This window comes from Urtica dioica, chromosome 8 (assembly GCF_054948205.1).
Source record: "Urtica dioica subsp. dioica isolate 48M chromosome 8, U.dioica_male_clone48M_v1_H2, whole genome shotgun sequence".
NCBI lineage: Eukaryota > Viridiplantae > Streptophyta > Magnoliopsida > Rosales > Urticaceae > Urtica > Urtica dioica.
This window is the reverse complement of record NC_142763.1, coordinates 38,455,300-38,527,388: the sequence shown is the minus strand read 5'-3', so window position 1 is coordinate 38,527,388 and position 72,089 is coordinate 38,455,300. Positions and strand designations below refer to the sequence as shown.

The following is a 72,089-nucleotide window of genomic DNA, read 5'->3' as shown; positions in this document are numbered from 1 at the left end:
TACTATTTTACCATCACACACGCACAGCTAGCTACGTGCTCACCATCTATAAAAGAAGAGCTTTTCGTCATTTTCTCCTGGCGTCTGCCAACCAGAATATACCTCAATAATTTCCAATTTATATAAAACAAAAAATAATAGGGGGAAAATGGCAAAACGACAGCCGACACGACAATTCACACGAGAAACACGTGTCGAGTCAATACTTAGTTAAGTCAGTCAGATCGATCAACGGCTTGAAACACGCCAAGCGGATGGTATAAGTAGTGCGTCCCAGGGAATCACTACCTCCGTTCATACATACATCACAGGCCTATGAGAAGCTTCCGAGTCCAACAACACGACGAAGGAAAAGAAAACGAGACACAGCTCGTCACGTTAGTTTTGTATAGTTTTTTGTTTTTTGATTTTTGTTTGTTTAATTAGCATATTTACATTTTAAGAAATTAGAATCTCGATTATATTTAAATAAGAAATAATAATCACGGTCTAATTTTTCTTTTGCAAAATCTCTCTTCTCCTTTTTAATTTTTTGTTTCCATAGAAAAGATCTTCAGAAACAGCCAGTTGGTCGATTCTCGTTTGGTGGCCGATAAAATTTGAGATTTTGGCTTTTGGCGCGAAACTGAATCATCTTTACGATCGAGCTCGCGATCGAAGTGTCGAGAGCGATCGAGGGAGAGAGAGAGAGGGGACATAATGGTGGTCTCGGACAATTCGAAAGGTTTGATTTTGGCCGTGGCTTCGAGTGCTTTCATTGGTACGAGCTTTATATTGAAGAAGAAAGGTCTCAAGAGAGCTGGTTCTAATGGCACTCGCGCAGGTTGTTTTGATTTGAATATTAGATCTCTTAAATAACTTTTCTTCTGTTTTTTTCCCCAGTTACGTGCAATGAGTGTAATTATTATTTATTTATTTGTGAATGGACTTTGATTTCTCTGTCTCTTTGATGATGATTTTCCATAGCTTTAAAGTGTGTTTAAGGCATTGACATGAACTGGTTATTCACCACGCCAGGTTTTCGTAGCGAATTATAGTTGAAGCTCTGGAATCTGTGTTCGGAACATTTTAATATAATGATTGATTTAGGTGGTCTGTGTTTTCATCCCAAGTTGATAGAAGCAGAATTAAAATATGTTAATTTTCATGATCTTGGTGCGCATGATAGGCCTAGTTAGGTGGTCGAATCAATAATGCGCTAGTAAATGAACGAAAATGTGTTTAAGAGAATGCTTGAACTCCTTTTTGTTCTTTCCACGTGTTCGAACATAAAACCCCGTGTTCCATTTTGTTCTAAACCCAAGTGTATGCTGTATCATTTCCATATAATCATTGGATTTGCTTGTGTGTTCGTTGCTACTTGTTATGCTGATATGTGTATATGAATGTTATTCCTTAGGAGTCGGTGGCTATACTTACTTACTAGAGCCTCTATGGTGGGCGGGCATGGTAACAAGTATGTATCGCAGTAAAAGGCAAATCGCTATGTTTCTTTTCTTTGTGTTGAGCTAATTAGTTACTGAGTCTGAATCCCATTGTCTTCGTTCTTGTTTAGTGATTGTTGGAGAGATTGCCAACTTTGTGGCTTACATATACGCACCTGCAATTCTTGTCACCCCACTCGGCGCAATGAGTATTATTATCAGGTGAATGCGGATATGTCTGGGTGGGAAATGTATATCGAATCTTTGATCGTCTGCTCAAAAGCTTACATGTATTGTGTGTGTATCTATCTATGGTTCCGTGTAGTGCTGTTTTGGCTCATTTCTTATTGAAGGAACATCTGCAGAAGATGGGTGTTTTGGGATGTCTATCTTGTATCGTAGGATCGATAGTAATTGTACTTCATGCACCTCAAGAGCATACCCCGAATTCTGTTCAAGAAATATGGGATCTAGCCACTCAACCAGGTTCAACTTTGAGTGTTTTATCGTAAGATAATATCTTTTGTTTTCACAAGCCTGCGATCTTATGCTTATGCCTTTTTCTTTTATTCTCGACATTACAGCCTTCTTGGTTTATGTGGCGGCTACAGTCTCTCTTGCGCTTGCTTTGATTTTGCACTTTGAGCCTCGTTGCGGACAGACAAACATACTGATTTACTTGGGAATTTGTTCTTTAATGGGTTCTCTAACGGTATGTTCATTTAAATGATAATAAAAATACACAGGGTCTCTGTTTTCTTTTCCTATCTCATTCGAATTTGGCTTTTATAGTCTCAGTTTATGTTTGAGCTGCTTTGTGTTTTTATCCTACATGTCATTCTTGACATTCAGGTTGTCAGCATAAAGGCCATTGGAATCGCTATAAAGCTTACACTGGATGGTTTCAGTCAAATAGCTTACCCGCAAACTTGGTTTTTTGTTACCGTTGCATCGATCTGTGTCATCACACAGCTAAATTACCTCAACAGGGTGTGTACTTCATCATCTTACACTGTGTCTCTAACTGAATCATTAGTCCTTGTTTATACTTGGACACTTACACACATCCTCGCTCTGTTTATTTTCAGGCACTAGACACATTCAATGCTGCGCTAGTTTCTCCCATTTATTATGTTATGTTCACAACCTTGACCATCACTGCAAGTGTAATTATGTTCAAGGTAGGTTGCCTCAACAGCTGTATGGTCTTATCATTATTATTAATAAATAATTCTTCCAAAGTTCCGTGAAATCACTTGGAATAAAACAAATTTGGAACTGTATATCATCTTCAGGATTGGTCTGGGCAGAGTGCCAGTAGCATCGCGTCTGAGATATGCGGATTCATTACCGTATTGTCGGGAACGATCATCCTTCATGCAACAAAAGAGCAAGAATCTGCTCCACCACCAGGTACTGAAAGAATAATCACTCTGTGTGTTTCTGTAGTTTTAGGGTCGAATAGAGTTAAAAGTACCTGATATATAAAAGGCTTTTGTGCTCCCATTACCTCTTGAACTTTAGGTTTTGTAGTGGATGGCTTCTATTCCTTTTGTTTTGCACAACTAGTCTTCAACTTTGGATGGCCGTGATCTTTTTGTCTATTTTTTAACGGAATGCGACCCACGCGACATTCTCTATGGTAAAATAGCCAGTTCATGTGGTTTGGACTCCAATAGATTGAAAAAAAAAAATTATAGAGATCAATGGCCTCCGGATACAGAGGTGTAAATGCTGTATTTAAATATTTAACCACATAAACTGGCCATTTTACCCATAAAGAATTAGATCATGTGGCTCCACATTGTCATTCCGTAAGAAATTGACAGAAGTTGAGGAAAAAAAAAGGAAATCTCCCACAATTTCGTAGTGTTCATGGGTTATGGGCGTCGGGTGCAAAAAAGCCAAAGAAAAAGTTTCTGAAGTTTTGATATATGATAGCATGCACTGTTAGGGTCAAACTTAAAGTAATATTTGCACTTAGGTCCAATAATTGAGCCTGATGATTGAGAATGATTACTTGTGTATGATATTTCAACAGTGACTTGGTATATCCCCGCTGGAGACTCAATGAAGAGTTACGAAGATGAACATCTAATAACCTTAAACACGGCAGATTACCTTCAACATTAGGTTCTCTGCTTCACTTGGTAATCTTTAATGTTACATAATATACTCCTTGGAAATGAAGCAACGTCGCAGCTCAGATTAAAGAGATCGTGTTTGCAGAGGAAAGGAATGAAAGTGCCTCATCAGATCAGAACTTCTGCCTATACCCCATATTTGGGCACGATTCTCGACTGGCAGTTTGTCAGAACCATTTCCTCGGAGCTCAAAGAAGGGTCTGCGGATTGTTAATAGCCCATTTTTTCTGTATAAATTGATGTATGTTGTGTTTGGTTAAATAGCTTGTCAAAATTTTAGTTTTTCAGTTATTTTCATCTCTTATAAACTAATAAAATAAAAATCAGTTATTGAGTGTTGAGAAATAGTTGCGATTGTATATTAAATTTGTTTATTGAAAGGATAATTCTGTGTACATTGAAATAGCAATAAGAGCTTTTGCCTTTTTTTTTTTTGCATCAATAAGAGCTTTTGCTTACCTCAACGTTTTTTTCCCTCTAATCCAAACTACTTTCGGTAGGTCGACAACTGTCAAGAGTTTGTATGCACTTAATGTGTCTATCCAAAGCAAATATAGAAATTTAAAGGGCGAAACAGTTATCTGACCATCGAAATTTCCATAAGTTTTTTCACTCATCGGAGAATTCACTATGTCGCTTGCTATGATTGATTTTCACACAAATAAACAAACCCTAAAACGAAAATACATAAGAAGAGCACACAAACCAGACCCAAAGAGAATGTGGTTTGTGTATTTGGTCTGTTGTGTTTGTGTTTCTCACCCAGGCTCATCTTGTTGTGTTTGTGTTTCGTGTCTGTTGATTTTGCTTTTGATTCACCAGAGTGATGAGAGCCATGAAAAAATGTTGTAATATGACTCAGAGAGAATATGGATAATATTTTGTATATTTCACACTATGAGAGGAGAAAACAATCATCTATTTATACAAGTAATGAGATAAGTAGAAATGATTGCTTTTACATGGAAACAATGAGAATTATCCTATGAAATAGAGAGATGTAACTTCCAAGGTTGGTTGTGAGTGGTCATTGAAATTCGAGCTTATTGTTTTCAACACTCCCCCTCAAGCTTGATGGTAAATGTTGAGGAGATCAAGCTTGTTACAGCTCGAAAAAACTTGTGCGAGGAAGAGGTTTGGTGAGGATGTCTGCGAGTTAATGGCGAGTCGGGATGTACTCTATTTCGATGATGTTCGACTCTATCTTTTCGCTAATGAAGTGTTGATCGATATCGATATGCTTGGTTCTGTCGTGATGAACATGATTCTTAGCAATGCTTAGGGCTGCTTGATTTTCACAAAGGAACTTGATAGGCCCTTCGACTTCGATTTTTAGGTCGTCAAGAACTCTCTTCAACCAGATGCCTTCACATACTCCACTTGCTAGTGATCTGAGTTCGGTTTCAGCACTACTTCGCGAGACTACCGATTGCTTCTTGCTACGCCATGTGACGAGGTTTACCCAGACATAGGTGCACATGCCTATGTCGATTTTCGATCTGGTACAAATCCTGCCCAGTCCGCGTCAGTGAAGATTTCGATACCTCGGCTTCTTCTTTTCTTGAACGAGAGACCGGTCCCTGGGGTAGCTTTGAGGTATTGAAGAATTCTCATGACTGCGTCCATGTGCGTTTTCGAGGGATTACTCATGAATCTACTGTTGACATTGGTGCCCACAAGAAGAGTAGTAGTTGTTACTTATATACATTTGATGTAATAAAGTCTCACGAAGACTCTTGCTTGTAACTGTTGAATAATTAATAAAGAGTTGAAGCTTTAATTCATTCTTACTTGTTTGTTTGAAGCTTTATGATCAACTTTAGTCTTTAGTCCTTAAACAAACCTAACAACAAATGAAGATTCAAATATAGATTTTCATGAACAAACTCTTCATGGTTTTCTTAAAACAACATATTCACAATCTAAAGATCAAAGAGCTATTAATCCCAGTATGATTGTTAGGAGAACCTACGATGTCTGGTTATGAGACATAGAGAGTTGGAGACTCTATAGTTCTTCCTAGGTATCTTTTGAAGATACTTAATTGACTGTGCACTTCTAGAGACAGTATAAGAACAAACCATTTAACCTCTTCTGTCTCAAAGTCACTATGTATGAATTGCATCATGCTTACCTCAATCCTGAAATGAGACATGTCGTTTCATAGCTTACGTACTCTCATTTGAGAAAGGCAGAGTTCTAGATTCACTATGTGATATAGACAAGACCTATTCCTGAAGTACTAAGTTATGAAGATGTTATGAACAACTTTGTGAAGATCTCATAGATATGAAATTCATGTACAAGATTGCTGAAATATTGCAATGTATATCACCTCATGCTTTGTTCATTGGAATGTGAATTAATGAACTGGCCAGTGTTCAAAATGAGTCATGACTCTTTTGGATGATTTAATGTGACTTGTTAGCTCCTCGTCAATACATTGTTTCTAACTTATTCACAAGTGACAAATGAGTTGAGGAAATATCAACTAGAATGTAAAATGGTAATTTTATAAATCCCATCTAGTTGATGATATTCATGAAGGGTAAACAAAGATAATATTCAATGGATCCACTCATCACAATTAAGTAGAATTTTGAGTAGAAAATACATTAATTTGAATTGAGAGATTTTTCAGTGTCAACTCTTTAGTGGAGTCAGTTGACATTAAGCTAGAACTTGGAAAATGTTTGTGAACTTTTGCGTCAAAGCATGCTAGCTCAAGCTTTTTGGATTCATAAGGTCACTACCACAAGTCATTAGAGTAGGATTTGTTAAATTAGTAGCTACGTCAAAACAAGTTCAAATATTGAACTAGACGAATTTTACGAAAATTGTCTAAAGGGTAATTTTGTCCATAAGGACATAAGATTGTATAAATGTCAAAATAAGATTTTGGACATTGTCATATGATGACAATGTAAATTGATCCACATGGTCAATATTGGGTATTTGGGCGTTGGGGATTGAATTTCATTTCATGGAATTTTATGTGAAAATTCTACATGGGCTTTTCTTGTATTGTCATGAACAAATAAAGAAACATCTAGAAGCATGTTCTAAAAGGACAAAATCGTAGCCACCATGAAGAAAGAGAGAATTTATTTTGTGCATTGATGTATGAAGATATTTGCCAAAAAGAAAAGAGGAAACAAATTATAGCACATGTGCTATATGAGTTGGACGGCCAAGCTAAGGAAAAAGGGAAACAAATTTCCAACCTTGGTATTCTTATGATAGAAATGGAAAATAAAGATTGTGGTCATGAATATGTGATTTCAATAGAAAAGAGGAAACTATCTCTTTAAAGCAATCCCTCCTCCTATAAATACCACACCTCATTCACAATGTGGAAACATGTTTTTGAGATTGAGAGCTTCTCTCTCTTGACTTGCCGCCCCCCCCCCCCCCCCCCTTCTCTCTCTCTCTCTCTCTCTCTCTCTCTCTCTCTCTCTCTCTCTCTCTCTTCTCTTTTGTTTTGACATCTAGGTCCTCATTAGACCTATCGTTTTGTATTAGCTCTTTGGCTTTAAGACTAGTTCTTGAGTCATTGTGTTTAATAGTGCCTACACACTAAATCCTTTCTAAACTCGAAGACACTAGTGGTAGAAACTATCGTGGTTACTCGGATTCAAGAAGACGTAAGGAGACAAGCTAGTGGGGAGACGAGCGATTCAACCTTTCCAAAGGCTTCTCAACGCTCAAGCTTCAAGCGAAGTAGATACCGAGTGAAAACTCTTTATAGTTATTAATTTTAAATTATATGTCCATGCACTTTGTCTTGGTGGTAAAATCGTTTTACATGGTTTAAAGAATTTTTTATATTCCGCCGCTTGCTAGAAGCGGTAAATTATTCTTAATCCCAGATCTATTCCAACAAATGGTATCAGAGCTATGGTCAAAGTTTAAGCATGTGCATGTGATTTAAACTATGAGTATGAAAATTGTTTTCTTAATTTTACTCGGGTAATGAATTTGCTAGAATTGTTTTTAGATTTATTGCTCTGGCCTTTAAATTAAAATGCATGTTGATTTTCTACATTATTGGGTGCTATTAAAACACATTAAAATAAGTTCTAAAAGTTTTTAATTTTTGCATAATCAAAATCGTGTTTTGAGAAGTTTGAGAATTTCGGTTAATTTCATGAAGTAGTAATATTGTCTTGCTAGCTTTATTTATTAACTCGCTTGTTTTATGTTTGTTGTTATTTTCTTTTGTGCTATACTATTAACTTGTTAATAAAACACATCAATAAGACTTAACAACTCAATAAAATATTTCGTTACACTTAAATCTCTTGCATTTTTGTCCTCGGTCGAATTTTTGTCTAAAATTCTTTGAGCTTAAGAATGCCTCTCGGTAAAACGAGTGCATCTCTTTGCACAAAACTCAGATTTGAATAGTTCTGGAACCTGCAGTCCAGATTCCAGGATTTCTAAAAAATTTTGGATTCTGGATCCCGGATCCCATTCCGAGAGTTCTAGAACTCAAATGGAAAAATTTCCTTGAGCAAAAAATGTTTTTTCAAGTATAATAAAAATAATGCGTAAGATTGAAAAAGTTTTGATTTTTGAAAATTTACTTGAAATTGAGATTTTATAAAAACTAGTTTGAATTTTGAAAAATTGTTTTGACTTTCAAACTTGAAAATGTTTTGTCATCCAAATCAAATATGTTTTTAAAACTATATCTATAACACATTAACACTTGTGTTCAAAATTTATTGCTCTTGAAAATTTAAGTGGAAGGTCTCCTCGAAGACTAGTTGGCAAGAAGATGCAAGAAGATGATTAATCTCAAACTTCAAGTGTTCAATTGAGTTAAAAGTTCACACTTCTCTCACACACTTTCCCTAGTAGAAAAAATGAAATGTCTGAGTAGTACCTTGTGCCTTTATGCACTAACACTGCTCTCCCTTGAAACATGTCGATCTAGGAATCATTTTCTAGAATTCCACTCTATCTCTCTATACACTAAGAAACGTGTTTCCGAACATATAAAAGATGATGTGCCAACTCTAAAAACTAAGTTGGATGGTTATACTTGTTGTTTGCAACCCACGATCCCCAACCCTAATGAAAAGTGCAATTGTCGCCAGACTAAGAGTCACCCTCGTGGCCCTATCTTAAATGAGACTTGATGAGAACCTCGCTGCCTTTGCGATGAACGAAGCTCAAATCGTTGCGGAATTACGTGGGTTGCCTCAATAAGTCTTTACTTCAATTTGGATGAAGGTTTGCTGTTTTGTTGTTGTAGGGAATTTTAGGTGGTTTTTGGATAGGTTAAAAGGAAGGGTCGGTTTGGTGTTTTGGGTGGAGTGATAATCGCCACAATAGTTTGTAATTTGAACTATTTATAAGATTGAGGGGGGAATGAAAGACGCCACAATAGTCTATGGAATAAAACTATTGATAAGTCTAGAACTCGAAGAACGCCACAAAGTTATTTGCCTTGATAAGTTCAACGATTTAGAACCTAAGAATTTAGAGAGTATTTTATCACAAAAGTGTTTTCATAAATGTTCATTCCTTTTCATTCAGATTGAGTTGCCTATAAATACAACTTCAAATGATGGTTACAAGTATACCAAAAGACATAATTAAAACTCTAAACACTAACATAAATTCAAATGAAAACGAAAAGACTTGGGAAAAGAAAATTCTTTGGGAAATGAAAAGTTTTGTAAATTAAATCTACTTAAACACAATAATAAAAGCTATAATTAAATTAATCGAGAATAACACAAAACGTCATTTTGAAAGCCTAAACGTCAGAATTCGGCTTAAATCTCGAGACCCCACGTTGTGGATCTTGTTTACTAGGTCGATTCCACTTAGAAAACACTACTCTCTTGTCCGTTTCGGTGATCTCAACATTTTTGAAACTATAGCCCAGTTTGCCCTGCATCAAGACTACTCAACGGTGCTTTGCTCTGATCATTGGTAAAAGAGCTACGGAAACAAATTTCCAACCTCGGTATTATTATGATAAAAATGGGAAATGAAGATTGTGCTCATGAATATGTGATATTCAATATAACAGAGGAAACTACCTCTTCAAGGCAATCACTCCTCTTATAAATACCACACCTCATTCACAATGTTGAAACAAGTTTTTGAGATTGAGAGCTTCTCTCTCCAGACTTGGCCGACCCCCTCTCCCTCTCTCTCTCTCTCTTCTTGCTCTTTTGATTTGGCACCTAGATCCTCATTAGACCTAGCGTTTTGTATGAGCTTTTTGGCTTTAAGACTAGTTCTTGGGTCATTGTGTTTAATAGTGTCTACACACTAAATCCTTTCTAAACTCGAAGACTCTAGCGGTAGAAACTATCGTGGTTACTCGGATTCAAGAAGACGCAATGAGACAAGCTAAATGGGGAGACGAGCGATTCAATCTTTCCAAAGGCTTCTCAACGCTCAAGCTTCAAGCGAGGTTAGTACCGAGTGAAAACTCTTTATAGTTATTAATTTTAAATTATATGTTCATGCACTTTGTCCAGGTAGTAAAATCGTTTTACATATTTTTAAGAATTTTTTATATTTTGCCGCTTGTTAGAAGCGATAAATTATTCTTAATTCTAGATCTATTCCAACATCTACTGACCATGCTTACTACGAATCTGATGTCTAGTCTAGCGTGAGTGAGGTAGATGAGTTTTCCTACGAGCTGCTGCAATCTCTCTTTGTTAGTAGCGACCTCGGTAGTGCGAACTAGTAATTTTACATTGGGATCCATCGGAGTATCAGCTGGTTTGCAATCAAGCATGCCAGTTTCTTTAAGGAGATCCAATGTATATTTGCGCTGAGAGATATAGATACCTTTTTCAGATCGTGCGACCTCCATACCTAGGAAGTATCACAAGCTTCCAAGGTCCTTGACTTCAAACTCGGACGACATGATCTTCTTTAGTCTCTTGATTTCTTCAAGGTTGTCTCCTGTAACAACTATGTCGTCCACATATACACTGAGGATGGTGTGTTTGCCTTGGGCAGAGATCTTCATAAGAGTATGGGATCTGCTTGACTTTGTACATAGTCGCATTGTTTGAGTACATGGGTGAACTTTCCGAACCATGCTCGAGGAAACTGTTTTAGTCCGGATAGACTTTTTGAGCTTGCAAACTTTGTTGGCACCTTGATTGTTATTGAATCATGGTGGGAGTTGCATGTAGACTTCCTCTTCTAGTTCGCCATTCAGGAAGGCATTCTTCATGTCGAGTTGGATGATGGGCCAATCTAAGTTGGCTTCCAGGGAGAGAAGGATCTTGATAGTGTTGAACTTCGCGACCGGAGCGAATGTTTCTTGATAATTGATGTCGTACGCCTGAGTGTACCTTTTTGTGATCGGTCGAGCTTTGAATCTCTCAATTGTACCATTTGGATTGTGTTTGATGGTAAATATCCATTTTCATCCGACAGTTCGTTTGCCCTGGGCTAGCTCGGTGATTGCCCATGTGTCATTCTGTTCAAGGGCTTTAATCTTGGCATGACTAGCATCTCGCCATGATGGGATCTGGAGAGCTTCCTCGATTGACTGCGGCACCTTTTCCTCATCCAACTTCGTGACATAGGCTTGATTGCTCGCGAAGAGGTTCCCATAGTACACAAAATCCTCAATCATGTATGGTCGGCAAGAACATGATCCTTAACTCAAGGAAATGGGTAAGTCAGAAGATGAAGTGTTACCTTGTTCATTAGTGTTGAGGTTCAAGTCTGGACAGACGTCATGGTCGCGAGCTTGTACCGGACTCTAGGAATAGGTCAGTTCATAAGGACGCAATGGGCCGGAGTCTAATGGTTTTGTATTTGCCGAACTAATGATGAGAGTATTTGGCAAACTAACGATGGGAGTTTGTGACGAGTTAGGTATAGAGAGTATTTGAGGTGACAAACTCGGAGACGAGGTTGAACTTGGGATGAGTGGCGAGCTTAAAGTCGAGGTCGGACGCGGAGATGAGGTCGAACTTGGGATGACTGACGAGCTCGAAGTCGAGGTCAGACTTAGAGACGAGGTCGAACTTGGGATGAGTAGCGAGCTAAAGCCCAGATTGATGATGAACCAATTTGGGAAGTCATTGTCGGTATTCTCCCCCTAACAAGCTGAATTAGCGAAATAAGGACTTAGCTCGTGAAAGGAAACGTCCATGGAGACTATGAAATTTCTTGAAATAGGTTCATAGCATTTGTATCCCTTTTGTGTCGTGGAGTACCCAAGGAAGATACGTTTGAGATATTTTGGATCTAATTTCCCTTGAGTATGTGATTGGGTGAATACGGTAAAACCGAACACTTTTGCAGGTAATGTGGAGATGCGACGGTTTAGAGGATATGTGTGAAGGAGAACCTGAGCTGGAATTTTGTAGTTGAGGATATGCGATGACATACGATTTATGAGGTAGGCGGATGTGAGAACTGCTTCTCTCCAAAAATGAGATGGAACATTTGAAGGAAACATGATTGCCCGAGAAGAACATGAGCACGGATTGAGACCACTGTAGAAAGTTGTGACCATTGAGTTTGTGACTCGTGATCTGTTGGGAGAACGGATCAGAGTTCACTGAGTGGGCATGGTTTGCGAGGTAGACGAAGTGGTGTTGAAGGTGGATGAGTTTTCGAAGGTGGTTGTGGTGATTGATTTTCCTGGCTCTGATACTATGTTGTAATATGACTCAGAGAGAATATGGAGAATATTTTGTATATTTCACCCTATGAGCGGAGAAAATAATCTTCTATTTATACAAGTAATGAGATAAGTAGAAATGATTGCTTTACATGGAAACAATTAGAATTATCCTAGGAAATAGAGAGATGTGACTTTCAAGGTTGACTGTGAGTGGTCATTGGAATTTGAGTTTGTTGTTTTCCACAAAAAAATATTACGAAGGAGAGGTATTGATGAAAAGAGCCGAGCTGTTTTCTTTTATTTTCTACAAAGAATATACTTTTTTATTTTAATTTTCTAGTGTCTGAGAGAAAGTACGAATGTTTCTATCAAATATTCAAAGATTTATGAGAGAGAGAGAAAGTGTGGTAATAAATATTCAATTTGCTGTATTTATTTTTAATTGGAAAAAAAACTATGTGCATGGTAGGTATAACTTGGTTGATTATATATAAAAAAAGTTTAATAATGTAAATGTCCATAGTATATAAATGACAACGTAGGATTAATTGGCTATTTTTGAAACATATATGAAACACTAGCTAAATTACAATTATTACATTTAATGTGGCTTAGTTAGTATAATTTTTCAAATTTAAATATTGATGGGTATGCTGGTTCGATTGTATGAAACCACTTACCGGTGAATACTGATGGGTATACTTTCATCGACGAAACGCTAATAAAAAATGAATTCTAAAAACCGCATTTCATACATTTAGTATTTTAACACAATTATACAAAAGTGCAAAAAAAGAAAAAATTAAAGTCGATAATGTTAAATTTATTACATGACTGCAAGCGAAACAAACGCCAATAGATATTAAATAAGAGTGATAGGGTGCCCAAAATATACCGACTTTTCAATAATCAAACGGCGTCATTATCTAGTAGTACACAAAAAATACCAAATACATTTAAAAAATACCGACTAATTATGACATATAATCTCAGTATAATAGTATGAATATACACATATACAAAAGTAAATAATAAAACCCAAAAATATATGAATTGGAGAATTGATGGAACTAATTGGTCGGTTTTTAGGCGGTATACTTTGATACTTTCGAAGTTTTGAGCTAGATCTAATGAAAAATCGAGAATCGAGACTAATGTTATCGATACCATATCTAACAAAAGAAAACAAACTTAAGCATATGCTTCGTAGCAAGGTCTTAAAAATCGCATAGCACATAGAAATTTCGTGCAGTGTGTCATAGGACCCCGGCTAGTTTTGAGTGTCGCTCATTAAATATGACGAGCGAGGCGTCGCTCATTAAACAGGCGACGCTCTAGCTCAAAATAAGTTTGGGCATTGCTTGATAAACAAGGTGTTACGAATATTGTCCACTAGAAGATGATGATTACTAATAAGATAAGAAGTTGCTTTATTAGCATCATATGATTAGTGGGTTGAGATCTGATAATATTTAGAATCAATAACAACTATCATCCATAGTCTCTGTATCAAACTGAATCGCATGCTGGGCATCCGAGATCGGGCGGTGAACTAAAACTTGGTCGATGACTGATATGTGCCTAAAAGCCTTATCTAAAGTCATATATATGGAACACAAGTGAAGTTTGATCACTTAGTGGGAGCATTCTGCACTTGTGGTAAGTGTACGACCAACATAGACCTTGCCTGTAGATGTGTCTTTTAAGGACCGTTACGACACACTAGCCAGGGTTACAAATGATGGTCACAGTGACGCTTGATCTTAATCCTGAAGTGATCATGGACTTCTAGGTCATGTTATCGGGTTCTTGATTCATCACGTTAAAGGCCAATGAAGGTTGAATAAATAGATGTTTTGGGAACTCGGGACATGATCATAGAAGGGAAGTGTTTTACGAATACGGAATCCAGCCTTCCTGAAAGAAGGTTAATGTTCTCTCACCTAAGGGTTGATTCCAGAACCGATTGATTGTGCACACTTCCGAAGTTGGCTTACGTTCCGTTGAATCTTTCGCTGGGGAAGCAACGATGCTTATGGCTTATATGTAACGAGAAAGGTATAACGGAACAAATTGACCTATCTCGATCGGGCAGAACTTGGAGGGTCATGATCACGTACTGACTAAATCAATGGACACTCGTCATGATGAGTAAATATAATTCTAGTATTAAAAGAGAGTGAAGTCTTCGCTTACACGGTGGAGTATTGATTAAAATTAGACAAATCGATCGAAAAAGAGAAAAGACTATTTTGTCTTTTTGATCGGATTTGAAAAGCTTCAACTACTAGGTCGATCGTCCCCGATTTGGCCTTGATAAAGGAGGATAAGAACGTTAATATAATAACATGTATTATTATTATTATAATCTCACTTGCTATAATAGTGATTGACAGCATTAATTCCAAAAATGGTATTTTGGGAATTAAATAAATATTTATAGTAAACCTGTTTATTTATTGCTAGATCAACTAAATAAACTTATTATTTATTGTTGGACAAGTAAATAAGTGTTTAATGAGATTAAATCTATTGGGCCTTGAAAAAGCAAAAAAATCGCCTACCCCTTACTCTGTTGGACGTTTTTTTGCACTGGTGTGGTAATCAGTATTTTTTTTTTCTGTTTTTCTGTTCCTAAAATATAGGAGAATAAATAGGAGATATATTTTCCTATATTCTCTCCTAATATTTAGGCTAAATATTAGGAGGATATTTAGGAGAAAATCTAGGAGAATATATTTTCCTAGATTTTCTCAACAGCAAAATATTTTATACTGTTGTATAAAATAAAATCCTAGATACTAATCTGACGGATGAGAGAAAAAATATGATTCACTTGTTGAGATCCAATGGCTGAGATTTAATCCACTAGTGTAAACACAATAAAAGGAATTAATATCTTTTAGAATATTCTGGAATATTCTATAAAGATATCTTTTAAACTGCTATAAATAGAGGGCTGATGTGAAGCAAAATTTAACCTAGCCAAACAGCTAAAAACGCCCACACCTTCTCCCTTGTTGCCGTGAGCTTCTTGCTTCTTCTTCTCCTCGAAATTGCTTCACTTCCATGCTTAGAAATAAGAGAGAAAAATCGAAAACACCCCGTTTTCATATCTAGTGAGATATAACGAAGCCCAGTGTTTTGTCGGATTCAAGCCTGAATTATTGAGAAGCTCATGCTCCAGCTCTAGATCTAAAATTTCACGCTAGTTTTATTATTTTCATTTTTAGATTTATTTTTGAACATCAGAGTTGTGTCACAAATAATCCAAGGTTTTCTGGACTGTAGTCTTTTATGACTATTCCAGATAGGATGAATCGTTTCTTTCTTTATGTTTTATTACATTATTTATGAACATATGAATGTGTCATTAAATATTTCTCTACTCATTTATGAATTGCCTTAAGTTGCCTTTATGATATTTGAATATGCATAAATGCTTAAGCCTTAATTTATATAGAATATGAAGGATCGTATTTCCGTTCATTAACTATATAGGTGCACAATATTATATTATCCGAGTTAATAATCTCTGTTAGAATTTTAATTAGCTTTTATTGCTGTATTAAAATTGTTATTATACACGTGTTTTATGAAATAATAAGAGCTATTTAAAACTCTGGTAATGTCTAAATAATTATCTCATATCGACAAATGATTTGTGTAATTAAGAGATAATAAGATAACACAACTTTAAAGTTAGTGTTGATGATACATTGATTGAGTGTGAGGATCTTTATAAGAACCTAGACACTCTAGTTCAAAAACTAAGTGAGAGCTTCCTTGAACGGAACCTAGTCACTAGAATTGATTAAGTGGGAGCATCCTTTATTGGATCCTAGTCACTAGAATCATATTATTGAGTGGGAGCATCTTTTAAAGGATTCTAGCCACGATTGTTCATTGAATTTAATGGGAGCATCTTTATAAGAATCTCGCCATTATTGAACAATGTAATGAAAGCAATGTCCATCACATGACTGTTACCATCATTTATGATGGAATCCTTTAATATGGATTAATATTGCTATCATGATAATAATATGAATGGAAGTATAATTAATTATTGACTTGCCATAAATAATCAATTAATAAGTGAGAGCATCTTTAATTAGAATCTTGCCGCTATTGAACGAATTTAAAATAGTTTAATCATTCACAGGATTTTATGCATCATTTATGATGAGATTCTTAAATGATTCTAATAAGCTATTACATCGTACAATAAATGGAAGTATGCATTACTTGCCATTAAGTAGAAAGCATCCATTAATGGATCCTTGTCTTTAATCATCAACAAATCTTTCATTAAATGAAAGTACTGATCTTTAATAATGAAGATCAAGCTAACTTGTTTTAAGTCAATAAACCCTTACTTAGTAGATCAACCTGTCGAGCTATTAGCTTGAAGGATTTGAGAGATTTATAAATTGAATAATGAATGTGTTCGAACAAGCGGATTGGTACTTAAGGGATTGATCCCTTGAGAAGAAACATTGGCAACGATGTTGCTATTCTCTCTGATACCACGAACCAGTTCATTTCGGAACTTATTTAAAATCAGATGAACTGTCCTTTGAGGAACATGTGTTGTTGACTTTGGATCTAAGTAGTTAGATACTACTGAACCTTTTATTAAAAGGTAAATCTTTAAAAACGAAAAAATAATAATGATGGCTCTTGGGTTTTTGTTATAATCGATATTCTTGGAATGATCAATATGTGTTATTATTATACACGTGTCATTAAGAAAGTTATTACCGTTGTGTAATAGACTTAATGATGACACGATTGACTGAGCTAAAAAAAAATCTGAAACTTGAGGTTTAAAAACGACAAGCTCGTTCCATAAATACTTGTTGTGATAAGGTATGAGCTCAAAGTTGAGACTAAGGATATTGTCAATAAGTGGAATATAAATTAGTCCTTTTGACAACGTCAAATTTCTGAGAATACTAACGAATGTTTTAAAACACTGTAATATTATGGAAATAGTGAGGTACTTAATTATTTAATTGTAAATCCTTAAAGTCATGTATATTGAATATGACTTGACCAACAAGGATGCACAAGAAATAACTAAGTTATGGAAGAATTCAATAAAGTTCTTATTGAAACATATTTAATCACACTATGGTTAGTGGTGATGAGATCTGAGCATGCAACAGTGAAAATTGTTGAAGGCACCAATAGATGTACACCAATGAATAGGGTAAATCGTATCTTTAGCTATGAAGTCTGGTGTATGGTCTAAAACATGCAAAGTGTTAGAATGTTCTAAAGTAAATTAATTTACTAAGAACAAAGTGACTTGACCTTAAGAGGTAAGTCAAGAATACTTGCATGTTAGCATGGACTGTGGATATATATTTGGGATATAAGTCGAATCGACATAACTTGTGGAGTATGATATAATTGAGAATCCATGGGAATCTCAATCCTGGGTCAAAACTTCTGAAACTATCTTTACGATGACTACAAATAAATTGGCTCATGGTAACTTACCTTCTCTGGTCAATGTGGGAGATTGTTAGGAATATTGCCCACTAGAAGATGATGATTACTAAATAAGATAAGAACTTACTTTATTAGCATCATATGATTAGTGGGTTGAGGTCTGATAACATTAAGAATCAATGACAACTATCATCCATAGTCTCTGTATCAAACTGAATCGCATGCTGGGCATCCGAGATCGGGCGGTGAACTAAAGCTTGGTCGATGACTGATATGTGCCAAGAAAGCCTTATCTAAAGTCATATATGTGGAACACAAGTGAAGGTTGATCACTTAGTGGGAGCATTTTGCACTTGTGGTAAGTGTACGACCCGCATAGACCTTCCATATTACGACACACTAGCCAGGGTCACAAATGATGGTCACAGTGACGCTTGATCTTAATCCTGAAGTGATCATGGACTTCTAGGTCGTGTTACCGGGTACTTTGATTCATCACGTTAAAGGCCAATGAAGGTTGAATAAATGGATGTTTTGGGAACTCGGGACATGATCGTAGAAGGGAAATGTTTTACAGATACGGAATCCAGCCTTCCTGAAAGAAGGTTAATGTTCTCTCACCTAAGGGTTGATTTCAGAACCGATTGATTGTGCACACTTCCGAAGTTGGCTTACATTCAGTTGAATCTTTCGCTGGGGAAACAACGATGCTTAGGGCTTATAAGTAACGAGAAAAGTATAACAGAACATATTGACCTATCTCGATACGGGTATAACCTGGAGGGCCATGATCACGTACTGACTAAATCAATGGACACTCGTCACGATGAGTAAATATAATTATAGTATTAAAGGAGAGTGCAGTCTTAGCTTACATGGTGGAGTATTTACTAAGATTATACAAATCGATCGAAAAAGAGAAATGACTATTTCGTCTTTTTGATCGGATTTGAAAAGCTTCAACTACTAGGTCCATCGTCTCCGATTTGGCTTCAATAAAGGAGGATAAGAACGTTAATATAATAATATGTATTATTATTATAATCTCACTTGTTGTAATAGTAATTGACAGCATTAATTCCAAAAAGGGTATTTTGGGAATTAAATAAATATTTATAGTAAAGTTGTTTATTTACTGCTAGATCAAGTAAATAAACTTATTATTTATTGTTAGACAAGTAAATAAGTGTTTAGTGGGCTTAAATCTATTGGGCCTTGAAAAAGCAAAAAAATCGCCTACTATTGTGTTGGACGTTTTTTTGCACTGGTGTGGTAACCAGTATTTTTTCTGTTCCTAAAATATAGGAGAATAAATAGGAGATATATTTTCCTATATTCTCTCCTAATATTTAGGCTAAATATTAGGAGGATATTTAGGAGAAAATCTAGGAGAATATATTTTCCTAGATTTTCTCAACAGCTAAATATTTTATATTGTTGTATAAAATAAAGTCCTAGTTGCTTATCTGGCGGATGAGAGAATAAATAGGATTCCCTTGTTGAGATCCAATGGCTGAGATTTAATCCACTAGTGTGAACACAATAAAAGGAAATAATATCTTCTGGAATATTCTGGAATATTCTATAAAGACACCTTTTAAACTGCTATAAATAAAGGGCTAATGTGAAGCAAAATTTAACCTAGCCAAACAGCTAAAAACGCCCACACCTTCTCCCTTGTGGCTGTGAGCTTCTTGCTTCTTCTTCTCCTCGAAATCGCTTCACTTCTATGCTTAGAAATAAGAGAGAAAAATCGAAAACACCTTTTCATATCTAGTGAGATATAACGAAGCCCACACTTTGGTGTCATCACATCGAGCCCTTGAAGGAGGAGTTCCAGATCTGATCGTGTGGAGGCTTGTACGTTCAAGACGAAGATGGATTGTGAAAGCTTTCGGTCCGATATGGTTGCTTGATGAAGTTTCTTATGATTAATTAATTTAGTAATCTAGATCTTGTTTAATAACCATGTTAATAATTAGCTCTTGTAAGGTAATTATTTTTTTCCGCATTTAATTGGTTATTTAAGGTGCATTAACCACCAACACAAGCGACAACCCGCCACATTTCACTACATAACTGGACCGCGTGAAATTGTGAGCGCCACTGATTTAATAAGCGACACTCAATCCCATCCCCACTTAATTTTGCAGGGATATTAATAAATGGCGCCGGTGATTTATATAAAGTGACGCCTCATTCAGTACATGTTCTACATCTTAAATAATGCCACGTCATATTTTGATGCCTAAAATACTTTAGGCGTCGCTCAAAATTACATGCGACTCTTTAGGGGCGTATTCGTAGCCTCTTTTGTGGTACAAGACATAGGTAATCGCACTCAGAGTCATATAACAAGTTTTCGCTCATAGAACTGTCGAAAACATATAATGCATAACTAGACTCTCCTAAGGGTAAACAATTTCTTTTACAAAAAAATTAGAAAAATAGCCAACTTAAATGTTTGATATTGCTAAATAGCCAAGGTTTAGTAAATATTATATAAATAGCCATAAATGATGACGTAGCTTAATATGGCAGTGGTTATTTACTTAATATTTATGTTTGTAAATATATAAAATTGGCTATTTACCTAAAATTTATCAAACCTTGGCTATGTAGCAATTCCCAACGTTTTAGTTGGCTATTTTGCTAAATTACCCTTTCTTTTATAGGAGCGAAATCTTAGATAAGACGTATTGCTAGTATTTCAGAGAAGATCACCTTAAATTGTTTCAATGAAGATAACAAAGAAGTGAATCGCTTTAATGCAAAACTTGCGGAAAATAAGCAACGAATTGAATCTGACGTGATTTGGCAAACATGTCAACATGTTTTTCCAAGATGTTAAGAACATGATGCATGTAGGACATCTTGGAACAGTTTCTCCAAAGTACAAAACTTAGTCAACCCACATGCGTAGTAAGAACATTGAATGATTTTTATTTCTTAATACAAATCAATAAAAATATACGTTTATCATCCAAGAATCGTTTTATCAATCTTATGATTTATTTATAAGGGCTCTCTAGGGATAGTCATATGAAAACTCAAGTTTTTTCATATAGCCAACCATTTGTAAATTTTAAATAAATAACCACAAGATTTTATTAACAAAACCAAAAACACATTAATAATTGTAATATACGTTAACAATTGTAAATAATCATAAGACTCAAAGGGCATAAATAAAATGCTAAAAAGGTCCAAACAACGCAACATCAGCATAATTGCTATTTACTTAAAATTTACAAAAGATTGGTTATTTAGCTAATTATCAAATTTTGGTAGCTTAGTTACTCAATTAATTGTATTTATAAATAGATTTATAATTTCATAATAAAAATGAGAAAACTGTATTTAAATTGATAAAACAAGCTATATACCGCTTAGATACTGCTATTGTTGATTTATTTTACTGCTACTTAAATTTTAAACTCGATATAAACCATAGTGTTTAAACCAAGGAATCGAATGCCGTTACCGATGTCGTACCAGGACTCAGATTTTGATGAGTTCCCGGGAGAAGCCCTTGATTTACCGGGGTATCCAGTGAAACTAAGGGTAAATCATGCCGGTTAACTTAGCGTTATCGATGTGGTTTACCGGCAAATACCGGACTTACCAAGGGGGTATCCAGTGAACAAAAAATTTATATATTGTCATACATATTACATACCATAGGCTAAAAAAGAAAATAGTTTACAATATCTTTATTACATACCATAGGCTAAAATAGAAAATAGTTTACAATGACTTTATTACATACCATAGGCTAAAAATGACTACTCCGGTAATATCACTCGACTAACGGTCATACAATAATCGTACCAACTCAAAAAATGAGCGTATGCAATTTGGTATGTCTCCAAATGGTAGTCGTATTCCCATTGCTTCATACCTGTAGTGAAAGAGTATGCAACATAACCTTGTTACGGTCGGATTGGGGTAATGATGAGTTGTGGTAGTGGACAATAGTCGTTGTTGCGGTAAGAGAAAGACCCTTCATAATACTGGTACCCCGTATCTTGAGGAGTAATTGTCACCGATCCGAAGTTGGTCGATAAATCATCAACGCCATCGCTAGACGTAAATGACATGGCATCATTCATTCCTCCACCGTGGCCGCCCCCATAACCTGTGTAAAAAAAGTTGGGTGGAAATGGTTATAGTCTTCATCACTTGGTACGTATCCACCGCCACTGTAGGAGCCTCCACATTCGTCCTCACTACCACCAGCACCACTAGAGCCATAGTCACCACCACCATATGTACCTCGATCGTCACCACCCCATCCACCTCCATCACCCCTCAACCTCCACCTCCACCTCCTTCATCACCGCGATCACCATCATCAGAATCAGAACTGTGGCTAGATTCGCATTGAGGAAGAACTTCTTCCTCTATCACGCGCTTTGAATCAAGTCCAAGCTCTCGGGCCGTCTGAGCTACCATCGGATCCGGGTTCTGGTTGACGTCATCCAGTGAAACCGAGTCAATCCACTGAAGCATTTCATCGCCTCCTTCATTATCATGCCCCGAACGCTCAAAAGCTCTTATCCAAAGGATCCATCGGGGTTGTCAAGTTGTCGTGGATCCGGGTTAGTTTTCTGATCTGTAGCTGTTGAAATCGAGCTCGTCAGCTCGCCCTTCCGCGTCGAACTTGTCAGCTCGCCCTTCCGCGTCGAGCTCGTCAGCTCGCCCTTCCGCGTCGAGCTTGCCTCGGAAGTCCTCTCCTTGGAACTCATTCCTCATGGGAAATTGTCGCATTTATTTCTCATGTTATTTCTGATGTCTTGCTCTCTGTGTATATTTATTATACTCTTTTTCCTAGAAGTAGTTTTTACACATGTATTTATTACACTCTCTCTTGTACCCACCTTATGTATAAATAGGTGATACAAATTAATATTAAATACAAGAAATATTCAAAGTCTCGGAACACTCTCTCTCTTCTCCGATTCTCTCTTTCTTTATCTTCTCTCTCTAAACTTCAACATGGTATCAGAGCAGGGAAAATCAACCATCATGAACACTACTCAGACCACGCCCACTCAGTCGCAATCTGAATCCTTCTCCCAACATATCACGAGCCACAAACTCAATGGCCACAACTTCCTACAGTGGTCCCAATCTGTGCTCATGTTCATATCGGGACGAGGTAAAGATGACTACCTCACAGGCGTGGCCACATCTCTTGTGATCGAAGATCCAACGTTCAAGAGTTGGAAGGCCGAAAACAACATGGTGATGTCCTGGCTCATAAACTCTATGCTCCCCGAAATCGGAGAAACCTTCCTCCTTTACCGAACGGCAACAGAAATCTGGCAAACAGCTAGAGAAATCTTCTCCAACTCAGAAGATATGTCCGAGCTGTTTGAAACTGAGAACACTCTCCAAGACCTACGTCAAGGAGAGATGTCTGTTACTCAGTTCTTCAGCTCGCTCACACATCTATGGCAGAAGATCGACCTCTACGAACAGCACCAGTGAACCAGCTCCGAAGACTCAAAAATCTACCGCAGGATAGTGGAGACCAAACGTGTGTTTAAACTACTATCCGGCCTCAACCAAGACCTTGATGAGGTCAGAGGTCGGATACTTAGTACAAAACCACTACCATCTCTCCGTGAAGCCTTCTCCGCGGTCAGACACGAGGAAAGCAGGAGGAAACTCATGCTGGGAGTTATCAAATCGAGCTCACTTCCGGGCTCATCCTCAGACTCGTCAGCCCTCACGACACATGGAGACGAAGTTCTTGCAGCCCGCGTCTCAACAGAGAAACCTCGCAAACCTCGCCCCTACTGCGATCATTGCAGACGACCTGGCCACCTCCGAGAAACCTGCTGGAAACTGCATGGGAAACCACCGAGCTCGAAGTCTACCCAAAATACTAAGGATCCTAACTCAGTCGGAAACTTAGTATCCACCTCGTCCGCTGCCTCGACCTCGACCTCAGACTCCTCTCCCTTCAGCAACGACCAGCTCGCTATTCTCCAGAAGCTTCTTCAACAAGTCCAACTCAGTGGAGAACACTCGGGCATTGTGTTGGAATCGATCTAGGGTTTAAGAAAATAATTAACGCTTCGGGAAGCGGCGGAATTTGAAAAATTTTCTTTTACAAGTAAAAACGGTTTTTACTAACCTAGACAAGTGCAAGTACATGTAATTAAAAACTAATATGAGCTAAGAAGTTTACTAACCTTTCTTGAAGCTTGATCTTGGAGAAGCTCTTAGAAAGTTGCAACGCTCGTCTCCCCTCGCAGCACGTCCCTCTTTCTTTCCTCGGCACCTCGAGCAACCACGAAAATTTCTATCACTAAATCACTCGAAATAAAGGAATTAGTGAGTGGGCACTTTTAAACACTACGACTTAAGAACGAGTCTTGAAGTCGCAGAGCTAAACACTAGGTCGAGTGAGGACCTAGGTGCCAAAACAAGAAAAATCGAAAATAAACTAGAAAAAGAGAGAGAGAGAGAGGAGTTCGGCCAAGTTCTAGAGAGAGAGTCTCTCAAATCTCTTAAACTTGGATGAATTGAAATGTGAGGAAATGAGGCTCCTATTTATAGGAGAGGTCTTACCTTCAATAAGGTAGTTTCCTCTTCTATAGAATATCACATATTAATGATCCAATTTCCCCTTTTCTTCTATGAGGCACACGGCCAAGACTTGCCAAGCAAGTCCTTGGATTTGTTTCCTCTTTTATTTGCTTCTCTCTTGACCCTTATGGCCGAAATTCCCTTATGCCATGCATAGGAAATTTGTTTCCTCTTTTTCTTTTGGCAAGTATCTAAATACATTTATGCACAAAATAAACTCTCTTTCCTCTTGGGTAGTAGGCGCCCAAATCTTCTAGAAAGGCTTCTAGAATTTTCTTCACTTGTTCATGACAACATAAGAAAAGGCCCATTTAGAATTTTCAATAAAATTCTTATGAAATGAAATTAATCCACAAGGCCCAATAATCAAGTTATGACCGAGTGACATTAAGTCATCAAATGAACTTGTCAAAAAATTTATTGTCATTCATTTCATCCTTTGTCTCAAAAGACAAAAAATACCCTTTTAACTATTTTCGTTCTTGTTTTGACTTAGCTTCCAGTTTAACTATTCCTATCGATGTGATTCGTGACAGTGACCTCATGGACCCAAATGAACAAAGCTTGAGCTAAACGCTTGGACTCAAAAGTTCACAAACCTTTTCCAAGTTTAGCTTAATGCCAACTGACTCCACTAAAGAGTTGACACTGAAAATCTCTCGGTTCAAATGAATTTATTTTCTACTCAAGAATTCACCTAATTATAATGAGCGGATCCACTGAATATTATCTATGCTACCCTTCATGAATGTCATCAGCTAGTCGGGATTTACTAAATTACCATTTTACCCTTCTAGCTGTTATTTCCTCAACTCCTTTGTCGCTTGTGAATAAGTTAGAAACAATGTATTGACGAGGAGCTAACAAGTCATATTGTTTCATCCAAAAGAGTCAGGACTCAATTTGGACACTGGCCAGTTCATTTATTCACACTCCAAGGAAGAAAGCATGAGGTGACATACATTGCATTTCAGCAATCTTGTACATGAATTCCATATCTATGAGAACTTCACAAAGTTACTCATGAAATTCTCACAACTTAGTATTTCACCAATAGGCCCTGTTCGGAATCACATAGTGAGTCCGAACTCTGACTTTCTCAAATGAGAATACTAAGGTGTGAAATGGCATGTCTCATTTCAGGATTAAGGTAAGCATGATGCAATTCATACATAGTGACTTCGAGACATAAGAGGTTAAATGGTTTGTTCTTATCTTGTCTCTAGAAGTGCACTGGTCAATTCAGTACCTTCGGAAGATACCTAGAAGAACTATAGAGTCTCCAACTCTCAATGCCTCATAACCAGACATCATAGATTCTTCTAACAATCGTACTGAGGTCAATAGTCCTTTGACCCTAAGATTGCGAATATATCGTTTTAAGCAAACTACGAAGAGTTTGTTCATGCAAATCTACATTTGTCTCTTCGTAAGTTGTTAAGTTTGTTTATGGACTAAAAGACTAAGGTTTTATCATAAAGCTTCAAACAAGGAAGATTGAATGAACGTTTCAACTTTATTAATGAATGAATAGGCAATTACAAGCAAGAGTCTTCATGAGACTTTATTACATCAAATGTACAAAATAAAGATTACAACTCTTCTTGTGGGCACCATTGACAACACATTGGCCCTCTAGGTAACTCTCCTAGAGCCCTCAATGTAAGCTCAGAGAATCCCACAGCATGGATTGTCGACTCAGGTGCCACTGATCACATGACTGGTAATCGAAATCTATTCACAACTTACTCCGCTTGCAATAAAAGCATATCAGTCACCATCGCCAAAGGAGCCAAAACTCAAGTCACTGGTATTGGCACCGTTGTCTTGACGAAGTCCATGAGGCTAGACTCGGTGTTCTTTGTGCCTCAACTACAATGCAATCTCTTATCTGTGCATAAGATCAACCAAGACTCTAAGTGCCGGACTTATTTTGATGGAAGTTCATGTGTGTTTCAGGAACAGGTCACGGGGAGACAGATTGGTAATGCCGAGCTGAGTACCGGACTCTATGTCATCAAGCCAGATCAGCTCGCCATGTGTCAGCTCGCCCAACATTCACCCCAGTACAAAGAGATCATGCTCAATCACCTTAGACTAGGGCATCCAAATTTCATGTATCTCAAAAGAATGTTTCATTCTTTGTTTATCAATAAAAATATCAATTCCATTCAGTGTGACATGTGTGAGTTCGCTAAACATTCTCGAAGCTCGTATTACCCCACCTCGTACAAACCATCTCATCCTTTTACCACAATTCACAGTGATATATGGGGGCCCTCAAAAATTCCCAATGTCACTGGAGTTCGATGGTTCCTTCTCTTTGTTGACGACCACACTAGACTCAGTTGGATATACATGATGAAACAAAAATCTGAAACATACAATCTATTCAAAACCTTTCACAAAATGATCCAAACACAGTTCGACACATCCATTCAAATTATCCACACTGACAACGCTCGAGATTACTTTAATTCTGAGCTCGGCGATTTCTTCAAAACACATGGCATAATTCACTCCAGCTCGTGCGTTCATACCCCGCAACAAAATGGGTTAGCCGAGCGGAAAAATCGACACATTCTCGAGGTCGCCCGAGCCATCATGTTCTCCTCAAACGTCCCATCTCATTTTTGGGGAGAAGCTGTCCTCACAGCCACCTACCTCATAAACAGAATGCCATCTCGTGTTCTTGGCTATAAAATCCCATCTCAAGTCCTTCTAGAGACATACCCTCACTGTCAACTCATCTCAACCCTACCTGCGAAAGTGTTCGGCTGTTCAGTATTCACCCATTCTTATGGCCAAGGTAAACTTGAACCAAAATCGCTCAAATGCATCTTCCTTGGCTATTTAGCAACCCAGAAAGGCTACAAATGCTATGAACCCCGATCATAAAAATTCATAGTCTCAATGGATGTATCATTTCATGAGTTCAGTCCTTACTTCGCCAATTCAGCTCGTCGGGGGGAGAATGACGAAAATGACTTCCCAAATTGGCTCATCATAAACCCAAAATTCCTAGCTCGCCGACCTCACCTGTTCAAGAAATTCCCAGCTCGCAAGCCTCTGAACCCTCTCCATGTGAACTGAATATCACCCAGAGTCCGGTACAAGCTCGCGACCAAGATGTCTCTTCGAACTTAAACCACGACACTATTGAACAAGGTAACATCGAATCTCCAGACTTACCCATTGCATTGAGAAAACCTCCTCGGTCGTGTGCTCAATACAGGATGGCAGATTACGTGTATTATGGGAATTTATCTACGAGCTACCAAGCCTATGTGGCGAAGTTAGATGAAGGAAAAGTGCCGAACTCCATCGAGGAAGCCCTTCAAAGTTCCGAGTGGCGAGACGCAAGTCATGCTGAGATCCAAGCCCTCGAAAAGAATGATACGTGGGATATCGTCGAGCTACCACCAGGCAAGCGAACTGTTGGATGTAGATGGCTCTTCACCATCAAACACAATCCAGATGGGACAGTGGAGAGATACAAAGCCCGACTTGTCGCAAAAGGGTACACGCAGGCGTATGGCATTGACTATCAAGAAACATTCGCTCCAGTTGCAAAGTTCAATACCATCATAATCCTCATTTCACTAGCAGCCAACTTAGATTGGCCTCTCATCCAGCTCGATGTAAAGAATGCTTTTCTAAACGGCGAACTGGAAGAGGAAGTCTACATGCAACTCCCACCAGGATTTGACAAAGATCAAGGAGCCAATAAAGTTTGCAAACTCAAGAAGTCACTATATGGACTAAAACAGTCCCCTCGAGCATGGTTCGGAAAATTCACCAACGTGTTCAAACGTTGTGACTACGAGCAGAGTCAAGCAGATCCAACACTCTTCTCAAAAATCTCCACACAAGGCAAGCACACCATTCTTAGTGTGTATGTGGACGATATAGTCATCACCGGAGACGACGTGGAAGAAATCAGGAGGCTGAAGCAAACTTTATCATCTGAGTTCGAAGTCAAGGACCTCGGCAGCCTACGATACTTCCTCGGCATGGAGGTAGCTCGATCAGAAAAGGGCATCTCTGTTTCCCAGCGCAAGTACACGTTGGATCTCCTCAAAGAAACTGGCATGCTTGGCTGCAAACCAGTTGACACTCTGATGGATGCCAATGTGAAACTTCTAGCTCGCACCAACGAGGCCGCCACCGACAAAGAAAGATTTCAGCAGCTCGTAGGAAAACTCATCTACCTAACTCACACGAGACCAGATATTGGATTCGTTGTGAGTATGGTAAGTCGATTCATGAGTAATCCCTCAGAAACTCACATGGACGCAGTCATGAGGATTCTCCAATACCTCAAATCTGCCCCAGGGACTGGTCTCTCCTTCAAGAAAAGACGAAGTCGAGGTGTTGAAGTATTCACAGATGCAGACTGGGCCGGATATGTTCCAGACAGACGATCAACATCAGGCATGTACACATACGTCTGGGGAAATCTTGTTACCTGGAGAAGCAAGAAGCAGTCCGTTGTCTCAAGAAGTAGTGCTGAAGCCGAGCTCAGGTCCTTAGCAAGTGGAGTATGTGAAGGCATCTGGCTGAAGAGAGTTCTCGACGACCTCAAGATCATCACCGAAGGTCCAATCAAGCTCTTTTGTGATAATCAAGCTGCTCTCAGCATAGCCAAAAATCCAGTCCATCATGACAGAACAAAACATATCGAGATCGACCGATACTTCATCAGTGAAAAGATTGAAGAAAAAATAATCGATATGGAATACATTCCGTCAGGTCATCAGCTCGCCGACATTCTCACCAAAGCCCTTCCGCGAGCAACCTTTTCCGAGCTATGTAGCAAGCTCGACCTCCTCAACATATACAGTCAAGCTTGAGGGGGAGTGTTGAAATCGAGCTCGTTAGCTCGCCCTTCCGCGTCGAACTTGTCAGCTCGCCCTTCCGCGTCGAGCTCGTCAGCTCGCCCTTCCGCGTCGAGCTCGTCAGCTCGCCCTTCCGCGTCGAGCTTGCCTCGGAAGTCCTCTCCTTGGAACTCATTCCTCATGGGAAATTGTCGCATTTATTTCTCATGTTATTTCCGATGTCTTGCTCTCTGTGTATATTTATTATACTCTTTTTTCCTAAGAGTAGTTTTTACACATGTATTTATTACACTATCTCTTGTACCCACCTTATGTATAAATAGGTGATACAAATTAATATTAAATACAAGAAATATTCAAAGTCTCGGAACACTCTCTCTCTTCTCCGATTCTCTCTTTCTTTATCTTCTCTCTCTAAACTTCAATAGTAGCTTCATGTTGTACGAGCAGAAGACAAGCTTATCTAGCCTCTTATATGCTATGCGGTTCCTTTGTTTGGTGTGGATCACGGCGAAAGTGCTCCAATTTCTCTCGCACGCAAATGATGATGCCGTTTGAGACAAAATTCGAATGGCCAACGCTTGCAACGTCAGTGTCCAATTCTCATGACATTCCCGCCATTCAGCTGTAATCATGTCACAATAAGTCATATAATTTCATCTCATTAAAATCCATGGCATAATCTTCATATAACAGTATACGTAACTCTTGACATTCTTCGATGCATCTATGGACTTCAAGAACACAGTCGCACCAGCGCAATAGACCATTATATTGATGATACTTAATTTGGTCGGCCCTGTCCAACCATCAACCAGTATCGTGCATCCATAAATCTTCCAACGCTTCCTCTGCTCTTCCACGAAGTTCTCGGCATCTACGACCTCCATCTCGAGGTACTTGTTGTGAACTTCGTACGCCGATGAGAGAGGAATCTTAGGACCTGCAATACACATGAACATCATATTCCAAACATAAATATCTTAATACAAGTACAACAAGTGTGAGAATTACCGAGATCTTGAGCTGTCACAATCATGTTTTTGAATTCATGACTGTTGACCTTTCTTGCGGGCACGTGCTGGTGAACGATGAATTTGGTAATAGCTCTTCCGAGCCTCGACTTCTTCTTTGGGTCCACCATCTCGTCCGCACTGTGAGACTTATATAACAACGGAGCGACAAGTGGAGATTTTGCAGCCGAGTCCCCCCGGGACCCGATTGGAACCAAGCTTCCCACTCTGATTGAGCTGCATCCTGACGCGACCTCTTCATCGCTGCTCGGAGTTCTGCTTCGTATTCCGGAGTAGGACCCTCTTCATCGACGTCAGTGTGAAATGGTTTGTTGAAGGTCATTTGAATGGTTTCATCCAATGTATGTTTCTGCTTTTTCTTCTCAACATTATCGAGGATTAAATATTGCATCTCCTCCATCACCTCAGGAGGAACTTCATCGCACATGTTAACGTTCTTATGAGAATCCAAATATGCAAGATGATTTTTTACTCTCGTGATCCCCTATCCTCCCATTACATGACCGCAAAAGTTGCACGTGTTCGCATTTGCTTTTCCCGGAACGGGCGTGCAATACTTCCTTACTGGGTCGGGTGGCGCCGTTCTTCAAGTCTACTCTACAAACCAAAGTAAAAAACATACATATTGAATTGATTTAATATAATCAATAAAAAAATTTAATTTCAAGTTTTCAAGTTCAACAATCAATATATTCCATATCACATATTCAAAATTTAATTCCAATAATCCATAATTCCATATCACTTATTCTAAATTTAATTCCAATAATCCATTTCACATATTCTAAATTCATATTCCAATAATCCATAATTCCATATCACATATTCTACATTTAATTCCATTAATCCATACACATATTCTAAATTCATATTAAATTTCAATATGCAATATCACATAAACATAGTAAGAGTAACCATACATCAACCATAACAAAATTCATCAAATTAAAATAACATGAGCTCAAAATCATGATCAAAACAAATAAATGAAGTATAACCGTGACAAATCTATAACAAATTTCAACAACATCAAACAATCACATAAAAAATCCTATTTTCGGATTAAAAAAAACCATAATTCGGATTAAAAATAGAATTAATGACATTTTTGGCCCCTCGTCTATGGCCTCTTTAACACCTTGGTACCTGATGAAAAAAACCTGCCATTTTGATCTTTTATGATAATCAAATTTTCAATTATAATCCTTCTGTTACTTTTAGTGTCAAAATAGACAGAAAATGCTTACGTGTCGAATAAAAAGAGTGAAGTTATTAAAATGCCCTTCTCAGTTATACAATTTATTTGTTTTTAATTTTAAGTTTTGTTAAATAAAAAAAAGGAAGACGCTGAAGACGCTCCTGAAGACGCTCGACCGTGTTCTTCTTCCTGACCTTGTTGGGTTATTATAGGGTCTTGAACAGAGACGTGGGTCGTTTGGAGAGAGGAGGGTCTGGGCTGAGCTTGAGGCGAAACGAAGCAGAGTTTCAGATAGTGATTTAGGTTTCTCGAACATGGCTTTCTCTGCGAAGATATCGATTGAGAGAGAGCTTGACATTCGTGGATGAGAGAGGAAGGAGTAGAGCAGAGAGAGTAAGCCATTTTCGTTTGCCTCTCTTTGTGGTCGCGTTCTCCTGAAGCCCAGACCGAGCGGTCCTGGTGCCTGAGGACCAGATCTGGCGCCGACCGGAGCTCCTGAAGACGCTCGGGCGCGGTCGTCGCCTCGCGCACCAGATCCGGCCGATCCCGGCGCTCGCTCACCTGCGCCAGCGCTCGCCGACGCCCCAGCCCCGACCGGCGCGCGCAACAACTCTGACGCCATGGATCTCGACGAGAGCCTGAGCGACGAGGACTCCAGATCTGGAACGCCCGCGGGCCGGTGCGCCTCTGTCAAATACATTATATTGCAAAGTACAAAGTAGCTATTTATTTTGCACCCCCATGTTTTTTTTCGTCCTCGTTTCGAGTTATGCCGAGACATATAGACATCGCAGAGAGAGAACCTTTTAACATGTTGCATCAGAGAAACATAGTAGAGAGAGAAAAAGAACACTCGGCTTTAGTATTCTCAAAACAGAGGCAATATGTGGCCCATATTTTTTGCAAATTTCGGTTTCAATTAGAGGAATCATACACATGGATAAACTCTGGTCCGATATATATTGAAGTGCTCTGCTGATCGACATGGTCACAGCAAAACTGACCATGTCATGAACGTTCCCGACCGGCGCGCGCAACAACTCTGACGCCATGGATCCCGACGAGAGCCTGAGCGACGAGGACTCCAGATCTGGAACGCCCGCGGGCCGGTGCGCCTCTGTCAGACCCAGCGGGGCCCATCTCCGACCGACACGCCATGAACGCCGATGTGAGAAGCTTCACCCGACGCGCGTGACAACCCCAACCCCGCCATGGAAGGGAGACGATGCTCGGCCACTCGGTGCAGATCCGGTTCAAGCAACAAGGAAGAAGAAGCTTCCGGAGCAGGAACGACGCCCGGTAACGAAGAAAGAGAAGCCCCTTGGGCACACTGACCAACAATGGCCGAATTTTTTTCTTTTGTCTCAGGAGAAGAAGAAAAAAGAAAGTAAGGAAGAAGATGAAGAAAAAGAACGAGATTACATAATTACCCTCCACAATTCGCACACGTGACTTGCACGTGATGAGTATCCGTCAATTTTGACAGAAAAATTAACAGAAGTACCAAATATGAAAATTGACTGATCATAATGGGCAAAAATTGTTAGTTTTTTTAATTAGGGACCAAGGTGTTAAAGAGGTCAAAGACGAGGGGCCAAAAATGTCATTAATTCTTAAAAATATTTAGATTTCCAAATCAAAATAAAATTCATGTTAGTAAACATGGAAACAAGCTTGCATGGAAAGACATAATAAATTCTTAAAAGTTAAAAAAAAAAACTAAGATTCCATTGCTCGCGGGAATTCGGCGAGAAACAGTGGTTTGGCGTGAAGAACCTTGCTCGCGGGGACGAGAGAAACGGATCTCAAATTCGGCGTGAATGAAATTTTCACGTTGGAGATTCCATTTTATAACCCGATTTTCAGTAAACATTTAACTAGACCGGGCTAGATTTTGTGAACTAGGACGTAGACCGGAACTCGTCCGGTTTCCACCGGTTCCCAGGGAATCACAAGCAGTTTTGTACTGAATCGTGCCGGGAAGCTCAATGAACCTGGTTCTCGGATGGGAACCTTCCGGTTCCCCCTAGATTTTAAACATTGGTTTAAGCATTGAATGACCATGAATCATATTGATATCACATGTTCCGGAGTAAAACTAAAATGATAAACGTTTATAACTAAAATTAGAAATTATGAATTGTGAGACCAAAAGTGATGACTTACCTCACCACACGGTCGAGACGGCTCTTAATATCCACCATTTAAGAGATATATTAGTTATTATGTATTAAATTTTGGAGTAATTAAGTCAGTAGCTCAATAGTCCACTTTTTTTTAAAAAAAAAAAGAAATTAAAATTTCATTTTATTAAAAAAATAACTCATAAGACCTAAGTAAATTAATTAGCTGGTTAGGTTAATTTAATATACTTAAGAAAATACTCCATCAGGCCGAAATAAATAAAATTAACATAAACAGTTAATTAATTTACTTCGGCCTAATGAGTTATTATCTTAATAAAATGAAATTTTGGTTAAAAATTTAAACGAATATAAAGAATTGACTAGTTGTAACAAATTCTTCTTAAATTTTTTCAAATATAATATTTGATTATGTATTTAATAATATTAATAAAAAATATATGTGCTAAAATTACATGATCTTTAAGTTATATTATTATAGTTATAATTTATATTTAAAAAATAAACTATAATAAATGTCATTAGTACAAGTTTTGTGCTTTTTATTTTACATTGAACCTAATTTATTTAAGTTGGTTCATACAACCTTATTCAATTTTGTTTATTGATTTTAATTTGCTCTTAAAACATGTATGAATGACAAAATCATAACGAACAATTACTTGTGAAATATACTTGTATAAATTTGGGTAAAATAAAAACAATTTAAAAAGTTGGGTATTTTACAATTCGTAACTCATGAGCGGCTTATTACGAATAATTGTTTTTTCTAATAACACGAGTTTTAATTTTTATATCTTTTACATCATATATTGTTTAGATGATATAATCGAATCTTAATTTATCAAATTTTCGTTTAAAACTTTTTATGTAACATTTCGAACTATATTTCAAATGGACAGTTTCAATGGTTAATTTATAATGGTACAATTCAGACGAGACAATCTGTTCAAATATGATGCTAAACAATTCCAATGGCAAATCTTAATTGAGAATCTTATACCACAATTATGATGGATTACCTACCAAACGAAGGATTTTATGCCAGCCGTCCATCTCTAAAAGGAGACGAAATTCTAGTCCTACTAAGCACACACAATCTTCACCGTCGGATTAGATCGGTATACATATATTAACTTCCCTCTTTCCTAAATATCGCTTCAACCAAACGCAACGCAATCACAGAAGAGCCTTTTCTAGAGAGAGAGAGAGAGAGCGAGAGAGAGAGTTCTAGAAAGAGAATCAGCAACCATGGCGGCGACTGTGTCTCCCTGGTCAAAGCCCGGCGCGTGGGCCCTGGAGTCGGAAGAGAACGAGGCGGAGCTCCTGAAGCAACACAACGAGTCCGAATCCGTCTCCGATTTCCCAACCCTAAACGCGGCGGTGGCGACGAAGCCGTCGAAGAAGAAGAAGAAGGGCCAGACCGTGACTCTCCAGGAGTTCGCGGCGTACGGCGGTCCCAAGCCGTCCTCGGATTCGGCCGGTCTCACCCCCGACGACCTCGTCTCGCTCCCCAAGGGCCCGCGCGAGAGGACCGAGGAGGAGATCGCCAGAGCCAGCCGCGGCGGCGGAGGATTCAGGTCCTTCGATCGCGGCGGCGCCGGAGAAGAGTCCAGATGGGGAGGAGCAGGCTCCGGGAGGGGCGGAGATAGGGAGAGAAGGGACGGAGGAAGGGAAGTCAGGGATTTGGGCCCTTCCCGGGCCGACGAGGTCGACAATTGGGCTTCGTCGAAGAAACCGTCGATGATGAGCGGTGGGTACGAGAGGAGAGAGCGAGACGGTGGAAGGGACAGAGAGAGAGGAGGGTTCTTCGATTCCCAGTCCAAGGCCGACGAGTCCGATAGCTGGGTCTCCAACAAGAGCTACGCTCCGGCCCCGAGATTCGATCGGGACCGCAGAGGCGGCGGAGGAGTGGGGTTCGGGTCCAGCAATGGGAGCTCGGATTCGGATTTCTGGGGTAAGAAGAGGGAAGAGAGTAGTGCCGATATCGGGGCGGGGTCTCGGCCGAGGCTGAACTTGCAGCCCCGGACTCTTCCGGTGGCTTCCGATCCAGCCCCGGAGAGTGTGGAGAAGCCGGAGATTCCGGCGCCGGCGTTTGTGGCGGTGCCGAAGCCGAAGGGGGCGAATCCTTTCGGGGCGGCGAGGCCGAGGGAGGAGGTTTTGGCGGAGAAGGGACAGGACTGGAAGAAGATTGACGAGCAGCTCGAGTCGATGAAGATCAAGGAGACCGGCGAGAGGTTTGGGAAGCAGAGAGGCTTCGGGAGCGGGAACGGCCGTGCCGACGCTGCTTGGAAGAAGCCCGACACCACCGTCGTCAATGGTGGCGGTGATGCCGATGCTCAAAGGTTTGTGCTTTTCTTGTTTCACTTTTGGTTGTCTTTTTTCTAAATGATAGATGCTTTGTTGTTGATGATGATGTGTATATATAAATACGAATGTGATGCTGAGATCTGAGTCCTTGTTGATGCTGCGGAGGATCAACAATATGGTCATTGCATTGGTGTTTTGTGCTCTGATTATTGAATAGATTATCATGTTTGAATGTCATGCCTCGAGAGTCTGTTATTATACTCTGAAGGTGTAAAGAACTTCAATTTTGTGAGAACTGACTATTAATGCCTCTTTTCCTTGTTTTGGTGGTGCAGTGCTGAGAAGAACGAGGACGAGGCTGTCGAAGAACAGAACTGAAGCGTGTACCAAAGGAAGCGAGGAATGAGATTCTCAGGTTACCAGGATTCTGAGGCCATATGAGGAGACTATTTATTCCTATATCTCTAATATATTGGCTTGAACTGTTTTAAATCTATATACATTGGGTTTTTCTTTATTCAACAATTTTGGTAGGCTGTTCAATTAGTTAATAGGGAGTTTTGATTTTGGTGGTTCTCTTTCTCAAGTTCTGTTCTGCCATTCCGTAATTTTTTAGTGTGTAATTGGAAGATGGAGAAAATACTGTGGAACAATTATTAAATTTTATTTTGTTATTGCTTGTGGGTCTTGATTTACAAGGTGTTTCATAGATATTTTTACTAGTGTGCTTTTTGAGGATTGCTATTGTTATTGTTCCGTCTCTTTTGCCTTAAATATTTTCTTTTACAACTATAAAACGATATTTTCAGAGTTGGCTTATTGCAATGCGTCTTCTATCTTATAATCATCAACCTATCGTGTCGCATCTTTATATAAATTGAAACCCTCACAGCATCTACTCTTTAGTATGCTTCAAACAAACTGGTCTTATTACAATGTTTGTAAAACTTTTAAGCGATGCGTGTGCGTGTACGTTTGAATTGATCGGCTCATGCAAACGTTGCTTTTTCATATTTTTTGGTTTTGAAATGTTAAAAGAAAGAATATGGTTGAGAAATAGACAGAGAAGCAATCAATCAGTCATCATAGGTAGCCAGCTAAGATATCAAAGCTGTAAAATGTAGAGTCGGTTTTATCATTCATGGACTCGTGGTCTGTATTCCTTCTCTTCTCAATCACAAGTGGCTTCAAATTTGTTTAGTCAAGTTTGGCTGGCAATCTAAAAACATTTTTTTTTGTTGGTAGTTTTTGTGTTTATTTTTTCCTTTTCTGTTTACGTATTTATTTAGAGCAGTCTTTTTATTTTTTTTTAACCAAAACTAACTAAAAGTATAAACAAGACAAAAGTATTAATGATTTTTTGTGAAATATTTTTTATTTTTTATGTTTTATTTTAATGTGTTAAATTCTAGATTTGGTAAAGTATCAATGATTTTTTTGTGAAATATCTTTTTTACTTTTTATGTTTTATTTTAATGTGTTAAATTCTATTTGGTGACATGATTAGGATTTTATTATGTTGTCAAGTCCTTGATTTTATGACATACAAGCAGTATGTCCCGCACGTTGCTGCGGAATAATTAATATATTTTAGGTTAGTGGAAGAAATATATAGAAACATATCCAGAAATATTGAATTTAAAGTTTTTTGGAGACATTTTTATTCTTCTAATAAAAAAACCGGTAGAATAAACACTACTTGTGTCTAGGGTCCAATTGTTTAATGAACAGTGTTTTAGTCTCTGGAGAAAATTCCTCTACGTTATATATATAAAATATAATGTCATCAAACAAATCACTAGTAAAAACAATAAATTTATAATATTAGTAAGAGGAAATATCGGCATAAATACTCAATGTTTTCGGAAACATACACTTAAATACCTTTTTTTCGCGGTAAAAATACCTAATGTTAGGTTTCAGTTCCATCATTAAATAAATCCGTTAAATCTAACGGAAATCCACATGAAAGGCTCAAATTAAACATGATTTAATGTTTTTTTTCATAAAAATAACTAAAAAGTAATACAACATTTTAATAATAATTTATTTTAATTATAAACGACTTCTATATTATAATTAGACATTAATAATATTATTAAAACGATTACAAGAGGAAGAGAGCCAGAGGGAGATACGATGATTTATGCTTTCGATCAACCTATTCAGATTCCAGGGGTTATCGTTGAAGATAGATATGTTCCGAGTGTTCCAGATTCACCATAACCCAGCCATAACACCGGTCTTAGCAGCTGCAACCCGTTTCGAATTGAAATCGGGCGAAGCTTGAGTCTGCAAGAGACCCTAGACGGAAACAGGGCCGGAATCGAAACCCAACTTGGAGAATGAAGATTCTCAGATCTGAGAGAGAGAGAATTGTGACTAGGGAGAAAATGAGTGTATTGAATATCTCAGAGAATTACAGACGTCACATCACAAGGTATTTAAGGAAACAAATCACGTGTCTAAGTCTGCCAGCGTGGCACATCAGAGACGCCAGCTTGGCATACACACGCAGAGCATAGTACAGAGTAAAATACAAATACAGAAACAAAACGACATCAGTAATAGCTAAACGACACTCATCACTAACAGCCCCCCGCAAGCGCAGCGCCAGTGACAACGGCGGTGAGCTTGTTACACAGCGTAGAAAAACGAGGAACAGTGAGAGCCTTGGTGAGAATGTCAGCGAGCTGGCACTCGGAGGGAACAAAGCGAATCTCCAGTTCATTTGCTGCGACCTTCTCACGAACAAAATGAACATCCACTTCGATATGCTTCGTGCGAGCATGAAAGACCGGATTAGAGGCGAGAGAGGCTGCACCAATGTTATCACACCAGAGCACCGGCGCAGCCTCTAGAGCAACCTCAAGTTCATGAACCAAACTCTTAAGCCAGACGAGCTCAGACGTAGCCTCAGCGATAGCCCTGTACTCAGCCTCACAGCTCGACCGGGAAACAACTTTTTGTTTCTTTGAGCACCAACTGACCAAGCAACCGCCAAGATAGACACAGTAGCCAGTTGTGGACCGACGATCATCCATATACGAGGCATAATCAGCATCAGAGTAACACACCATGTCAAACACAGAGGGACAAGGTGCCTTGGTGAACAAGATACCCCTGTCCATAGAGCCTTTCAACTATCGTAAGACGCGCTTGCAGGCAATCCAATGGTCAGTAGTGGGAGCAGCAAGAAATTGACTTAGTTTATTGACTGGAAAAGCAATATCAGGCCGAGTGAGCGTGAGATACTGCAAGACTCCAACTGTAGACCTGTACAACTGAGGGTTTTCAAAGGCAACACCTTCAGCAGTCAATTTCTTGCTCTGACACATCGGAGAGGGGCTGATATTGGCAGTGACCATGTTTGTTTTGGTGAGGAGATCAATGGTGTACTTTCGCTGAGTCAAATGATACCCGCCATAATCAGTTTGGATGTCTTCAAATCCAAGAAAAAAGTTTACAACGCCAAGGTCTTTGAGTGCAAACTGATCATTGAGTTGGGTAACAACAGCCTTGTTTTCAAGCTTGCTAGCTCCAGTGATAAGGATATCATCAACGTACACAAGTAGCAAGATGAGAGAGGTACCACAGCCTTTGTAGAACAAGGAATTGTCTGAGGCAGAGCTAGAGAATCCAAGCAAAGTCAAGGCCTGTTTCAGTTGATCAAACCATGCCCTGGGAGCTTGACGTAGGCCATAAAGAGCCTTCTTCAGCAAGCAGACGTGATCAGGATAAGCCGAGCTGACAAAGCCAGTTGGTTGAGCCATGTATACTGTTTCATTCAGCACACCGTTCAGAAAGGCATTGTTGATGTCAACTTGCTGAATGGACCAACCAAACGTCGTGGCAAGAGTGAACAACACCCGGATTGTGGAGTGCTTGGCAACAGGACTAAACGTGTCAAAATAGTCTATACCAGAATTTTGTTGAAAACCACGAGCCAAAAGCCGAGCTTTGTACTTGTCCAGGGTACCATCACTCTTAAGTTTGGTTCTGAAGACCCACTTATTGGTAATGACATTCATCTCCGGGGTATGTGGGACCAGAATCCAAGTCTTGTTGCGCAAGAGTGCATCAAACTCGACGTTCATTGCAGATTTCCACTCAGGTTTCTGCAAGGCTTCAGTTGCTGTTTGAGGCTCAAGAGTAGCAGCATCAGATATTAGATCAGCAATGAGCACCTTAGGTATGAAGATACCATCCTTAGCCCTCGTTACCATACATTGAGTATTGGTAGTGGATGGCCTTGGCCTTGGCACTGAGGAAGAGCCAACACAATGCTCCACAACAGGAAAGGAGTCAGGTACAATGGCAGTTGGAGGATCAGATTGACCACTTGTAGGTAATGGAGGTGGTGAGTGGGTGGGAGATTGAGAACTGAGGGGTAAGGACTGGGAGCTAGAAGACGCAGAACTGAGGGAAGGACCTACACCATCCGTAAAAGACAATGGAAATGATGAGGGTAATGGAAACCATGTGATGAGTTGAGGAGATGAGACAGGTGAGGACTGTGTGAACAGACTAGTGTAAGGGAATTGTGACTCAAAGAAAGCAGCATCACGAACTATATATACACGACCAGAAGGATGGAGACACCTATGACCTTTGTGATGACCACTAGGACCAAGATACATACACGCCGTGGACCGGAATTGAAGTTTGTTGTGATTGAATGGTCTTAAAAAAGGATAGCACAGACAGCCAAAGACTCGGAGCTGGGACAAACTAGGTGATTTAGAGTATAGGACCTGAGATGGAGACTTGTTTTGTAGGGTTGGAGTGGGAAGGACATTGATTATAGTAGTGGCTGTGAAGAAGGCATCCCAACAGAACTCACTAGGTAAGGTTAACTGTGATAGGAGAGACAAGCCAGTTTCAACAACATGTTGGTGCTTTCGTTCAGCACAGCCATTTTGTTGATGAATATAGGGACATGACCGGATGTGTCTGATTCCTAGGGTCTCTAGATGAGGGCCAAGACCTCTAAACTCACCACCCCAGTCCGTGTGAAGAGTTTGAATTTAAGTGGAGAAATGTCTATCAACAAAGGCATTGAATTTTAGGAATACAGACATAGTCTCAGACTTGAGCTTGAGTGGAAAGATCCAGGTGTATTTGGTAAAGTCATCCACAAACAACACATAATACCTATAGCCATCTCTAGATATATGTGGTGCTGGTCCCCATAGATCAGAATGCAGAAGTTCAAAAGGTTTAGTGGTTTTTGAAACTGAGATGGGAAATGACTTCTGATGCATTTTGCCAAGAATACAAGAGGTACATTTTGGAACTTTGTTTATCTCATTTATTGACAAAGGAATTACAAGACTTAGAACAGTTGAGCAGGGGTGGCCTAATCGTCTATGCCAGACCTCTATCTCAGACTGTTTACATGACCCATGACTATTTTTTACAGAACATGACTAGGACTGATGACTAGGTGACATTTCTGGCACATGTGAGACATTTTTGACCTGTTTACAACTACAACACTTATTCAAGGACTCAGTACACAACAATTTTGACTTATCTAGGTGACTAGTACAGACAACAGGCTTGAGAGGAACCGACTTTGGTGAGGCTTGACCCGGAGTTTGCTTGAAGGACGACAGTGAAATGGGATACAGACCATCTCTAACAGCTCCACTCATTAAGACTCGTCCATCTCTCCTATCCTTGATAAGACAAGCATCACAATTAAACTCAATGACAACATGATTCTCACGAGTGAACTGAGAGATGCTTAAAAGGTTTTTGGTGATGCTAGGGACATGAATGATGTTATTCAACTTTAGATGACTATGTGATGAAGGAACATGAAGGACAGAGTCACCAATGTGAGAGATGGTCAGAAGAGATCCATTACCTACAGCCAACTTGGCTTTGCCTTTGTAGTTTGACTTGATGCTCAAATTGTCAAGCTGCGAGGTGACATGGTTTGTTGCACCGCTATCCAAGTACCAAGCAGGTTCAGGTGGACCGTGAACATAGCTGTAGCTTGCAAGATTGACCTGTGGCTGTGTGGCTTGCTCAGGTTCAGCCACATTGCTGTACTCAGCTACCTGTGCTGCGTGCTGAGTGCAATAAGCCTCTTCAAACTGTTGCTGATCATTCATGTGAACCTGATTTGCTTGAGGTTGAGACTGGACTTGGCTTTGACTTGGATCAACTCCTGAGAAGTGAACATCAAACCTGTGGAAGCACTTGCTTGCCAAGTGACCAAGGCGACCACACAGCTGACATTGAGGACGTCCACGGCCGCCGGAGTAACCTCTGCCTCCACGACCTCGAGGTTGACCTCCTCGTTGAGAACCACCGCGGTACGATCCAGATCTGCCACCTCTACTGGAGCCTCCTCTGTTTGGCTGATGCTGATAAGCTGCATTTGCTGACAGATTGGTGGACAGTCCATGATGATTGGAGTCTTGTGTAGAGTTGAATGCTTCAAGTCTCAGCTCCTGAGATTGAAGCATGAACTGAACCTCTTGCAAAGTCAGATCGTCAGGCCTAGATGTCAGATTGACCACCACTGACTCATATTCCTGGCCGACTCCACCTAGAATGTACAAGATCAGTTCGTCATCGCTGATAATCTGACCTGATGCGTTGTGGTTGTCAACGATGCTCTTCATCTTGAGAACATATTCGTCAATCGTCATTGAGCCTTTCTTCGTTGTTTGCAGTAGGAAACGAAGCTGAAGAGACCTGGCCTTGGACGTCGTGGAGTTGAGTCTGTCAATCGTGAACCAGACCTCCGCCGAGCTTCTACATCTGTTGACGTGTCCGAGCATGGACTCCGAGATCGAAGAGAAGAGCCAGCTCATGAGAAACTGGTCATACCTGAGCCAGTTTTCGTACTGTGGATTCGATCGGCGAATCAACGTCTGAGTAGCCTCATCTCTCGATTCAATGAACTGAGTTGGAGTCGGAGTGGTGCCGAACAGGATTCCGTCAAATCCGTGAGCTCTGACAGTCGGAAGAACTTGAGATCGCCAGAGCACGAAATTGTGCCTATCAAGACGAATTGGTAGCTGATTCAGTTGCGCGGCAAACGTAGGAGCATTCTGAAACAGTGTAGAGGACTCGCCGGAGACTGAAGACGAGTGCGCCGCCATGGAGACTGAGTTGGCGAAGCTGGATCGGAAAAAAAAATCACAGCTCTGATACCATGAAGATTCTCAGATCTGAGAGAGAGAGAATCGTGACTAGGGAGAAAATGATTGTATTGAATATCTCAGAGAATTACAGACGTCACATCACAGGGTATTTAAGGAAACCAATCATGTGTTTAAGTCTGCCAGCGTGGCACATCAGAGACACCAGCTTGGCATACACACGCAGAGCATAGTACAGAGTAAAATACAAATACAGAAACAAAACTACATCAGTAATAGCTAAACGACACTCATCACTAACAGAGAAAAGCCACCACCAGACTTCGGAGGCTACGCTACACCGAAGCAAAAGGGGATCAACATTTTCGCATGCTCTAAGACACAAAAGGCATATGTTCGGAGACAAAGAGAGGTAGGGGTTGAGCTTCTGAACTCGATCCACAATTTTCACTCTCTTGAAAGCCACAAACTAAGAAAAGATTTGGACCTTGCTTGGAACCGAAACTTTCCAAACTGCTTTGGAAAAAAGGAACATTAGGCAGAGAGGCAACATTGGAGAGGTCCGCCGCCATTGACTTCACCGAGAAAACATCTTCGTCACTTAGCCACATGCGTCAATCTTTGAGCCCCTCATATAACTTGAAAGATCACAAGAGCCTTGTCAGAACAATAGCTTTGCACGACTTTCTGATCATCAAATCCATGGGAAAGCCAAAATCCCAATCAACCGGATCAGGAAAACCGAGAGACAAAATGCAAATTTTTTTTATTGGAGAGCTCTTGAAAGGGCAGAGTCTAGCCACCCCCGGAAAGCGATCTTTCAAGCACATTTCACCGCACCACAAGTCCTCTTAAAAGCACACTATAGATCCGTCAAAAACCTTCCAAGAACAACGTCTAAAAAAATCCTCATGAACATGCGAAATAGAATGCCAGGGGTTGCGAAACGTGCGGTCCTTCGAATCTCCCCGGTCCTATCCATTGGGATGAGTACCATAAATGGCACTGATAACCTTTTTCCACAAGGCGTCTTCTTCGAGCGAAAAACGTCACAACCATTTCGCGAGAATAGCATTATTCTTATCCAAAAGACTCCCGAAACCTAGTCCCCCTTTGTTCTTGGGAAGACGACACGTATCCCACGCCACCACCGCACGAGGGCGACCATCCTCAAACCCTTCCCAAAAGAACCATTAACAGTGATAACAATCAGTTGTCTAGAATAGTCCTCAAAAACAATGAATTGAGTCTTCACAGTACCCTTTAATATCTCTCTAGCCATCTCCCTCGCTCTATAGAAAAAAAGTGCTAGAGACATGATTGGACTTGGTTGATGGGGTCATCTTCGTGAAGTAGCTATATTCCAAGTGTGGATTAAGTCTGAATTGCTCAAGAAATTGTTTCGATAACCAACGACCTGAGACAAGTTAGTTGACAAAAACTATGCCACAATCATGAGTATATACTAATGTATTCACTCTAAATGTACTCGAATTTGGACCCTTAACCTTAGCGTACAAGACCCAGTGACAACCGATACCCTTATATTCTGCTCGTAATTTGTTCTTGTAATTGAAAACAAATCGGAATTCTCGATCAGTCTTAATGAACTCTTCTATGAGTACATGTCGTAAATCATCCATAGAAGGGAAGAAGGCTTGTGACACCGTCCTTCCGCATGCACCTTCAAAACACAAAATTAACCACAAAACGCAAGTGCAAATTAAAAAAGCGAGCTCAAATTGAAAGATAACTAATTGATTCATAGTTAAACCCCGACAACGACGCCAAAAACTTATTGGGATATTTGCGTAGGCAAGTGCATATTGTTGCTCAAGTAGTACTTTTCATAAGTACGATTCGATCCCGCGAGGACTAAGTTTAATCGTGAATAAACGAGCTAACTACAAATTGAACTCACGAATATAGAGGGTGATATATAGCTAAGAACAAACGAATTAAAGTAAAAAAAAATTTAAAAAAAAAAACATGAGTGAATAGATATGTGGAATGCAACAACTTTGGCTCCACTATCCTTTCCTATGATCACGATTCCACGAATTACGCACGATTTTTCGGTCATACGTTGCTAATCATCCTCTCATTGATTGTATCGCTAAATCTCTCTCGAGCATCTAACAATCTAACCTAAGATACCGAAATTTTATTTCTCGATCTCAAACCTAAAATACAACAAAGCAATAAACTCGAGAGCGCACACTCGACTCCATAGAAACCTGGGCTATCTCTAGTCACTATGAATGCACTATGGTGTTTCTATCTTTATGCACAATCATTCAAATCTCTATCTCCGAGTATCTATATAGTCCTAACAATCAAACAAAAGGTAGCTACTTTTGTATAAGTATTAAGCACGAAATAAAAACAAGCAAAGACGATAAAAAAAATACTTTAATGAATAAATAATGAATCCACAACCATAATTAAATTAAGTTATGTAATCATCCTTAAGGAGATTAGTTTATAGCGACAAGAAACAAAGACGAAGAAAACAATAAAGTAAAATCCATAAAAACCAAAGCAAATTAACAACCTATAATAAAAACGAGAGTTACAAAGAAAGATTAAAAGATGAAATAACGAGTCTTCTTCTCTCCCAAACTCTTTAAACTAACCAAACAAGAAACTAAATATAATAATAAAAACTTGTGTTTTTAAAGGTTCTAATTTGTACATCTGTGTTTCTTATGTAATTTCGAACCCTCGAGGCACTTGGATAGGATTAAGAGCTCAACGACATACAATTGAGAAAAAAAAATTGTTTTTTTTTGTTTTTTTGTTTTTTTTGCGGTTTCAGTTATGGTGCGCTGCGCCATGGCCAGAGCGGTAGGTAGGTGGTGCTTGAAATTGACATATGTCTTTCTCCAATGATCGATTTCCACAATTAAAATTGCTTTAGAAATCTAAGAGAAAAACTTATTCAATAATGGAAGAGATTCATCCAAAATCTTCAATTGAATCTCAAATTCATGCAGAATAGGACGCCGTGTTTAATTTGTTTGAAAAGTCTTAGAATCACCGAAAATTGTTCTAATATCCTCGAAACACTTGTAGTTCATTAAATACCTCATAAACAAAGAAAACTAAAATTACTATAAAAATAATAAGGAATCATTTCGATTCAAGTTTAAAAGTAGACGATAAGTATGTATGAAATGCACTTATCAATGGTTGAATTTGAAGGTAAGGAGAGCCGGGTTTGTTCCGGACCAGATCGCAATTTTTTGACAAATAGCCGAAGTAATGACGGGAAAGATCGACACTTGTAGGCCCACATCGAAAGCTAGAGAGGCTAGCTCTGGCCTTCGGGTTGGTTAGGACGTAGGCCCAATCTGGATCATCAAGAACCTGAGGATATGTATGTTTTCAAGCTGTTATAAAGGACGTCTAGGAGAACATGCATCACGATATTGTCTTTATAGACTTGAACTGATACCATAGCTTATGAAGTGAGGTTTACTCTCTCTCAAGTGCTAGCCCATTCCTCATACCCCAAACTAAGGATTAACTTACCGCTTACCGCGCTACTGTACCATGACTTCAATTTTACTTGTTTACTGCTTACCTTCTGTGGTATACAGTGGTAAGTGTAGAAAGTTTACCGCAATTTTTATATAAATAAATACATTAAAACAAATAAAATATGAGATTTTGCAAAATTTGCAATTTTTTGCGGAAATCGAAAAAATATCTACAACATTTGTGGAATTATTTGCAGTATTTTTTAATTTTTTGTAGTATTTGCAAAATTTGTGAAAAATGAAGATATTTGTGGAATATACTCGAACCTTTACCGCTGGGCCTATTGATATGTGGAATTCGGTAGTATTTAAAACCTTGGCCCAAACACAAAACTGAAAGAGTTATTTCTCATCACAAATGGTTCCTTTATATTTATAAAAAGAAAAAAGTTTGTTCAGATTGCTTTACTTATTTACACATAATTCAACATAAATAAGCACACATAAACATGTAAAACACGTCAATAACAAAGATAATTAACGCGAGTAGAAAGGAAAATTAACCAGAACACATATGAGATTTGAGCCAGTAGATTTGAGAATGACTTACATAAAATTTAAGAGAACATAACCTATATATATGTATATGTATGCAATGAGTATAAACGAAAACATACTATGCATATAACAAAATAAGAACTGGTAGATGTGAGAATCATGAGACCCCGGGAAGAAAGCGCTCAAATATTCAAATCAAATTTTAAACCATATTTACTTTTAATTAAAAAAAGTTCCTTAATGATACAAATTAACAAAGATAATTTAATAACTACTATATATTCAGAATCAGTTAATGATTCAAAGAATAGCACGTAATTACTTATAGGTAATCCTAATATTAAGGGAGATATTCAACATATATATTCAAGAATCAGCTACAATTTCGGTAAATAATTTTCGTTTGAAAAAAAAGACAAATGGCTATTGAATGATTTATAAAACAAACGAGGGATACTAAAGTGATTCCATCCGACATAATTTGAATTTGTGTGCAATGGGTGTAATTTTGGCTAGTTTTGAAACAAATTTGAAATCTTGGATAAATAACAAATCAAATGTTTTAAGTGACGTATTTAATTAGAATAGAAGGACTAAGTTTGTTGCGATGTAGAATTACAAAGGCCCATTTTAGTACGGATTTTCATGAGGGGGCAAATCGTTAATTGCGTCATAGTTGGATGATTAAAAATGTAATTAATCCTACAAAGAAAGACATTCTTCTTCTTCTTCTTCTTCTTCTTCTTCTTCTTCTTCTTCTTCTTCTTCTTCTTCTTCTTCTTCTTCGAGGATAGTTATATAGAGTCAGCAACAATTACCTTTGGAAGTTTTGGCAGAGTGAGGCTGGGTCCTTGGTGAGTTCTGAGTGACGGTGAGAGGTGGGAAACACGGGAGAGGTGTATCTGATCGGGTTTAGTTAAAGGGAAACACTTGAGTTGAGTGGGTTAGAGTGGTCTTTCTATTTTTTTGAGTTCAAGGGTTGGGGGTTCTCAGGTTTTCAGGGCTTTGAGTTGACCTTTTCTCTGAACTCTACTGAGGTGGAGGAAGGTTGTGCTGATAGTAATGGACAATGAGCAACTGGAGGTAGAAGTGGATAGAGCAACTGGAGGTAGAAGTGAATAGAGCAACATCGTTTATGGTAAAGAACCTTTTACGCACTGAAAAGGTGGACGGAGATGGTGAAGTCGGAGGTACCCTGTTTCTGGCAGGGAAGGTTTTAGCCAAAAATCCGGCGGGAATCAAACGTATCTTCGAGATTTTTTCCGGGATTTGGAGATGTGTTAAACCTTGGTCGATCAAGGAAATAAAGCCGGGCATTTTACAGTTCCGGTTTGGCTGCCGGTCAGATGTGGAGAGAGTCCTCGGAGGAAGACCGTGGACTATCAAAGGAGCGTTGATGCTATTGTATGAATGGCCGCCGTTTCTGACCGAGGACGAGATTGAGTTCAGATGGACCCCGTGTTGGATGTGATTGGTTGGGCTCCCTCCGGGGTATCAGAACTTTGCCAGCGCCAAAGAGCTCACCGGTATGTTCGGAAGGTTCATTAGTTGTTCAGTCCGGCAGGGTAACAATATGAAGTTCAGAGTGGACATTGATTCAAGAAAGAAGTTGCTAGCCGGTTTTTTCTTGATCGGACTCCGTATCTCCCCCTGTGGATTCAGGCGAAGTTCGAAAATATTGGATGGATATGCTATAAATGTGGAGGTTTTGGCCACGAAGAAGGGGATTATTTGCGGCGGACTTGGGCGAGGGTAGTGGTGGACCACTTACCGGAAGTCAGGTCCTATGGGGTTTGGATTTGGGAGGAATCAGGAGTGAGAACCCCTTACAGCGGTCTGGAGAAACTTATCGGGAAAAGGAAGTTTGAGTCGGTGGTGGAATGGCTAGAAGCATCGGAGAACAACGGAAGCCGTCGGAGCCGGTGGTGAAGCTGGCGTTGGAGGAGCTGAAGATTAGGGGGGAGGAGCGTAGTCTCGCTGGTGGAACTCAGAATACCCAAGTAGGGGCCTGTCAGGGGACAGTGGAGACAGTGACTGCTGACAGGAACAAAGCAGTTAGAGGTGATCTCAATACCGAGTTGGAAGGGTCTCCAGGATATTAGGAAGATCTTCAGATGATAGTCAGACCCAAAACCAGCTTGGGAGAGGCTCGAGGCACGGAGGTATCTACCTTGCACATAGATGTCATAAATGGAAAAGGAAAGACTCACGAGGAAGCGCGTTGGAGAGAGCCGGTTGAAGGAAATGAGGTAAACCCTAATCGCGTGGTTCCTTTATTCAACCTTGAGGAGAGGCCAACTGGGCCTGGGTCAAAAGCCTACCAGGAGGTTTTTGTTACTCCTCCAAGGCCCATTCTAGGGGGATCAAAGAATGTTGGGGCCTCAGGAACCGAAAGCATCCAGGGAGGCAGAGTTATTGGCCAAAACACTACTCCAAAGAGGAAACTGGACCTGGGCTAAGAGGACAACAACGTTTCATTAGGCCCACTGGGATATCCGGATTGGAAGAAAAACCGCGGAAAAATCTTGTGAGGTAAGTAACCTTGCAAATATTTTCCAAGGCGTTTTTGCGGAAGGGAAAGGTGAGGATCATCAACTTGGGAGGAAGAAACCAGCGAACACCTTGAGACGCCGGAAGAGGATCGTCGGGGGAATGAGCAAGATTAAGAGTGATGAGTCCTCGATTTCATAAAACACCGGGAGAGAGAAGACCGGGGAGGAAGGTTTAGAATTTTTTGCTACAAGCTTCGAGACCGAGGAGGCGGGTCATCCCATGCCCCCACCCCCCCATGTTAGTCCTCTCTTGGAATTTTCGCGGTCTCAATGGAGACCCGACGGAGGGGACTCTAAGGTCTCGTGAGGGTTCGGAACCCGGATGTAGTTTTTCTTATGGAAACGAAGATGAGCATTGAAAGATTGGAGATTTTAAGGAAGAGATATGGTTTTTGGGATGGAGTGGCCTTTCCGGCTAATGGTTTGGTGGGAGGGATTTGTCTATGGTGGAGGAAGGGTATTAAAATGGAGGATATGAGAGTGACAAAAAATGTGATAGAAATGGTGGTGCGGGGAGATGTTAGGGAAGGCGATTGGAATCTTTTTTTTTTGTGTCTACGGCCCCCGTACGCAAATGAGCACCAATCTTTTTGGGATTCCTTGATTGAGCCGTTGAGTAGGGGAGGTAGACCGCGGGTCCTCGTGGGCGACCTTAACCAAATCTACTCGGCCGAGGAAAAGGATGGTGGGAGAAGGGTTACTTGGAGATCGTGTGGGATTCTTCGCAACTTCATGGACATGTTGGGGGGTATTGATCTTGGAGCGAGTGGGGGACACTTTACTTGGTCGGATGATAGAGACCCGTTGGTTAGGATCCGGGAGAGGCTAGATCGGGCTATTGCGAGTCCGGAGTGGTTGTGTAAATTCGGGAAGGCAGGCGTCAAGGTGCTTCCGATGGTGGGTTCGGACCACTCCCCTATTCTCCTAGATTGCTTCCTTCACGAGTTCCGAGGTAAGAAACCATTTCGGTTTTTTGAAGCTTGGGCGAGTGTTCCGGAATGCCGCGATATTGTGAGATCGATGGCTTCCCACCGGGACCGGCTCCGGAGGGGGGCCGCTCATGGTGAAAGTGAAAAAGGTCGGGAAAATGCTTCACCAATGGCAAGCTATTCATTGGAAGGCGATTCAAAAGAGTATAAAAGATAAGGAAATGGAGCTACTTCAAATCCAAAATACGAGGTCGAGGGTGGATGCGGTGCATGAGGTTCGGCTCCAAAGTGAATACAAGAGTTGAATCATAGTGTGGAGAAGATTTGGAGGCAAAGGTCGAGTGAGATATGGCTTAAAGACGGAGATGCTAACACAAGATTTTTCCACACGTCTACCTTCATAAGAAGGAAAAGGAATTTCATTAGGAGCCTAAAAAGGGATGATGGGACCTTGTGCCGAAGGTGCCGAAGGTCGAGTGAGCATTTGGTGGACAAGTTTTGGAACCTCTTTAAGGCTTCGGAGGTGCGGTTTCCCTTGGGTCTTGACGGAATCATTGACAAGTGTGTCGGGGAAGATGAGAATATGAGGATTGAGGAGACCCCGACCGTGACCGAGATTAAGAAGGCCGTGTGGGATATGCCCGAACATAAAGCCCCGGGACCGGACGGGCTCCAAGGTATTTTTTACAAAAAGTATTGGGATTTGGTCGGAGCATCTCTTGTAGATTGCATCCAACTCTTCTTTACTACTCAAAAGCTTGAAGATAAGATGAGTCTTGCGCATATTGTTCTTATTCCCAAGACCGAAGGAGCGGATGAGGTAAATAAGTTCCGACCCATTTGTCTATGTAATTTTACTTTCAAAGTCATCACTCGTATCATCACCGGCCGTATTCGTAGCTTGCTTGAGAAGATGGTTTCCCCTTTCCAATCGGCGTTCGTTCCGGGCCGGTGGATTGCGGAAAACACTATTCTGGCAAGAGAAATGATGCACAAAATGAAGAGGATTAAATGGAAGGGGGGCCTTTTGGGTATAAAGATTGATATGAGCAAAGCCTACGACCAGGTCGATTGGAGTTTCCTACTCGAGGTGCTTCGGTGCTTTGGGTTTTCAACAAAGGTCATCAAACTCATCGATCAATGTGTTTGTAGCGCGACTAGTGCTATACCCCTCAGCGGGAGTCATCTCAGACCAATCCGGCTTGAGAGAGGGCTAAGACAAGGTGACCCTCTATCTCCTTATTTGTTCATCCTCGTCTCCGAAGTGCTTAGTCGGCTCCTCGCCAAAGAAGAAGCCTTTGGTCACTTTCTCGGGATCAAGATCGGCCAACGTACCCCTAGTATCTTCCACCTTATGTTTGCCGACGACACGATTCGTTTTTGTCGGGCTAAGGTATGAGAAGTGGAAGCAGTGTGGAGTTGCATTGAGAAGTACCTAAGGTGGTCTGGGCAAGAGGTGAATATCTCTAAATCCGGTCTTTTATTCTCCAAGAATTGTTCCGAGGCTTTGAAAAGGGTGATTGGCATTCGTCTCGGGATGGAAAAGTCCTCGGAGGATGTAGTGTACCTAGGCAATCCCTTGCTTGTCGGCCGGAACAAATCTAACGCGTTCACTTCTTTGAAGAAAAAAGTTCATGAACGGATCGAGGGATGGATGGCTAAAACGATATCTAGAGCCGGAAGAACTACTCTTGTCCGTGCCGTTGTCCAAAGTATCCCCACTTATACTATGTCCACCTTTTTACTTCCGACTACGTTTTTTCGATCCTTAGACAAAATGTCGCGGAGATTTTGGTGGCAAGGCAAAGAAGGAAGTGGGAGATTTTTTGCCCTTCGGAGATGGGATTTACTTTGTCAACCAAGATATCGGGGAGGGCTTGGCTTGAGGAAATTTGAAGATATTAACCTCGGCCTTATCTCCAAGCTAGGATGGTACCTTGCTAAGGAAGCTGACCTCATGTGGGTTCGCATTTTAAAGGCTAAATACTTCCACGACGCAAGGTTCTTAGAAGCGAAGACAAATGGGAGTCACTCTACGGCTTGGAAGGAGATAGCTTCCATGAAGTAGTTGATCCGACGTAATTGTTGCTATGTGGTCGGTACTGGGAAAAGTATTAGGATTTTTGAGGACCACTGGCTGTTTTCTGATCGGATTATTGAAGGGCAGAACCTGGGCAGTAGTGGAATGAGGGTGGAGGAGCTTATCTTGACTGGTGGAGGTGATTGGAACCAGGGCCTGGTCAAGGAGATTTTTCCGGAGGACATTGCTGATCGTATCCTGGAGACGCGGAGGCTGCCAGGGAATCGTGCTGATCAGCTGGTTTGGTCGATGTCGGCGTCTAGGGAACTTCTCAGTGAAGTCGGCAGTGGAGTCTGCGTGGTGATGATAGACTTGTGTTTCCATATTTTGTGGTGTATAAACATGTGTTCATTCAATGGATAAGAAACAAGAGAGAAATTTTTCTCTTTATTCCTTACACCTCATAATTATATTTATATAAGACTCAAAAGATTCCCTTTAATAACTTTTGTATTTATTATAGACCAGTAGCAAATTGAAAAAAGAAAAAAGAAAAAGGAATATGACTATTGAAATGGAAACAATCGTCAGAAATTAAAAGAAAACGGCTATAGTTATGGATCAAGACTCTTGGAACTCCCGTCGCTCATGTCAAACGAGACGAAGTTGACCCTGTTGAAAACAACAAGCTCGAATTTCAATAACCACTCACAGCCAACCTTGGAAGTCACATCTCACTATTTACTAGGATAATTTTCATTGTTTCCATGTAAGGGAATCATTTCTACTTATCTCATTACTTGTATAAATAAAGGATTATGTTCACCTCTCAAAGAGTGAAATATAGAAAATATTCATCATATTCTCTCTGAGTCATATTTCAACATGGTATCAGAGCCCGGAAAATCAATCACTACAAACACCTTCGATAACTCATCCGTCCTCAACACCACTTCGTCCACCTTGCAAACCATGGCCACACAGTCGAACTCTCATCCGTTCTCCCAACATATCATGAGTCACAAACTCATTGGCCACAACGTTCTACAGTGGTCTCAATCCGTGCTCATGTTCATCTCGAGATGAAGCAAAGACGACTATATCATCGGCATGGCTACAGCTTCGAAGTGTGAAGACCCGGCGTTTAAGAGTTGGAAGGCTAAGAACAATATGGTGATGTCCTGGCTCATAAACTCCATGCAACCCAAAATCGGAGAATCCTTCCTTCTTTACTCCACAACGGCGGAAATCTGGCAAGCAGCTAGAGAAATCTTCTCCAATTCAGAAGATGTGTCCGAACTGTTTGAAACTGAAAATACCCTCCACGACTTTCGTCAAGGAGAGATGTCTGTTACCCAATTTTTCAGTTCGCTTACATATATATGGCAGAAGATCGATCTCTACGAACACCACCGGTGGACCTGCCCTGAGGACTCGAAACTCTACTGCAGGATCCTGGAAACCAAACGTGTGTTTAAACTATTATCCGGACTCAAATAAAGACCTAGACGAGGTCAAAGGACAGATACTCAGTACTAAACCACTACCATCTCTCTGGGAAGCCTTCTCCGCGGTTAGACATGAAGAAAGAAGAAGAAAAATCATGCTTGGAATAAATCACAATCAAGCTCAATTTCGAGTTTAGACTCATCTGCCCTCACTTTGTGTGATGAAAGCTTGGCAGCTCGGGTCTTGACATAGAGACCTTGCTAAGCACGACCCTACTGCGATCACTACCGATGACCTAGTCATGTTCGAGACTCGTGCTGGAAACTCCATGGAAGACCATGGATTACGAAGTCAAGTCATGACACTTAAGATCCGAACTCAACCGGAAATTTGGTATCCACCTCGTCCGCTGTATTAATCTCGACCTCGAATTGCTCTCCATTCAGCAACGATCAGCTCGCCATGCTTCAGAAACTTATCCAACAAGTCCAACTCGGTGGTGAAAGCTCAAGCATTGGCCCTCTAGGTAACTCCCCTTGAGCCCTTCATGTAAGCGCGGAGAATCCTTCAGCTTGGATTGTCGACTCCGGTGCTTCAGACCATATGACCGGTAATCAAAATCTATTCACAAACTACTCTAAGTGTGGTAAAGGCATATCAGTCACCATTGCAAACGGATCTAAAAACGAAGTCAATGGTATTGGAACCATGATCATATCGAAGTCCTTGAAATTAGAATTCGTATTCTTTGTTCCCCAACTCCGCTGCAATCTCCTATCTGTGCACAAGATCAACAAAGATTCTAAATACCGAACTATTTTGTATGAATTTTCATGTGTGTTTCAGGAACAGGTCATGGGGAGACAGATTGGTAATGTCGAGTTGAGCACCGGATCTATATCCTCAAACCAAACCTGTTTGATGTCCCTCTCCAATGCAAGATGGCTCAATCCTCGCCTCAACACAAAGAGATCATGCTTAATCACCTTAGATTAGGTCATCCAAATTTCATGTATCTCAAAAGACTCTTTCCTTTATTATTTCTTACTAAAAATGTCAGTTCCATTCAGTGCGAAATGTATGAGTTCGCTAAAAATTCTCGTAGTTCGTATCATCTCAAATCGTACAAACCATCCCGTTCTTTTGCAACAATTCACAGTGATACATAGGACCCCTCCAAAGTTCCAAATATCACTGGAGCTCGCTGGTTTGTCCTCTTTGTTGATGACTATACGAGATTTAGATGGGTATACATGATGAAACACAAGTCAGAAACAGCCGAACTGTTTAAAACCTTCCGCAAAATGATCCAAACTCAATTCGACACAACCATTCAGATCGTCAATACAGATAATGCCTGAGATTATTTTAACTTAGAGCTCAACTCTTTCTTTGAAAATCAAGGCATAATCCACTGAAGCTCATGTTTGTATACCCCGCCACAAAATGGAGTCACGGAGAGAAAAAAATCGACATCTCCGTGAGGTCGCTCGGGTAATCATGTTTTCCTCAAATGTTCCATCTCATTTCTGGGGAGAAGCAGTTCTCACAGTCGCATATTTCATAAATCGTATGCCATCGTATGTCCTCAACTACAAAATTTCAGCTTAGGTTCTCCTTCACACATATCCTCTAACCCGTCTAATCTCCACATTACCTGCAAAAGTGTTCGGTTGCACCGTATTCACCCACTCACATACTCAAGGAAAATTAGATCCAAAATCTCTTAAATGTATCTTCCTTGGGTACTCTGCGACACAAAAGGGTTAAAAATGCTATGAACCCATTTCTAGAAAGTTCATAGTCTCCATAGACGTTTCCTGTCACGAGCTCAGTCTTTACTTCGCCAATTCAGCTCGTCAGGGAGAGAATACCGACAATGACTTCCCAAATTGGCTAATCATCAATCCGAGCTTTAGCTCGCCACTCATCCCAAGCTCGACCTCGTCTCCGAGTCCGACCTCGACTTCGAGCTCGCCACTCATCCCAAGTTCCCCAAGTTCAACCTCGTCTCCAAGTTCGACCTCGTCTCCAAGTCCGACCTCGACTTCGAGCTCGCCACTCATCCCAAGTTCCCCATGTTCAACCTCGTCTCCAACTTCATCACCTCAAATACTTTCTATACCCAGTTCGTCACAAACTCCCAACATTAGTTCGCCAAATACTAAACCATCCGACTCCGGCCCATTGCGTCCTTACGAACTGACCCAGAGTCCGGTACAAGCTCACGACCATGAAGTCCTTCTAGACCTGAACTTCGACACCAATGAGAAAGGTAACACTTCCTCTCCTGACTTACCTATTTATTTGAGAAAAGGATCTCGTTCTTGTCGACCATACAGGATTGAGGATTTTGTGTACTATGGGAACCTCTCCGCGAGCTATCAAGCCTGTGTCGCGAAGTTGGATGCGAAAAAACCTAAACCTGTGCTCGAGAGATAGCTGTCCAGATACTGATAAGGGATGTATGGATTCTCGAGAAGAGAGGAGCCATGGTGGTCCCTCCCGGATAGCCTGGGTCCCACGAGTGAATAGAAAGTTGGTTCTACATTGGAAAATGTGCCACAGTCAATCGAGAAAGCTCTCCAGATCCCAGCATGGCGAGATGCCAGTCATGCCGAGATCAAAGCCCTTGAACAGAATGACACAAGGGTGATCACCAAGCTACCCCAGGGAAAATGAACTGTCGAATGCAGATGGATAATTACCATCAAACACAATCTAGATGGCAACACATCATCCTCAGTATATATGTGGACGGCATAGTCATTACAAGAGACAACCTTGAAGAAATCAAGAGACTAAAGTAGATCATGTTGTCCGAGTTTGAAGTCAAGGACTTGGAAGCTTGCGATACTTCCTAGGTATGGAGGTCGCACGATCTGAAAAATGTATCTTTGTCTCTCAGCACAAATATACATTGGATCTCCTCAAAGAAATTGGCATATTTGATTGCAAACCAATTGATACTCCGATGGATCCCAGTGTAAAATTACTAGTTCGCACTACCGAGGTCGCTACTAACAAAGAGAGATTCCAGTAGCTCATAGGAAAATTCATCTACCTCACTCACACTACACCAGACATTGGATTCACAGTAAGCATGGTAATTAGATTCATGAGTAATCCCTCGAAAACGCACATGGACGCAGTCATGAGAATTCTTCAATACCTTAAAGCAGCCCTAGAGACCGGTCTCTCGTTCAAGAAAGAGGAAGCCGAGCTATCGAAGTCTTCACTGACGCGGACTGGGCAAGATTTGTACCAGATCGAAAATCGACATCAGGCATGTGCACCTATGTCTGGGGAAACCTCATCACATGATGTAGCAAGAAGCAATCGGTAGTTGTTAGGAATTCTTGCCCACGAGAAGATTTATTTGTAATTGTTGCTGAAATATTAATAAAAAAAAAGTTTCGACATTTATAATCTATTTGAATTGAAAGCGTTATCTACTATTGTTAATAGTTACAACAAACGTTCATCAATCCTTAGTCTTCGTATTAAACTGAGTCACGTATTGGGCACCTGCGTTCGGGCGGTGAACTAAAACAAGGTCGATGACTGATACAAGCCTGGGTAGCTGTATCCGAAGTCACATATGTGGAACACAAGTGAAGGTTGATCACTTAGTGGGAGCATTCTACACTTGTGGTAAGTGTACGATCTAGACAGACTTTGGTTATGGATGTGTCGTGTAAGGACCGTTAGGACGCACCAACCAGGGTCACTATGATGGTCACAGTGAGACTTGATCTAAATCCTGAAGTGTTCATGGACTTCTAGGTCTTGTTACTTAGTTCTTTGATTCATCACGTTAAAGGCAATTGAGGTTGCATAAACAAATGTTTTGGGAACTCGGGACTTGATCGGAGAAGGGAAGTGTTTCACAGATACGGAATCCAGCCTTCCTGAAAGAAGGTAAACGTTCTCTAACCTAAGAGATGATTCCAGAACCGATAGATTGCACACACTCTCGAAGTAAGTAACGTTCGAGAGAATCTTTTGCTGGGGAAGCAACAAAGCTTAGGGCTCATATGTATGAGAAAGGTATCACAGAATAATTGACCTCTTCTCAATACGGGTTGAACCTGGAGGATCTTGATCACGTACTGACTATATCAGTGGACACTCGTCACGATGAGTAAATATAATTCCAGTATTAAAGGAGAGTTCAGTCTTAGCTTACACGGTGGAGTATTGACTAAGATTAAACGAATCGATCGAAAAAGAGAAAAGACTATTTCGTCTTTTTGATCGGATTCGTTAAGCTTTAACTACTGGGTCCATAGTCCCCGATTCGGCTTCGATAAAGAGGAATATGAACTTTCTAATAATAATGTTTTTATTATAATCTCATATGTTGTAATATGATTAGCATCATATATTTGGAAATTTGTTTATTTGTCGAATTAACTATTTATAGTGGAATTAATTATTTGTTGTTGGATCAAGTAAATAATTAATTGAATTTTGAATTGGGCCTTATCGGCATTGCAAAATTCGAAATTCCTTGACCCATGGAGAAGCAATTAATTTGTCCATACCAATAGTGGGTATATTGAGAAAACGCCCAAAAACAAAATATTTTGCTCATGGGCACATGAAATTCGAAATACCCATAGTGGGTATATTGGGAAAACGCCCAACGTTTCTCTTTCATGATTTAAATAAAGAGAGAATAATATTTAAATGGAAATAAGATATTTGCATTTATTCTCTCTATATTTAAATTCCTAATATCTAGGAGATAATATTAGATTTGATATTATTTCACTATTTAAAAGGGAATAAGATATTGAATTTTTAAATAGATTACTTATTTAAAGGAAGATATTATGGAAGAATATATCCTAGATTATGATCTAAGGGTTAAGAGAGAAAGTAGGAATTTAAATAAAGATCTAATGGTTGATCTTTAATTGGAGACTAGGGTTTCCTAAAACCTCTCCATTCCAGTACTATATATAGGAGTTCAAGGGAAGAGAAAAGAATGTACCTAATTGCTCTAGAATTTTCGTCCATTCCCTCTCTGTGGTGGAAGGAAATTTCTCTCTCTCCCTTGCCCTCGGAACTCCGTGATTCCAATCCCATAAACACGGTGCGACCTGAATTCATTGTTCGAGGTCGTAGTGAGATAAAGATTGTGCCCACTCATATTTCCTATTCGTCTCGGAGATTACGTTTCGGAAGACTGCGGTGTCATCAATGACGGCTTGAAGTTGATCCCGAAGTTTCAGAAACAACACGAAGGAGTAGTCTTATAAAGACTGAAGACAGATTTGTCAAAGCTTGAAGATTCAGTTTGTGAGCCCAACAAGTAAGTGTCACTAGAAATTAATCTAATTTTTTTTATCGGTTCTTGCTCGCTCTCATACTTTTATAGTACACACAAGTAAATCTAGATTCTTGTTTAATAACCACCTTAATTAGCTTTCGAGTAGCGTAATTATTTTTTTCCGCATGGTTATTAAGGTGAACTAATCACCAACAGTAGTCTCGCGAAGTAATGTTGAAGCCAAACTCAGATCACTAGCAAGTGGAGTATGTGAAGGCGTCTGGTTGAAGAGAGTTCTTGACGACCTAAAAAATTGAAGTCGAAAGGCCTATCAAGTTCCTCTGTGACAATCAATCAGCCCTAAGCATTGCCAATAATCCTGCTCATCACGACAGAACCAAGCATATCGAGATCGACCGACACTTCATCAGCAAAAAGATGGAGTCGAACATCATCGAAATAGAGTACATCCCGACTCGCCATCAGCTCGCAGACATCCTCACCAAACCTCTTCCTCATACAAGTTTTTCCGAGCTGTGTAACAAGCTTGATCTCCTCAACATTTACCATTAAGCTTGAGGGGGGTGTTGAAAACAACAAGCTCGAATTCCAATGACCACTCACAGCCAACCTTGGAAGTCACATCTCACAATTTACTAGGATAATTCTCATCGTTTCCATGTAAAGCAATCATTTCTACTTAACTCATTACTTGTATAAATAGAGGATTATTTTCTCCTCTCAAAGAGTGAAATATAGAAAAAATTCATCATATTCTCTCTGAGTCATATTTCAACAGACCCAAATAGCAACGGCCTTTCAGGTACACCCCGTTATGGTCCGAAAAGAGTTCATCAATATCGTATTCTCTCGACCGTCCGGTGCGCAGAGAGTACACATCGGCCTTGAACACTCCGTGGTCATCTATAATACTAACCCGTAGTCGTCATTCTTGGGGTCGTACCCGAACCCGTAGCTGGAGTTCTCACAACACCGGGTTGTAAAAGACGATTCGCATAAACAAAGGTGAAATTTTATTGACCCTGCAAACGATGCCATGCAGTGGCAGCTAAACACATGGACCCCTTTTCCCTCTCCTAGTATCTTCGGTGCATAAATATATTTGACGGTCGTAGCTTAATTGCTGATGGAAAGCAGAGAAACTAGTTTTGTCTTGTAATCCTGGTTGAAGACTAAAGATGATGATTGGTTAGACGTCTTACCCGTGTTTTTCTATACAGCAAAAATAAAATAACCATTTATTTTGACAGAATATTTTTCAGACATACCTATTACGAAAGAATATGCTTTGTTTTTGGAGAAAGCTTCCTTGCTTTTGTGGATATTAGCTTGAATGTGGTCCATCACAAAATTCTTGCTGGTGATTAGAGATCTCCATGACTTGGAAAAGTTTCTGAATCGGACCAGGGATTTCAATGCAATTTCGTCAGTATCCGTTCCTCCAATTCAATCTCTTCCTCTTGCGTGTGATGTTATCATTATTCATAGCCGTGATGGAAACGAGACTCTCAACGTACAAACTTAAACTCAAGGTTCCTCGGGATAGTTTTTTACATCTGCAAGCCTCCAATTTGTTGCTGAAGCAGACAAGATTATTTGGACAAGGATTGTCTTAGATCCAAACATTCTACTTAATTATGAATGAAAGTTGATTTGATGGATCTTCATTGAGCTTAGAATAACGATTGAGAAATCTATGAAGTCTTTATGAAATGCATGGAGGTTGATCGCCACTTCATTTTAGAATCATCGAACTTATCCACGCCTCTTCACGACATCACAATCTAGCTTGAGGAGATTAGAATTATAATTCTTTAGGTTGAACTAGATACATGGAATTATTTTTGGTATGTCATATTTTGTGGTATGTAAATTTGAATATATTCAGTCTTGGTTGAATCTTCTTAATGCATTTGAAATTTGGTACAAACAAGTAGCAGGCAACAACAGAACAATGAAATTGAAAAAAAAAAAAAACCTATTTAAACATGAAATAGAAATCATCGTCAGAATTAAAGAACATAGAAACTGTTGTTCAATCTCGTTATTCGTAGCCTATACGGAAATAAGACTCTACATACAAACTTGATGGTCGCATGGGAAGATCAAGTTTCTTGAGCTATTTGGCATTGAGGTTGTACGTCGAAAGAGTCGTGGTGCTCCACATCTCCAATAACACCTCGTCCTCCTTCCAAAATGCGATGGACCATATTAAGAAGTCCGCCACGGGTGAGTCGATCTTGAATTGTTTGGCCCAACCGCCACCATCTTCTTCCATCACCCATATCTTTTTATTGACATCAATGTCAATAAAAAGACAATGATGTCGATAAATGTTCAATGGAATTCCCTAAATTATCAAACGAATTTTGTTTTCATATTTTTCAAATCTCTAACCTTGCTTCCGTGAGCATTCAACAACTCAAAAACAAAAAAGAACTTAGCCACGCACGAGAGAGAGAGAGAGAGAGAGAGAGAGAGAGAGAGAGCTCTTCAAGTACGGTCAAATAAGTCATGAGAGAAATATACAAACACAATATGTTAAGTAAATAAAAAACTAAATACAAGAGAATATAAAAAGATATTTCATTGATGATATTTTTGTATCAACAAATATAAAGAAGTCATAATTTTGGATTAATTTGACATATTAGATTTTGGTTTAAAAGTATTGAGGAGGTATGGGGATGACAATTTTACCCATGTACCCACGTATCTGCAAGACCCTACCTGCCACACGTAAGCTCTTAGCCAAGTAAATGGGTAATGGATAGGGTACGGATATTACCTATGAGTGTGGGTATGGTATGGTTATTAAGTACCCTATCTGCTTCAAATTATTAATATATTTATGAATTTTAGGCAAATTTTTGTGTACGTATTTATTAATTTAAGTATTTTTTAGATTTCTAAGTATTTTATTAGTTTTTTATTAATAAACCTAATATTGAATGGGTAAAAAAATACTCATGGATTACCTTGTATCCTCTAGAGTTTTACTCAGATCAAGACCCATTAAAAATAAATGAATATGAATAGAGTATGATTTAAAAAAAAATCGTGAGTATGATCTGATTTTGCAAGACCCTACCCCGACCCTATCCATTGCCATCTTGTTATAATTTAGAAATAATCTTTATTCATAACCAAACACAACCATCCTATCATCGGCCGGCCCATACGTTAGGCAACTTAGGCCATTGTCTAAGGCCTCATTATTTTGAAGAAAAAAAAGGTTTTACTTGTATCTGATGACAGGCCTGTTGATGATTACGATGACTGTGTTTTAATGAAAGGCATCACCATTTGTTCTTTTTCTAAATAAACGGCTGTCATCTGGTGGTATACTTTAAATAGACTAGTTGAATAAACGCGCGATGCGCGAGTCAGCAAAATTATTATTGTTTTCTTAAAAAAAAAATGGTAAATAAAAATAAAGAAAATAAAATAAGTTGAAGACTTTTAATTTTATTAAATTAAATCTAGGAAAATCGTTGTCAATGATGTTTAAAAAATAAAAAATAAAAAGTAGAAAAAAAACTCTTTTATGATTCAAAAGTTTTTAAAATACTGCATGTTTTCCTATATATCAGATTTCTTAGAAGCATTATGGGCAAAAAAATAAAGGATAATGTATGTTATTGATATAATATAATATAGTATTAGTAATTATGATTATAATATACATAAAAAAAATTATACAAAATATATTGATGAAAGAGGGCGAAAAAATATAAATAAAAAAATATACAAAATATATTGATGAGAGAGGGGACAAAAAAAAAATTTAAAGTCGCCGCCTAGCAGCGTCACGTGACGGAACCAGAATGAAAGTTGAAGAGGCATTGCCTCTTATTACTATGTTATGGATAAATAAAAAAGATATAAAAAATATATTGATGAGAGAGGGGAAAAAAAATACAGGCGGAGGGAAAAAAATAAAGGATAATGTATGTTATCGATATAATATAATATTAACAATTATGATTATAATATACATAAAAAAATTATACAAAATATATTGATGAAGAGATAGAAAAAAAATTATAAATAAAAAAGATACAAAATATATTGATGAGAGGGGAAAAAAAATTTAAAAGCCGAGAAAAAAAAATATAAAAACCGGGGGAAAGAAAAGAAAAAAATATATAAAAAAGTTTAAATTCTGAAAAAAAAAAAAAAAAAAAAAAAAAAAAAAAAGAGTTAAGAGCCGGAAGGCAAAGGCAAAAAAAAAAGGGAAGATATAAAAAGGGCCGCCACATGTCGCATCCTGGAGGCGCCACGTGGCGGCCATAGGATATAGATGAAAGATGATTTGCCTCTTCTATCTATGTTAATGGATGAAGGTCACAAAAAAATTTGACTAAAATAGTGCCACGTGTCGCCCATACAAGCAATCGCGTGTCAATGCGTAGATGAAAGTTGAAGGAGCGTAGCTCCTTATTATATATGTTATGGAGGATTATGGATTATATATGTCATGGATTATTATTATATTAATTATATGAAAATTTTTCAATTTTATAAAATTAAAATTCGTAAAATTGTTGTCAATAATTTTTAAGAAATAGTAAAATTACAAAATGTTAAAAGAAAACTCTATAAAAAAAACTCTATTGTCTTGATGATTCATTGGTTTTAAAATCTATTGCATAATTTCTCATTATATCAAAAATTTTAAAAGTGTTATGGACCAAATTTTTTATCAACTAAAACAAATTGAAATTAAATTTTGATATTTTTTAAGTTAAAGACAAAATAAAATATTAAATAAAAAAGTAGCTTATATTTATATTCAGATTGTATGATTGTTACATAAACAAATTACAAAAATGTATTAGATATTAAATAGTAACATATAAATCTATACGTATTATAATACGACATACCTTTTCCAAATAGATAATAACTTATACCAATATTGATTAAAATAATATATGTTATTCTAATATATACCATGATGATATAGTAAAATATATTTTATAGTAATAATTGTTATTTTTTTATTATGTACATATACGTGATATAGTAATATCAATAGTAATTATTATTATGATATATATAGTAATAATAATAATAACGTATACTAATCTTGATTGAACTAATATATGTTAGTATGCTTCTTCTGTTTTTTTTTTTTAAGAAAAAACTATATTGTTTTATTTGTAATGTCTAAAGCAAGGTTCGACATCCCGGGGGTTCCGGCCGGGTTCCGGTCGGGATCCCGTGAACCGGAGGGGACCGGGACGGGTCTTGCATAAACCGGTCCCGTGAACCAAACCCGGTCGAATCCCGGTCGAACCCGCCGGATCCCTCCCAGTCGAAGCCATTTTTGTCCAGATCCCGGGGAACCCGAGGTATCATCCGAGTTTTTCATTTTTTATGATTTTTTTTTTCAATTTGTACTTATGAATTGATGATTATTGCGATGATATTGTTGAATTTTAATTAATTTCGAGATTAGTTGTGATAATTAGTGTGTTTTATCGTACGTGTTGTAATAATTTTATACTCTACTTATGGTATGGTATTTTATGTTGAAGAACTCAGTTTATGTTTGGTATGAACCTTTGTTTGAAGTATGAACTATGAAGTTATGAACTATGAAAACTATTTTTATGATTGTAAAATATTTGTCTGAATCCCCCTCGGGTTCCTACATTTTTTGTCGGGTTCCTTCCCGGTAAACGGGTTCCTACCGGTATCGGTTTCCTTTTTTTTTCCTGAATCCCCCTCGGTTTCCTCTTCGGTAAGCGGTATCCCCTTAAAATTGGGGGCCCGGTACGGTAACGGTAACGGTAAGGCGATCCTTGGTCTAAAGCCATGTGATACCAGTAAAATATTTTATAGTAATCAATACTATAATATACATATATATATATAGAGAGAGAGAGAGAGAGAGAGAGAGAGAGAGAGAGAGAGAGAGAGAGAGAGTACCGTGGGAAAGAAAGAAAGAAAGAAAGAAAAAAGAGATAGAGAAGAGAAGATGACGCAAGAAAGAGAAGAAGAGAAGAAGAAAAAAAAAAAATCTGCCACGTGTCAGTCAGAGAGAGAGAGAGAGAGAGAGTAACGTGGGAAAGAAAGAAAGAAAAAAAGAGAGAGAAGAGAAGATGGCGCAAGAAAGAGAAGAAGAGAAAAAAAAAAAAAAAAAACTGCCACGTGTCTCCGTATGGAGAAGCCACGTGGCGACGTGTGGTTAAAGTTGGAATTGGCATTGCTTCTTATTATCTATGTTATGGAAGTATATGGTATATGTTGTGGTAATGGGCTTTTGAGCATGTGTTAATTTTTAGAGCCCAAAAAGAGAAAGCTTATGTCAGATGAGAAGAGGGTGTCGTAATGTATTATTCTAGTTTGATGAGAAATGGTGGTTAGCTGTTATGCTTTTTGTTTTTGCTTTTTTTTTTTTTTTTCAGAGACGATTATGTTCTTTTATTTTAATTTTGATGTCTTGCAAGTTTTTCTTTTATATAAAAAAAAGGTCTCATATTTATTTTTTTCCCAAGGTCGCATAAGATATAGCGCCAGCCCTGCCGACCACAAAAGCTACAAAATCAACAATTCTAAAAATCAGAGCAACCTAAGAAATCACAAACATAAACGGCGAGCTTAAAAGAGTAATTGTCACGGAAATATCAAACTGGGGCGACAAGCAAGAGCAAGAGCAAATTAATCAAATCCGCTTACAAATCCAAAAACATAGTCTAATCCATAATTTTTTTAAATATTATATTTAAATTCATTAATTGGAAAGTTAAATAGCACCTCTCTGAGAATATTCTTCAATTGCCTTATATACCCGTAGGGGGTCCATGTTAATCCCGATTGATCCCTTCAGATCATTCTCAGAGCTCTCGAGTAGTCCCTTCAAGTTATCCCATGCCCGGCTCTAAGATGGTTAAGGGTAGGCCTAAAGCGAATTTATTTTTATAACCATTATATTTTAGCTTGAACAATATATACTTTATGCTTAAAATATATTAAATTTAGACTTTTTTTACATGATTTAGGCCTTTATTTAGTGGAAGACAAACAATTACTTGACCTCTCTAGACGTCAAGCCGGGTTTGAGTCATCTTGACTCCCAGAGACTAAAGCTAGAAAATAAACAATGCGTAAAATTATAATCATCAAGGAAAACGATCTGTTGACAAGCTTGATGTATCTATAGAGATTTCAAAAGAAGATGTTTAGTGCAAATCTCGCGCAAAAGAAATTCTCCAATAATTCGCAAATCACCCAAATAATCAGATCATATCAATTCTTGTGGAACTTGATCATACTGATGATGAACATAATGTGTGACATCTTGCGCAGTTTTTTTTATATAACAAAAATAACCCAATGCCACCGTAAAACTACTATTGTTTATTGGCGCTGCTAATTAAGCTAATGAATATAATTTAGACTAATATATTCAGTATGAGTTGTACACACACGGAGATGTCACGAGGAAAATCAAGGTACGTGCTGTGCCGTTGAAAAGGTTATTTTTATCGAGATTGGGATTTGTATGATATCTCATTTTTTTTTTCTTCCTTTTCAAGCTGGATTATTTGCAAAACCTTGAAATAATCAATGCAAATGCATTTTGGAAAGCCATATCTACCTCGACGGCCAACCAATAACTGTTACAAAAAATTAAAATAGAAAATCATTGATTTATTATTTTAGCGACCCCCATGTTTCTGACATTTGGTATATGAAAGGAGTCAAAGGACAATTTTTTTTTTTTTTTTTTTTTGAAGAAACTGAAGGAGTCAAAGGACAATTGCCTTTTCATACTCAAGAGTCAAGACCCATCTCTTTATATTTTATTCTATAAATTTCATTATTTGGATTTCATTGTGCTGTATTAACTATAAGAGAGAAGATTACCATAATCTACGAAATAAATCAAAATAATTTCATTTATTTATGCGATGACATTTGACTTTTATTGCTTATAAATTTGTTAGATATAAAGCAGACAGTTTGTTCTTGTGAGAACCAGATAATTTTTCTTTGTTCATTTATTCTGAAATCTTTTTTCTCAAACATGTCACGAATACATTGGTTATTGCATAATAACCATTTATAGTACAAATACTAATATATCCGTTCATGTTTGGGTGGATCTAATTTTTCGACATTTCAAAATAATTAATCTAGATGTCCAAAATTTTAATCCACTATTTTTTAAAAGATTTGTAAACAACTAGCCTCTTCATAGAGGTGAGCTTAAAATAGTAGCCAAACTATCCACTTATTTAGGGAAGAGGAAATGACGGCAAAAGTCCCTTAAGTTTAGGAAACAGCTAACATAATCTCTATTCTTTATTTTGAACGGTAGAAGTCCCTAATCTTGACAATTACACATTTCGTTGGTCCCTAATGCTATATGACGTTAAATTGTTAACAGAATCAACATTTAAACGTTTATTTTGTAAAATAAATCATTAAAACATTTAAAACAATTCAAAAAATGAAGAAAGCCGTTTTGGAATTCCGATGCGTGGTCGAAGACGCGATCCTCGGCAACTTCCTCCTCGGAAAGCTGAATTCGTACCTCTCCAAGTTCGAATCCGTGAACCAGAGGGAGATCCTCAGAGAGATCTCTCTCTGGGGGATTCCTCTGTTGCTAAGCAAGAGCCACGAGGGAACCGATATCGTGCTCCTCAAGTTCCTCAGAGCAAAAGATTTCAACGTCAACGCCGCGTTTCAGATGCTCCGGAAGGCACTGATGTGGCGGCGGCGATTCGGAGCCGACATGATTCTGGACGAGGAGTTCGAGATCGCGGCGGATTCCGGCGACGGGGGCTGCGAGGACAGGGAAGGAAGGCCTCTATGTTACAGCTCGTACGGCGGCGGCGATAGGGATTTGAATTTGGGGTCGAGAGATAAGCGCGAGGAGTTTCTGAGGTGGAAGGTTCAGCGCATCGAGAAGGGGATCGAGAGGCTCCATTTCAGGGACGGAGGGGTTCACTCGATGGTGCAGATCACGGACTTGAAGAACTCCCCGAGACCGATCATGAAGGACCTTCGTTCTCTTTGCAAGAAAGCTTTGATTCTGCTTCAGGACAATTACCCCGACCTTCTTCACAAGAACGCAAGTTTTTTTGTTTTCTTTTTTGAATGATAAGGGGCATGTTTAAATAATAAATCATTTTTGAATTGTTTGAATTGTTTTAAATGTTTTAAGGATTTATTTTACAAAATAAACGTTTAACGGTTGATTCTGGTAACAATTTAACGTCATATAGCATTAGAGACCAACGGAATGTGTAATTGTCAAGATTAGGGAATTCTACCGTTCAAAATAAAGAATAGGGATTATGTTAGCTGTTTCCTAAAACTTAAGGGACTTTTGTCGTCATTTCCTCTTTAGGGAAATAGTCCATTTTTTACCATTCCAGAATTGCCCTTAAACTGATATAATTAACCTCTCCGTCATCGCATCCGCGTCACTTTCATTTCATCAGAGCTTCGATTTACAGAGCTTCGATTTGTCATATCTTCGATTCGCCGAGCTGTTTCTTCTTGAGGTGGAGCTGATTGCGCGGCGTTTGTTCTTCAATTATCTTTCATTCCTCATTCACTAAAGGTTCGTATGCTAATAACAATTTGAGTTTGATTTTCAATTTGCAAAGCGTTTTTAGGTTCATCAATTTGCTTCATTTGTTTTGCAATTCTTCTTTAATTTTATGTCGTCTAGGTTTGTGATTATATATTCTGCGTTGTGTTACTTTGCATAAATAATTTATGCGTTTGATATTTGTCTAGTTTAGGTGTTTAGGTTTTCTTGATTAATAGAACTTCTTTCGTATTTTTTGATAATTCCAATTGTTTTCCAGTTGTTCATCATCGAATTTGAATCATGGAATCGTATGGCAATTCAGAGATAAGTATTTTTCTTTTTCAAATGGTAAATTATATTTACTATAAAATGCATTGTCTGTAAATACTATTAACCATGAAATGTTCACAGTTTGATTATTGTCTAGCAACCTGCATAGTTTAATTTATATGAACCAGAGCATTCTTAAGGATGATTAATGTCTATCCACTCTCATAGCTAATTAATAATCAATTTCTAGTTAATTTTGTGAACGGTAAATACTACAGTTAATATCATTTACTAGATTATGAGTGTTCATTGATGATTAATACTCATAGTTAATATAATTAACGTGTGTTTTTAATATCCTTCTTATAATCATGTTTTTGTTGTTTTCTTGTAGTTGGATTTTCCAAAGTTCTTACGATTATTGATGATGTTAGTTTCGAGAAGTTTCCATCATCATTTGATTTTGAAGATGGGTACATTTTCATGTCGAAGAAGTATATGGTCATGGTCATGCAAATGTTGGCAATTTTCCAAAATTTTGAGTTCAAAGTTGCTAGGTCTTCCACGACTCGCTACAATATGATTTTCTTCGTTAGTTCTTGCAAGTGGATGATAAACGTTGTCTCGTCTAAAGATATGGGTTTTTGGATTATCTGCAAATATTCAAACGTGCACATTATTGACCATCGGTTAAATATAGTGTGTAATGATCACCGACAAGCATCATCATCTCTGATTAGTCAATGTATAAAACCAAATTTGGAGAAAGTATGTGCTGACCACATTACCCCTCAAAAAATATTATTTCAACAGCAAGGGAAGATTATAAACTTATGATTTCCTATTACAAGGCATGGAAATCCTCATATGGCCCTTTAAGAGATTAGAGGTTGTCCGAAGAAGGCTTACTCATTGCTTCCTTAAAATGGGGATATGATGAAGTCAAATAATCCAAGTACCATTTTCTATTTTCCAATTGATATGTATTTCATTGTTAATAACAATAAATCTAGCATTTACTAATATTGAGTACTAATCCATCATAGTTAATCAGATTAACTGATGGATTTACTATTAGTTTATTAGGTATATTTACATATTATCATGTCAATTCCAATGGTGAACTCATGTACTTTTCATAGCATTCGGAGCATTAATCTCGGGTTGGAATTATTGTTGACCTATTATCTCGATTGACGAAAACCATCTAAAAACTATGTTTGGAGGAAGTTTCCTTATAGCTACGGTAATGGACGGGGATGACCATATCTTCCCCATAGTATACGACATAGTTGATGCAGAAAACGACTTGTCGCGGGAATGGTTCTTTCTCAAGCTTAAAGAGGCCATAAGCGTGCATGAATTGATGGTAGTAATTTCAGATAGGCATAAATCGATTGCGAAGGATGTTTCTAGAGTATTTCCAAACGCTAAAATTACAGCGTGCATGCAACACCTCTCGAGCAACTTAAAGGTTTATTTTCATCACGGTGCAAATGAACCCTTTTTCATAAGGTGTGCAAAGGCGTATGCGGTGTCCGAATATGAGAAATATTTAATTCTATTAAACAAAATCGATCCTCGCATCAAGAAATATTTAGAGGATGCAGATCCGAAGAGCTAGTCTCGTTCTCTCTTCCCGAGCAGGAGCTACAATTTGATGACAGCCAACATCTCAAAATCTATGAATTCTAGATTGAAAGAAACAAGGGGTTGGCATGCATCAGAATTGATTATCGAGCTTCGAAATATACTCCACAAATGATTTTATGAGTGCACTGTTTTTGGAAATTCTGCACTGACTCCTAAATCTTTTGAGATTTTGTTGACGAATGAGGACAGTGCTCGCTCTATGTCGGTGAGTTAATCCGCTATGCATTAGTCTTTGTTTTATTTATACTCGTATTTAGGATCATTCAAAATATTATTTACTACCAAGGTAAATATTATGTACACCAAAATTTTATTTGTTTACTATTTGATTGTTACATAATTTAATGTGTTAATTACTTGCAGGTCACATCCATAAAGTTGCACGACCTTCAAGTGGTCGATAATGGAGTAAACAAAACTGTAAATTTAGTTAATAGAACTTGCACGTGCTTCTATTCGAAGTTGGACGAGTTTCCATGTTCCCATGCTATAGCTTCCATGTGGAAGAAAAAAAAAAATCCTTTCTCTTTTGATTAGCATAATACAGCAGATTATTTATTTATTTTTTTTGCGACTTATGCTGGCAACTTGTACCCAATTGAAGATCGGTCACGATGGAATGTCCCACCAGAGTTTAAAGACTCAATTTCAGCTCCGAATGTTTGGCCAAAGGCTGTAAGGCCAAATAAAAAGAGGTACAGATCAGTTTCGGAGGATTTGAAGAAGCTACACTCTTAAGCCGAAGTGGCCACAACAAGCGAACCTGTCTAATGAACTAATTTTTTTACATGTAAAGCTTGTACAATTATTTCCAATTATGTCTAATTTTTTAATTTGTTAATTTGGCATTTCATAATCATTTGTTTTTTTTTCTTCATTGTATACTTTTGTGGTTTTTTCATTCAGTTTTACATTGGTTGTAATTTTCTGGACATGGTTTGTAAAATCAGGAAATATAGATTAGTAAGAAATTTAAAAGTTTAAAAAGTAAGATAAGTAAGACGGTCCAAAAAGTTGAGTCTTCACAGTTGGTATCAGAGCAACAAATCTACGACCCTCTTCGCTATTCGATCGCACGGCTATGTCCCCTACTCAATTAAGTTAGTATTTTTATTTATATATATATATATATATATATATATATATATATATATATATATATCTTAGTCATAATTTATTTTAGTTAGATGAAAAACTTTCAAGCTGCTCATGGACGTGGCAGAGAAAGGGCAAGAGGCCGAGGCAGATGAAGAGGTAGAGTTGCAGCAGAGGTTCTAGTGCAAGATGTTCCTCATGCTGCTCGATATCCCGAAGAAGATGGCGCAGAGAAACCTTACGGTCCCGTCCCTGTACATCAGCCAGTAGCCCAACCTGACCTGGCGGTACTACTCACTACACTACTGCATCGTATCGAAGCTCGGG

General features: G+C 38.9%; 5 protein-coding genes across 8 annotated transcripts; 4 read left to right on the top strand and 1 right to left on the bottom strand.

The window, feature by feature from the left end:
• The first annotated feature begins 281 nt into the window (after positions 1–281).
• LOC149389691 (magnesium transporter, putative (DUF803)) lies at positions 282–3,998 on the top strand. 4 transcript variants are annotated; one of them, XM_089623360.1, is made up of 10 exons: positions 282–377; positions 545–823; positions 1,400–1,456; positions 1,556–1,646; positions 1,750–1,910; positions 2,009–2,136; positions 2,277–2,414; positions 2,513–2,605; positions 2,720–2,837; positions 3,466–3,998. In XM_089623360.1, exons 2-10 carry the CDS (start codon positions 700–702, stop codon positions 3,555–3,557), a joined length of 1,002 nt encoding a protein of 333 aa, XP_089479486.1. In that variant the 5' UTR covers positions 282–377; positions 545–699; the 3' UTR covers positions 3,558–3,998. The 4 variants fall into 4 exon arrangements, with proteins under 4 accessions (XP_089479486.1, XP_089479487.1, XP_089479488.1 ...); XM_089623361.1 differs by having other exon boundaries at positions 285–377; positions 550–823; XM_089623362.1 differs by having other exon boundaries at positions 299–823; positions 3,466–3,574; positions 3,654–3,998.
• Positions 3,999–34,599: 30,601 nt separating this feature from the next.
• LOC149389690 (glycine-rich protein) lies at positions 34,600–36,469 on the top strand. The gene is made up of 2 exons (XM_089623509.1): positions 34,600–35,813; positions 36,114–36,469. The coding sequence occupies exons 1-2, from the start codon at positions 34,720–34,722 to the stop codon at positions 36,154–36,156; spliced, it is 1,137 nt and encodes a 378-aa protein (XP_089479635.1). The 5' UTR covers positions 34,600–34,719; the 3' UTR covers positions 36,157–36,469.
• A 2,452-nt stretch (positions 36,470–38,921) lies between these two features.
• On the bottom strand, positions 38,922–42,899 carry LOC149389689 (uncharacterized). The gene is made up of 2 exons (XM_089622702.1): positions 41,330–42,899; positions 38,922–40,210 (listed from the first exon to the last, which is right to left on the bottom strand). The coding sequence occupies exons 1-2, from the start codon at positions 42,897–42,899 to the stop codon at positions 38,922–38,924; spliced, it is 2,859 nt and encodes a 952-aa protein (XP_089478828.1).
• Positions 42,900–49,839: 6,940 nt separating this feature from the next.
• On the top strand, positions 49,840–50,637 carry LOC149389688 (uncharacterized). Its single transcript, XM_089622701.1, has one exon. The coding sequence runs from the start codon at positions 49,840–49,842 to the stop codon at positions 50,635–50,637; it is 798 nt and encodes a 265-aa protein (XP_089478827.1).
• Positions 50,638–67,652: 17,015 nt separating this feature from the next.
• Positions 67,653–69,750, top strand: LOC149389687 (patellin-4-like). Its single transcript, XM_089622700.1, has 3 exons — positions 67,653–68,280; positions 69,409–69,536; positions 69,715–69,750. The coding sequence occupies exons 1-3, from the start codon at positions 67,653–67,655 to the stop codon at positions 69,748–69,750; spliced, it is 792 nt and encodes a 263-aa protein (XP_089478826.1).
• The last annotated feature ends 2,339 nt before the right edge of the window (positions 69,751–72,089 follow it).

Coding starts and splice junctions, on each gene's coding strand:
- LOC149389691 (XM_089623360.1), top strand. CDS start 700: ATGGTGGTCTCGGACAATTCGAAAGGTTTGATTTTGGCCGTGGCTTCG. Junction 824..1,399: donor TTCTAATGGCACTCGCGCAG/GTTGTTTTGATT, acceptor GTTATTCCTTAG/GAGTCGGTGGCTATACTTAC. Junction 1,457..1,555: donor GTGGGCGGGCATGGTAACAA/GTATGTATCGCA, acceptor GTTCTTGTTTAG/TGATTGTTGGAGAGATTGCC.
- LOC149389690 (XM_089623509.1), top strand. CDS start 34,720: ATGGCGGCGACTGTGTCTCCCTGGTCAAAGCCCGGCGCGTGGGCCCTG. Junction 35,814..36,113: donor GGTGATGCCGATGCTCAAAG/GTTTGTGCTTTT, acceptor TTGGTGGTGCAG/TGCTGAGAAGAACGAGGACG.
- LOC149389689 (XM_089622702.1), bottom strand. CDS start 42,899: ATGGCGGCGCACTCGTCTTCAGTCTCCGGCGAGTCCTCTACACTGTTT. Junction 40,211..41,329: donor TCCTCTCAAGCCTGTTGTCT/GTACTAGTCACC, acceptor CGGATGGTGTAG/GTCCTTCCCTCAGTTCTGCG.
- LOC149389688 (XM_089622701.1), top strand. CDS start 49,840: ATGAGCATTGAAAGATTGGAGATTTTAAGGAAGAGATATGGTTTTTGG.
- LOC149389687 (XM_089622700.1), top strand. CDS start 67,653: ATGAAGAAAGCCGTTTTGGAATTCCGATGCGTGGTCGAAGACGCGATC. Junction 68,281..69,408: donor CCTTCTTCACAAGAACGCAA/GTTTTTTTGTTT, acceptor GTTTTCTTGTAG/TTGGATTTTCCAAAGTTCTT. Junction 69,537..69,714: donor TCATGGTCATGCAAATGTTG/GCAATTTTCCAA, acceptor GGTTAAATATAG/TGTGTAATGATCACCGACAA.